We start from the raw sequence: 70,586 nt of genomic DNA on the forward strand, positions 1-70,586 counted from the left end.
CATGCAGGTCCCCACATCTGTACCCTAGAGTTCAGAGTGGGGAAGGAACCTTGACACCTTGGCACATCAGGTGGCAGCCCCAAGGGGGTTTCTGTGATCCAACCCATCACAGAAGATGTGCCCCAGAGATCTCCCCTTTCTGCCCCTCAGTCCCAGCCTGTATAGGCTGAGGGACGAAGCCCCAGCTCCCATGGGGGCCAGTGCAGAGGGCATCCTTCATTTTATTCTCCCTGCTGGGAGGCACCCCCTACAGACACGACATGACCCTCTGGCGGGTGTCAGGGGTCCCTGAAAGTCGGGGATGGAGGTTATGAATGAGATGGAGCCTGATTTGTATATTTATTTATTTATTTATTTATTTATTTATGGTCACTCAGTGCACACAACAAAAGTCACACCCACACACCACCCATAAAAATCCCAATGAAGAGCTAAATATGCAACATACAGCACGACAGACACAACTCTGGCTATGGTCCTGCCCCAGGGCGGGGGGCTGGCTGGCGCAGGGGGTGGGGAAGGGGATATGGGGCCTTTCCGCTCCAGGGGGCGCTGGCTCTGATCCAGTCCTAGAGCAGGGGGTGTTGGGCTCAGGAGGGTGGGAAGTGGGACTCGGGTTGTTTCCTCGCTAGGGCACTGGTTCCCTGCATGAAGCGAGTTGTCTGGTCTCAGCCCAGCTCCCAGCAGGGCAGCGTCCCCAGTGGCTGAGGGCGGATTAGGCCATGTGGGGTGAGCTCCTCGCTCCCCCCAGGGGGGTCTCCCAGGGGCACAGCGCTAGCGGGGGGCAGCTGTGGGACTCAGGGTGGTGTCACCAATAGAGCCGGGAGTCCCGGCCCCTTGTCTCCGGGCGGACGGGGGCAGCGGCCCCTACACCACGCGCTGGATCACGTTCTTGTACTCAGGGCCACTCGCCTGCCTCAGCTGCACCACGCTGGAGAACAGCCACTTCACCTGCGGGGGGGCAGAGAGAGCAAGGGTGAGAGGGGTCAGGGCTGGGGGAGCTGCTCGGTCTGTCTGTCTGTCTGTGTCATCCCTTTCTGCTTTTATGGCTGTGTCTCATTCACTCAGTCTCTGTCTTATTCACCTATTCTTCTTAATCTTTCCTTCTTCTGTTCTTTCTTTCCCTTCCATGCTGCCCTCTGTGACATTATTGACGTGAACTGTGACTGCATGGATCATTGTTGCAACCACTGTTATGTATTTGCAGGAAATGTTGTACGAAGGTTGTTGTATGAGGTGTCTATGACAAAGTTATGACTTGCCGGTTGTGATGATCCTGTCTGTGTGTGTGTGTATCATTTTTGTAGTTGAAGTTATGGATATTGGCTTTGGACTTGTATTTCAAAGTGTTTTGATTCTAAGTAGCCTCAGTCAAGCATTTGCTCAGCTTCCTGTGAAAGGACTATTCTCAGTAAGTGGCCAATCAAGAAACACTTAACTGACAATGAATTTGGGAGATGCCAATCCACGTCTGAGCTTTCCTGGGAACGTTCAAACTAACCTGTAAACAATGGCATCGGCCTGCAAACTGAGCCATGCATGGACATGTGACTTGCCCATGTGACTCCAGACTCCATCTTGGTGCTGTGAGTTTCCACAGTAAGAAGAAAGGATAGAGAATATAAAAGGCCTGGAAAACCCCTCCATTTTGTCTTGATCCTGCTTCAGACCTCTGGAGGAACCTTGCTGGAAACTGAAGCTCTGAACAAAGGACTGAATGACCCTCCCCTCTGTGGATGTACTCCAGAGACTGGATTTGAACCTGAATCACAGCTACAAGCCTGCACCAAGAACTTTGCCATTACCCTCTGTGTCTTAAATATAAAGGGAAGGGTTCCAACCTTTCTGTATGCAGTAACATAAAATCCCTCCTGGCCAGAGGTACAGAATCACTTACCTGTGAGGGATTAATCAATTCAATTAACCTAGTTGGCACCTGAGCAGAAGAACCAATGGGGAAAGAAGATACTTTCAGATTGTTTGTGCTCTCTTTGTTGTTCCCTCTCAGAACAAAGAGAGAGACGGAGCAGGTAACCCAGCTCCTAAAAAGATCCTGAAATAATATGTCTAAAATTACAGAAATTGTATGTAATAGCAAGGAAATGCGTTAGATTATTTTTTGTAAATTTTCCCTATGCTAAGCGGTAATTTTATTCCTGTTTTGCGTCTGAGAAGCAGAGTCAGAGGGGAATCCTCTGTGTTTTAAATCTTTTTATTTACCCTGTAAAGTTACCTTCCATCCCAATTTTGCAAGTGGCTGTGCTTGACCAGTTTGCTGGGGAGATGAGGTTGTTGAGAGAGGAATGTCTCTGTGCTGATTCTGTGAGCGAGCCGTCTGTGCTTCAGGGTCTGAGGACAGATTTGGCTACAGAGGGGATGGATAGCTCAGTGGTTTGAGCATTGGCTTGCTGAATCCAGGGTTGTGAGCTTAATCCTTGAGGGGACCATTTAGGGACCTGGGGCAAAAATTGGGTATTGGTCCTGCTTTGAGCAGGGGGTTGGACTAGATGACCTCTTGAGGTCCCTTCCAACCCTGATATTCTATTCTACTAATGTTTTAGAGCCGAACAATTTTATAGCTGAATGCTTGAGGATGCAGGGGAGAGACAAGCAAAGTTTCACCCTCAGACTGTTTGGATTGGTGTGGTATCTCTTCAAGACAGAGTCCAGCCTTGGAATTGGTAGCAGTTAAGAATCTGAAAACTGGTGAACAGGCTCCTGTCTGTGTGGATGCAAATTACCTGGGAGACTGGGGGAAGAAAGACTTGCTAATAGCTGTTGGCACAGAGAGTCCACCCTAGCAGCCAGTGAATTCTGTTAAGCAAGAGAAATCAGGGTTTGATCCTTCAGGACAAGGAGGAAAAAGAGAACTTAATTTTTCAAAGGGTAACCCTGAAAGGCCCAAACCCCAGTGATATTGAGCCAAAGATGTGGTATGACAAAAATGATTGTAGATGGACACTTGCAATGAATTTGTTGTTCTTGCTACTGGTAATTTTTGTAACGAATGTGTTGCTATTACCAAGAACTGTAAAAATGGGGGTAAGATCTGATTTGTATATTGACCTGGGTCTGGGGCTCGGTCCTTTGGGATTGTGAGAAGTACTGGGAATTGGTTTTGATAACCATTTGTCCCCATAACGAGTGGCATTGGTGGTGATACTGGTAAACTAGAGTGTCTAAGGGAATTGCTTGTGTGACTTGTGGTTAGGCAGTGCGGTAAAACCAAAGTCCTCTCTGCTGGGCTGGTTTGGTGTTCCTTAGAAGTGGAGAAACCCCAGCCTTGGGCTGAAACTGCCTTGCTCTAAGCAATTTGTCCTGAATTGATACTCTCAGAAGTGTCCCACCAAAGACAGCATCGTTACAAGAGGCAGCATCGTTACACCCTCTACTGTGCTAAACTCGTTCATTGCTTCATTCCTATGTTCGTTCTCTCTCTCTCACCTTGAACAGGGTCACAGTGGCGCTGTAGCACACACTCAAGAGGAAGAGGGTGACGAAGATCGAGATGGTGGACCAGAGTCCGTCTAGCTCCTTGTCTCCATCCTCGCTGCAAAACTCACCTGACACGATCACCTCTGTTGTGGGGAGAGAAAGAGACATCAACTCCAACTCAGCCACTGTGACAGAGAGAGCTCGGACTGTGAGTCCAAAACCAACCCGCCTATCCCCTTCTCCACGCATCCTTCCATCCCTCCACTCATCTATCTCTGGATACATCCACCCATCCCTGACCACAAAGCATCCATTATTCCATCCCTAGACACACCCCTCCTTCCATTCATCCATCTCTAGACGTATCCATCCATCTGCCCATCCCCATTCATCCCTCCATTCATCCATGGCAAGAAACCATCCATCCATGCCTGAACCCATCCATCTGTAGATACTTCCATCCATCCATGACCACAATCCACCCATCCATCCATGACTACAAACCCCGCATCCATCCATCAGTCCATCCTGAGACACGCCCCCCGCATCCGTCCATCCATGACCGCAAACCACCCATCAATCCGTCCATCAATCTCTAGACACCTCCAACCATCCCAAGACGCACCCCTCCATCCATCCACTCACCCCTGCCCGCTATGATGGAAGGATGCAGAGCCTCCCAGGTCTCATCTCACTTGTCCCATGTGGCCGTGGCCCTACACCCTGGCACTGAAGCTTGGCCGCATGTTGAATTTCTCTGTGCCTTAGTTTCTCTGCCTGTGAAAGGAGGCTCAGGAGGCTGTGAAAGGAGGCTCAGGGTTCTGTTTCGAGCTCAGTAACAGACATGACGTTGGGCAGGTCCCTTCCCCTCTTGGTGTCTCTGTTTCGTCTCCCTCCTTCTCTGTTTAGGTGTGAGCCCTTTGACACAGGGACTGTCTCCCACTGTGTCTGTGCCATACCCAGCCCAACAGGGCCCTCTCTGAGTCGGGGGTGGAGGTGCTACTTTAATCCAAATAATAATCTCTCTCTCTCTCCTTCTCTCTGTGATATCTGTTGGTCTATTAGTCCTTCCCTCTCAAGTATGTAAGTATCCATCTAACCATCTCTCTGAACACTGGGCCTTCCAACTGACCAGGGCTTGGATATGGGCTCTGTAGTATGTGAGTGTGTAACTGTCCATCTACCCCCCTCTCCATCACTGCTTCTGTGTTGTTTTTGTATCCATGTATCTACCCATCCTTCCTTCCTATGGCACCATTCCATCCTTCCTTCCATGGTATCAACTCATGTATCTACCAATCCTTCCTTCCATGGCATCAACCCATGTATCTACCCATCCTTCCTTCCATGGCACCATTCCATCCTTTGTTCCATGGCATCAACCCATGTATTTAACAATCCTTCCTTCCATGGTATCTACCAATGCTTCCTTCCATGGCCTTTACCCATGGATCTACCCATCCATCCATGGTGTATATGTATCCACCCATTCAGGATCTGGGAATTGGTGTCCCCAGACTTGTAGCATCTTGCCTTCCCCCAGCCTGCAACCTGGGACCTCGTCCACCTTGGGCGACCTGCAGATTTGACCCAGTGACACCACAACAAGGAGACCTGGGGGTGAGCACAGACTAGTTCCGTTTATTCACTTGTCGTCATTGCGGGCACAGAGATTATATACAAGAAGCTGTTCTGGACAATACTAACAGTGGGGCTGGGAGGAGACGTCTTTATTTACCAGAGACTTTGCTGATGCTGCGTTGGGTGAACTTCATCTGCAGGGCTTCGTGGATGACCATGCAGGTGTAGGTGTCCCCGCTGTTCCAGCTGGCCTTGCTGACTTTCAGCTTGCTGTAGAGGAAGAAGTTCGAGTTGCCGGCTCCGTCCTTGATGGGCTGGGTGGTGATGTATTCCATGCTCTCGTCGGGTTTGTGGTTCTTCATCCACTGCACCGAGATGTCCTCGGGGAAGAAGCCCCGCACCAGGCAGGTGAGGCTGATGGAGTCTTCAGAGCTGCTCAGCTCATCGTTGTGGGGGCGCAGGAGGTAGATGCCTGGGCCAGAGCGCCTGCCTTCGGTGCATGGGGACGGAGGACACAGGGGAGCCATGCACATCACTCAGCTGGGCCACGCAGGGAGAAGGACTGTGCGTGTGTGTGTGGGTGTGTGTGGGTGTGGGGATAGAAACATCCCCTCTCTCCTCCAGGATGGAGGGGCTGGGGACTGGGAGCTGGTAGTCCTGGAGAGCAGGATGGGGGATAGGATGGTCTCCATCTCACGTGGGGATGCAAAGGGACCCAAGGCCGGGATCCCAGGTTGTTGGGGGTTGGAGCTTCCCCTTAAGGAGCATCCCTCCCTGCTGGGGGTGGGGATAGGGGAGTCTCTCCCCTTAGGGACCCTGCTCTCCTCCTACCTGGCTTCTTGGAGATGGATTTGATGAGGGGCGAGGGCAGCTCTGAGTGCTCCACTTTGCAGGTGAAGGTCTCTCCGGCATCCCAGTCGCGGGTGAAGATGGGCATGGAGCTGGAGGCGGTGAAGGTGCCGTTGAACTGCTCATCGATATCCAGGCGATCAGGGCTCATGGACTCTGGCTTCTCCCGGGACCAGACCACCCGGAGGCTGGAGTTGCTAGGCAGGTTGACCACCAGGCAGGTGAGCAGGGGGCTCTGGGCCACATACAGGGCGGTGGGAGACGGGGGCACCGGGAAGACCTGGATGTTACTGGGAGATGTTTTTTCTTCTGGGGACAGGAGAGCCCAGATCAGCAGGTAGCCCTGGGTTCCCCTGCCCAAGCCCATCCCAGTCTCCCCCGCAGTCCTCTCCCCCCTGGAGCCCAGCCCGGCACCCACCTCCCCAGAAGTGGATTTCCAGTAAAACCCAGAGTGCCCTGGCACAGGGCCTCCCAATGGCAGGGGGCCCCAGGGCCGGGCAGCTGCGAGGGCAGAAGCTTGGTTCTGCCCAGTGGGAGATTTAGAGTTAGTGGGGCCCCTCCTTGGGATCCAGCCAGGAAAAAGATCACTCTCTCCTATCTCCCCCCCGCCCCCATTTCTCATTCTTGTTTTCTTCCTCCTCCTCCTGTAAGTAATAGCAAGTGAATGAAAATGAAGTGAGATACTGTGACTGGTGTTGTCGTCAAACTTATTTTCCCACAGACCACTTGAAAATCGCTGGGGGTCTCGGCGGACATGTAATGATCTTTCCAAATACTGTGTGTACAGTTCGCTAACGATTGTAAAGTGCTTCGGATAAGAGCCTTTTGTAAAAAAATGTAAGAAAAGGTGGGGTGAGGGGTGTGGCCAGGAGTTAGGGTTTGGGAGGGGGCTCAGGGTGGGGGGTGCAGGGTCTGGGAGGGAGTTAGGGTGCAGGAGGGGGCTCAGGGTCGGGTTGCAGGGTCTGGGAGGGAGTTAGAGTGCGGGAGGGGGCTCAGGCAGAGGGTGCGGGGTCTGGGAGGGAATTAGGGTGCGGGAGGCGGCTCAGGGTTGGGGGTGCAGGGTCTGGGAGGGAGTTAGGGTGCGGGAGGGGGCTCAGGGTTGGGGGTGCAGGGTCTGGGTGGGAGTTAGGGTGCGGGAGGGCGCTCAGGGTTGGGGGTTTGGGGTCTGGGAGGGAGTTAGGGTGTGGGAGGGTTCTCAGGGTGGGGGGTACAGGGTCTGGGAGGGAGTTAGGGTGCAGGAGCAGGCTGGGGGTTGGGGTGCAGGGTGTGGCCAGGAGTTAGGGTGAGGAAGGGGGCTCAGGGCTGGGGCAGGAGGTTGGGGTGTGGACCAGTTCCCTGGGGAGCTCCATTTGGTGCGGAGGGTGGGGGTGGGAATGTGGGGGGGTTCAGGAGTCAGGGCTGGGTGTGTGGGGGTGCTCCCAGCCCCCTGCCGGCTCACGGGGGGAGATGTGCGGGGGGAGTGCGGCAGGCCCGAGCGCCGGCAAACAGCTGTTCGGGGGCAGGGGCAGCGCTGGGGAGGGGCAGGGAAGAGGTGGGGGAGGGGGGAGCGTGATGCCGGGGTGGGGCGGAGCCTGCAGAGGAGCCCCTGGAGCCGGCAGGAGCAGATGCGGATTGACAGTAAAACACGGGGGGGGGGGGGTCCAGGGCCGGGCAGCTGCGGGGGAGAAGCTTGGTCCCCGCAGTCCCCCTACACATACCCCCCAAGGCCCTGCTGTGAGCCGCTCGGGGGAGGGGACTGGGAGCACCCCCATGTGCCAGCCCCCTGCCCTGATTCCTGGACCCCCCCACATTCCCACCTGCACCCCTGGCACCAAATGGAGCTGCCCTAGGTAAGCGCTGTGCACCCCAACCTCCTGCCCCAGCCCTGAGCCCCCTCCCGCGCCCTAACTCCCTCTCAGACCCTGCACCCCCCAGAGTCCCCAGCCACCTGCCCTCCCTGTCTCCTGCACCCCCCTACTGCCCCCAGCCTCCTGCCCTCCCTGTCTCCTGCACCCCCCCCACAGCTCCCAGCCTCCTGCCCTCCCTGTCTCCTGCACCCCCCTACTGCCCCCAGCCTCCTGCCCTCCCTGTCTCCTGCACCCCCCCACAACCCCCCAGCCTCCTGCCCTCCCTGTCTCCTGCACCCCCCACAGCCCCCCAGCCACCTGCCCTCCCTGTCTCCTGCACCCCCTCACAGCCCCCAGCCACCTGGCCTCCCTGTCTCCTGCACCCCCTCACAGCCCCCAGCCTCCTGCCCTCCCTGTCTCCTGCACCCCCCCCAGCCCCCCAGCCTCCTGCCCCCCTGTCTCCTGCACCCCTCACAGCCCCCAGCCACCTGGCCTCCCTGTCTCCTGCACCCCCCCACAGCCCTCAGCCTCCTGCCCTCCCTGACTCCTGCACCCCCCCCACAGCCCCCAGCCTCCTGCCCTCCCTGACTCCTGCACCCCCCCACAACCCCCCAGCCTCCTGTCCTCCCTGTCTCCTGCACCCCCCAGAGCCCCCAGCCACCTGCCTTCCCTGACTCCTGCACCCCCCTACTGCCCCCAGCCTCCTGCCCTCCCTGACTCCTGCACCCCCTCACTGCCCCCCAGCCTCCTGCCCTCCCTGTCTCCTGCACCCCCCCCACAGCCCCCAGCCTCCTGCCCTCCCTGTCTCCTGCACCCCCCACAACCCCCCAGCCTCCTGCCCTCCCTGACTCCTGCACCCCCCCCACAGCCCCCAGCCTCCTGCCCTCCCTGTCTCCTGCACCCCCCACAACCCCCCAGCCTCCTGCCTTCCCTGACTCCTGCACCTCCCACACTTCCCACAGCCTCCTGTCCTCCACAGAGCCCTCCAGCCTCCAGTTCTCCCTTACTCCGGCAACCACCAATCCCCATCCCACTCCCAGCCCCCTGCCCTCCCTGACTCCTGCAGACCCCCACATCCGCACCTGCACCCCTTGTACCAAATGGGAGCTGCCCCAGGGAAGTGATCCACACCCCAATCCCCTGCACCCCAACCCTGAGCCCCCTCCCGCACCCTAACTCGTGGCCACACCCCTCACCGCACCTTTTCGTACATTTTTTTACAAAGGGCTCTTATCCGAAGCGATTTACAATCATTAGTGAATGGTACACACAATATTTGGAAAGATCATTACGTGTCCGCCAAGACCCCCAGCGATTTTCAAGTGGTCTGTGGGAAAATAAATTTGACGACAACACCAGTCAAGGTACCTCCCTTTATTTTCATTCACTTGCTATTACTTACAGGAGGAGGAGGAAGAAAACAAGAATGAAGAAATGGGGGTGGGGGGGAGAAGAGAGAATGATCTTTTTCTTGGCTGGGTCCAAGGAGGGGCCCAAAAATGACGCTGATCACAGGGCCCCGCTCCCTCTACATCTGCCACGGCCCCGTTTCTTCCGAGGCAGCCTAGTGGGAGTGACAGTCACCTTCGCACTTGCAGGCATGGTCCTCGTTTGTGGTCTTGGTGCCCGGGTGGTACACGTGGCAGGTGTACGTCTTGCCCTCCCGCCACTCGTCCTGGGAGACAGTGGTGTTGCTGCGGGTGCTGAAGGTGCGGCCGTCGGCGTCCTTCTTGGCAGGGTCGGTGTCACCATGAAGTATCCCGGGCTGGCCGTCCACCAGCCATTGCACCGTCAAAGGCTCGGGGGAGAAGCCGGAGATGAAGCACACCAGCTGCACGGTGCCTGGCTTGGCGGTGCAGGAGTATAGAACGTGCACCTCGGGTTCAGAGTGCTGGCCCTCTGGCAGAAGGGTGGCAGGGGTTAGTTTTTGTACAGACCCCTGCTGAGCCCCCCCACCTTGCTCCCCGCTCCCCGGCGCCCCCACCTTGCTCTCCGCAGCACGGCGCCCCTGACATAGCCCTCTGCCCCTTTCCCTGCACTGCAGCACCCGTCACTTCTCTCGGCGTGGTGTCTCTCTCTCTCCGTCCATCCACCCACCACAGCGACTCCCTCGGCTCACAGCGCCGGCAGGCTCCCATCCTCTCTCCCTGCTGCAGTCACCAGATCAGGGAGCTGAGAGACCCCCAACCCCTCCCGTTCCCCCCTCGGGCTGCGCCGCGCTGTCCCTACTTGGGATTTCCTTGGAGATGCTGGAGCTGGTGGGCCGGTGTTGTACGTTGCAGCTATAGGTGTTAGACTCCCAGCTGCTGGCCGGGACGGTGACCTGGCTGCTGAGCGCGTAGAGGCCGCTGGAAGGTTGCAGCAGGGAGGGATAGGTCTTCACGCCCGAGGAGGCGACGCTTGGGCTCCACGTCACGGTGACCGGCTCGGGGAAGTATCCTTTGGCCAGGCAGCCGAAGGTGACCTGGGGGGTGTCGTCGCCGGTGCAGGAGGTCAGGGGGAAGACAGACGGGGCCGTGGGGCTGACTGCAAAGGGAGAGAGAGTGAGGCCATGAGACGCAGCCCCTACCCCGCTCCATGCAGCACGGGGGCCCTAGCGTGGCCCTGGGCCCAGCACTCAATGCCGGGGGAGAGCGTCCCCTAACGGAGCCCCACCCTGCTCCATTCAGCACAGCAGACAGCTTGTCATGAGACTGATGCAAGGTCTGTGTGTAAGTGGGTGCCTGAGAGAGGCTGCCCCCGTCTTCCCGGCGGAGTCACAGAGTCACCAGGAGCAGGGCCCCCAAATCACTTAGCGCTAAACAGGCCCTGTCTGTGGTCGGGGGCCCCATTACACGGGTGCTGCAGAGAGACACAATGACAGACAGTCCCATACTCCAAGGAACTTACAGGCCAAATAGGCAAGGTAAAGGAAGGGTCAGAGGGGAAACTGAGGCAGAGGGCGAGGAAGGGACCTGGTCACAGCAGGTCAGTGGCACAGCCAGGTACTTAAATTGGGGGACACATCTGGGCTCTCGGAAGAAGTGTGGTACCAGAAACTTTTGGGTCTTCCGGTCTCCAGCTGAAGACATGCAGAAGTTAGACCAGCAATTTTAGCTTGGGTACGAATATTAAATGTTATATTCTCATGAGGCTCCTAGGTTCACTGCTAACATCATCAGTGCCTACTGGCCAATTAGCAATTCTGTCGCTCAAACACACGTTATTAGAGTCCTGGGAACTCACTTGAGACACTGGTAGGAAAGACTGGGACTGTCCAAATCAACCCGGGACATTTGGGCCCTTTGGGTTAGAGTTCGGGTTATCATTATACATGGGGAGGAGGATTAAGGGTTAGCAGTTAGGATTAGGTGCTGGGGTTAAGGGCTATAATTAAGTGTGATGGTTTAATGGTTTGGGTCAAATACCTTTCCACTCTCAAGTTCAATATTTGATGTGTTGTGATTGGATTGGAGTTAGTGAGACTCTTGGGTCCTATCCCAAGGGGCAGTTTGCCACGATGACTCATAATTCTGATGCTGGGATGCTTGATACCCCACTGGAAACATGGAAACCCTAGTGCTCAGAGGGTGAAGGTGGGGAGGTTAGGGTAAGAGCTGGGGTTATGGTTAGGGGTATAATTGGTCGTTAGTACTTGTATCACAGTGTCTAGAAAACCCAATCTAGGATCAGGGACCCATCGCGCCAGGAGCTTTACAGAGACATAAGGGTGAGGACTTTACTGATCCCAGGACCATTGCAGCATAAGAAATCTAAAGGTTGGGGGGATCAGGTTGGGATGTTAGGGGTTGGGTTTGACGAGAGGGTCAGAGTTGGGGTCAGAGTTAGGGAGTAGGGGCTAGAGAGCCGGGGTTCAGGATGAGGATAGGACTATAGGGAAAGGGCGAGATTAGGGTGTTGGGGTTAAGGAGTTGGTGCATCTTTTGGGGGTTCGGACACTGGGGTTAGGATCCTGGTTAGGGAGTTAGGTCAGAGTTGGGGGTCTAAGTAGTTGGGTTTAAGGTTGGTTTAGGGTGATAGTTCTGTGGTTAGGGTAAAAAAGCTTCCCTCCCCCAAACTCTGTAGTTGACTAGTTATCATGACTTCTAGCTCACAAGCTTTCTAGCCAGATTCCCACACAAGCAGTTACTGGGGTCTGCATCTCCAGTGGGCTTTAGCCGGAGACGTCAGAGCTCGTCCCCCCTGGAAAGGAAGCCCAACGCGTCTCCAGCTGAGTGCGCCGCAAAAATGGAGACAGCTCAACTCAAAGGCCAAATTAGGAGCCTGAACTCTGAACTGTTGCCCGAACAGGGGCTGCCAGTTACGTCCAGCCCCAGGCAGCCAAGCTGACATCTAGCTGTGCTGGGAACTCCCCACGCTCAGCCCTCAGCATGGAGCATGAGCACAGAGCTGGTGGAGGGAGGCTGGGACGGCTCAGAGAGACGTGTTCCTGCACTCGGTGAGTTGAGGGTTTTACCTCTGACAAGGGACATGCAAAGGGAAATTTATGCCTCAGTTTAGAAAGTTTTTGGTAGCAAATATTTGCGACTGGGCTAAAGAGAGGAGACAACAAAAGTCCCTTAGAAACAATTCAGCTGTTCCCCCAAACCTCTAGTTTCAGCCCCCCCAACCCTGAGCACCCCATGTCTGCTTATGTCCCTAAGTCCTGACCCCCAGCCTCCTGCTAGCCCAGCCCTGCCCCCCACAACTCTGCCAGTGCCCCTCACTCCTTACCTGCAGCCTCCTGCTAGCCCAGCCCTGGGCTCCCCCAGACCTGCCAGTGCCTCTCACTCCCAACCCACAGCCCCTGCTAGCCCCGCTCTGCCCCACTGCCCTGCCAGTGCTCCTCACTCCCGACCCGCAGCCCCCTGATATCTCAGCACTGCCCCCCCAGCTCTGCTGGTGCCCCCTCACTCCTGACCTGCAGCCCCCTGCTAGCCCAGCCCTGGGATCTCCCTACAGCTCTGCGGGTGCCCCTCACTCCTGACCCATATCCCCTGCTAGCCCAGCACTAGGCTCCCCCACCCAGCTCTGCCAGTGACCCTCAATGATGACCTGAAGCCCCCTGATATCTCAGCCCTGTCCCCCCCGGCCTTGCTGGTGCCCCTCACTCCCGGCCCACAGCACTGTGCGAGCCAGGCCCTGGCTCCCTCACAGCTCTGCGGGTGCCCCTCCCTCCAGACCCGCAGGTCCTGCTAACCCAGCCCTGGGCTCGCTCCCTACAGTTCTTTCAAAACTGTTATCCCAGCTTATAGGTGGAGTGTGAGATAAGCACCTCTGTTCCCCTGTCTCTGTGGGGGGCGGGGGGCACAGCGCTGCCTATGTTACCCATCCCGACCTCCCCAGCATATCCAGGCTCTGCAGGGGAGCCATGTTCTGCACCCTGCTCTGGTTTTGGGTCCACACAGGGGGCGTACCCCACTGCCCTTCATAGGTGGGACCAGAGCACAACAGTCCTGGATCCCTGACCCACTGTTTTAACCTCTGAAAACCCACCCCCCTCCCAGAACTGGGGAGAGAACCCAGGCATCTTGCTCCCCTCTCTAGCACACTCTGCCCCCAATTATTTATCTCTGATAGGGTTAAAACACCCTCTGCACTCATGTGAGAAGCCAATAGCAGCCACTTTCCTGTTTTTACTCACCATGTTGGGTCGTGGTCCGGCACTGTAGACCGGGGGGTTCTGTCCGGGAGTCCAGCTCTGCTCTGTGGCTGTCGTGTAGCTCTTCTGAGGTATCTTTGCCTGTCAGACATCCCCTCTCCTCCCTACCAGATGGTAGTCAAGATAATTATAGATTGAGAACAATAGATGACGCCCACTGGGGAGCTTTCACTGTTACAGCTGGTGAGAAGGTGTGAAAATTGGACAGGCGGGGAAGCCGAGGGGGCTAAAACCGGGGTGAAAAAACAACCTCAGTGTGACTTTCACTTCTGTAATCTTCCCCTTTTCAGCCCATATTGTTTGTTTGTTTTGTTGGTCGGTTTTGCCCAGAGATTCGGTCACGAAGGCCCCAAAGCTCAGAAAAGATTGAGGCCTCCTGGGGGCTCTTTTTGAGAACCTGCCGTGCGGGAAGGTGAAGAAGGAGACTTTACGGCTGTCCTGGAACTGGGGATAGAATCCAGGAATCCTGACTCTCAACCACGCAGGATGGATAGATTGATAGTGGGTGTGTACGGGGATAGATAGATGTCCTGTACCTAGGTGCGCACAAACATCATGTCTCCTTCTAGCCATCTTTTAATTCTTTTAACATCTCCTGGCAGTTTGTCTTTATTATTTGTCTTTATTGTCTCTTCTGGTTCTTGCTCCTGTGAAGGTGGTGAGAAGTAGTTGGGTGGTTCCTCGCACCATGACTGGTGGTGGAATGTCCACTGCAATTTGACCTGTTTAGAACTCATCAATTTTGGAGTGGAGTTTCAGGGCAGAAGAAGGGATCACCATGATTGGCACGTCTCCCGGCGATCCCTGGCCCAAGCCCCAACCTTCTGGTCGAGCAGAGCCGTTAGACAGAGAGGATAAAGCTGGCTTTAAGGACTTCGTGTCATGGAGAGTCCACCAGAATCCAGAAATAAGGACTGCAACCCCCAAAATACTGTAAAATTGGGAAAGCCAGCTGGGAGTGAAGATTTCGTCCTCAGTGAATTGCCCCTGGACCTGTCAGTGTCCCGGAGAGGCAGATTGTAGCACCCAGAATCCGAGGTGTATGGTTTGAAAGATCTGTTTGCACAGAAGGGCAGGGACCGGAGGAGAAAGCGCGCGTGTTGAGTTATCTCATCCATCCATGACTCTTGGAGGGCTCTTCCCTAGCTTTAACGAATGGTCTTGTCATCAAACAGAGGAAGGGACTTAGGGAGCTGGCTTTGGTTCCCAGATCTCCCACAGACTCACCCTGTCACCTTGGGGAAGCCACGTCATCTCTCCAGGCCTCAGTTTCCCCATCTGTTCAACAACAGTACTGATGCTCGCTTCATACTGGAGAGATGAGGAGGGCTGGACTCACATTGTGAGGCGTGTGGGGAATATTTCTGCCTTCCAAAGGATCAGAGTCTCCTCTTAGCATCACTTGCACAAAACCAGAGCTAGTCCTCTGGAGTTGCTCCAGGTTTACACTGGAACAGCCGAGGTCAGAATCCCATTTCTCGTGTTTTTCGTCCATCGCTCCGACACCACTTCACAATGGAAAGTTAAAGGGCGAGAGAAGGTCTGCGACAGGCCCACGGTCCCACAGCAGCTGGGAATAGAACCTCAGATACTCCTTTCCCAGTGAATTGGCCACTGGGCCAGGCAGCCATCAGGCCACAGAGGGAGGTGGATGGACGGATGTAGGTTGATCAGTGGCCGGTTTTCAGAGTTTCCCCTTTTGATGGTTTCTCTCATATTCTCTTTCTTTTTCCAGCGACCCGCACAGCCCCCTCCGTTTTCCCCCTGGTTCCCTGCTGCAGCAAGACTGGCAATGTGCCCCCGGACACCAGCTTGGCCTGCCTCGTAACTGGCTATTTGCCATCACCAGTGGACATCAAGTGGAATTCTGGCCAAGTGACCAAGGGGGTCAAAACTTTCCCAGAGGTGACGATGAGCAATGGGCTCCACACCCAGAGCAGCCTGCTGATCCCCTCCGACAGTTCCCGGCAGGGCGACCCCTACCAGTGCGACGTGACGCATCAAGGCACAGGGAAGACAGTGTCCGGGAAGTTCCCTCAGGAATGTAAGACATGCGGCGGGGGGAGGAGGGGGCAGCCAGGCTGAGATTTTCAAAGCACCTAGAGGGTCTGGGAGCCAGTTAATCTTAATCCACATCCCGTAGGTACCTTTGGAAAAATCTCACCCTGCAAGAGTGGGGAAAGTTTGGCCCCATGTTGAAACACACTGAGCCCCGGTGCTTTGTCATTGCAGAACTCCCGCCCCCAGTGCCCCTCTCCGTGGGCCCCTGAATGAGGCAAACCTCAGGGTGAAATGCACCCCTGGGCAGAGACCTATGTTCCACGAAGGGGGAGATTTTTCAGCCCTGCCTAAAATATTTAGGTACCCATTTCCCATGGGAACGTGGCACGTAAATCCCTCAGGCACCTTGGGAAATCTTAGACACGCAGCTGGTCTGAAATGGCACCGAAGCCTCATGCTGCCCTTCTGTACAGGGGAAATCTTCGGCTCACTGCCTTACTCCCTCACCCTCACCCAAACCCAGACCCAGACTCCTCCCACTGGGGGGGTAGAACAAAGCCCATTCGCTGCTTCAGTCCAAAGGCCAGGTTTGTTCACACACAAGGACTCAAAGCAAAACCAGTGGAACTCAGAGCACAGGCTCCCAGCCACCCGGGGCCCCCCCAGCGTTCAGCCGGCTGGATGGGGAGCACACGCCCCCTTTCCCACTAGGTCCCCTTTCCCGCATGGTTCCTAACCCTCCTGCCTGGTCCGCATCTAGAGATTTCCCCCTCAGGTGCTTTCCTCAGCACTGAGCCAGAAGCTTTCCCTTATATAGACTGCAGCAAGCAGCCCCATGAAACTCCAATTCCCAGCAACCACTGGCCCTAACGGGGCTACACCCCCTTACAAGCTAGCACTCGCTTACACCTCTTTGTCATGGAGCTGTGTGTGTTTCTTGCACTCCGGCTGTTCTCGGGCATCTTTTGAAATGGATACAACCCCAGAGGAGCAAACCTAGGCATTCTGGGGTCAGAACTTGAACGGGTGTAAATCGACTGATCTCCACGGAAGTCAGTGGCCCTGTGTCGACTTACATCAGCTGAGCATTTGACCCTTTTTCCATACTCAGACACAGTCAGTCCTCTCCCAGGTTTTCTTCTGATGCCATGTCATGCTCTGCAGTGCCACACTCCCCCTTAAACAGGGGACATTAATTGAGGAAAAGAACTTCAAAGAAACACAGCTCCAGTTCCAGCTTTGTCCCTGCTGTTTACCAGGGAGAACACACTCCAGCAGCATGTGCAGAAAAGCAGCATGTGCAGAAAGAATGCACGGAGGCATTCATTATTTGCCTAAATGGTTTAAGGGCCCTGTTCCCATTTGTTTTAATCCCTTACATGGCTGTGAAGTTAATCCCTAGAGGCTGAATAAAGTATGCAGTGTAAACACAGCACAAGAAGGTGGGGGTTTTGCCAGTGCTGGGAGGACTGTAGAGTTAGCACTCTCTCGGGAAGGGGAGTGGGGATCTACAGAGAGTGACACTGGACTGTGTTTTCCTTTGTCATAAATATAAAGGGAAGGGTAAACCCCTTTAAAATCCCTCCTGGCCAGAGGAAAAATCCTCTCATCTGTAAAGGGTTAAGAAGCTAAAGGTAACCTCGCTGGCACCTGACCAAAATGACCAATGAGGACACAAGATACTTTCAAAAGCTGGGGGGAGGGAGAGAAACAAAGAGTCTGTGTCTGTCTGTATGCTGCTTTTGCTGGGGACAGAACAGGAATGGAGTCTTAGAACTTTTAGTAAGTAATCTAGCTAGGTATGTGTTAGATTATGATTTCTTTAAATGGCTGAGAAAAGAACTGTGCTGAACAGAATGACTATTCCTGTCCGTGTGTCTTTTTTGTATCTTAAGGTTTTGCCGAGAGGGATTCTCTATGTTTTGAATCTAATTACCCTGTAAGGTATCCTGATTTTACAGAGGTGATTCCTTTACTTCTATTAAACATCTCCTTGTAAGAAAACTGAATGTTTTTTCATTGTTCTAAGATCGAAGGGTTTGGGTCTGTGGTCACCTATGTAAATTGGTGAGGATTTTACCAAACCTTCCCCAGGAGGTGTGGTGCAAGGGTTGGGAGGATTTTGGGGGGAAAGACGTGTCCAAACTACGTTTCCCAGTAAACCCAGTTAAAGTTTGGTGGTGGCAGTGGAAATCCAGCATCAAAGGATAAAATTAATTTGTACCTTGGGGAAGTTTTTACCTAAGCTGGTGAAAGTAAGCTTAGGAGGTTTTCATGCAGGTCCCCACATCTGTACCCTGGAGTTCAGAGTGGGGAAGGAACCTTGTCATCCCCTCTGTCTGCCCTCAGCATATGGTTTGACAGTGCCACCCCAGGTTTACCTCCTGGTCCCCACCTGTGAGGACAGCGCCACAGAGAGCCAGGTGGAGCTGGTTTGCCTCCTCCTGAGCTTCAGACCCGGGAAAGCTGACATGAAATGGCTGGTGAATGGAAAGGAGAGGAGCCCCCCCACCCCGGCCTTTTCCTCTGCAATGGGCACAGATGGCTTCTACATGGGGCAGAGCTGCATGACCATCACCAGGCAGAGCTGGGAGATGGGGGACATCTTCACCTGTCAAGTGACCCACCCAGAAGTGGGAACAGAGCTCTCCATGCACAATGCCAGCAAGTGCTGGGGTGAGGGGCTACGCCCGTGCATGGTGGGGTGGAGAGTTACTCAGAAACCAGCCCTGCCTAAGGGTAGGTGGGACTGCACCTAGACACTAGTGTGATGGGAGACATAGGAGTACCATAGAGAAATTGATACTGTAAGTGGATGGGAAGAGAAAGAGATATAATGGGGGGATGGATGGATGGGATGGATAGTACCAGTGTTCTGATGGAGGTGGATGGATAGATTAGATTAGATTTCGATAGTCTTTTTCTGCCTTTCCACATTATTTATGCTGGTCATTGACCTCTCTTTGCATTTCTCAGCCAGCCTCAGAAGTTCACTTGACCCAACCATCTACTTAACCAAACCCTCCTATGAAGACGTCATCAAAATTCTGGTCATGTTACCTGTCTAGTTTTGGGTTATGACTTAGCAGCCAGCAGAATCGCATGGAAAGTGGATGGGGAAGTCAGCTCTGCGGCGAAGACAGAAACTCTCAAGAAGAACAGCAACGGGACCACCAGCCTGGTCAGTTCTCACCTTGTGTCACTGGCCCAATGGGGACAAGGCACCATATTTACCTGCAAAGTGACCACACTCTGTTCTGGAGAACTAACCCAGGACATAACCATGAGCAATACAGGTCAGTAGCCTTGGCATCTCAAAGGAAAAGGCAAACTCCAGTCATTATTAATTGGGATTAGAGGGTGAAACTCACCCCGCACAAGTCCTAGGCAGCCTCTAAGTCCCAGTTAACCCCCCGAGAAGTAGGACTTTAGCGGAGCCCAGGCCCTCAGCAGAGGGGTGTATTGCAGGTATAATTATTATTTCTCGTATGAATCTTTCATTCTCTATCTCTCATTAATTTCCACTTGCACAGTTTCCCCAGTATTCCCTGCTTTATCATTAATTTCCTGATTCTCCAAGAATTTCACTCCCTCTGCTCCCTGGGATCCAGCGATGTGGCCTGTTATGGACTCTGGTCTGATGTGCATATGTACTTCTTACCTCTGGAAATCAGGCTGGTGCTTGTCGCTGGCATCTGGTCTTTCAGGGATATTTCTGATGAGAATCTCTAAGTCTCCAGTGGAGTTAGGTGCCCAAATCCCATTGAAATACCCAAGGTGTCCAAGTCCCTTAGCCAGCCTTTGAAAAATCTCAGTTGTGTTTAATTTTGCTGTGAGTGTTTGAAGGAGGGAAGAGGCTCCATCTGAGTGAGCAAATGGGTTGGTGACCCAATGTCATGATGATGCATGGTGGAGACTTGGGGTGAAGAGGAGATAGTGTGGTTCAAGGTTTGGTGTGAGGGTTCAGATTTGAGACACAGGACTCGCTCAAAGCCCCCTGCCCATCTGCGTTACTGTAAAACCAAGCTGAGGATAACAATTAGGATGATGATCTCGAAGGGGATGAAGATGATGTCGATGACAATGAAGAAGGAAATGAAGATGCTGAAGGAGAAAAAAAGAAAGAATGTTAGAATGCTGGAGAAGATGAAGATAAGGAGGAAGGAAGGGAGGTGAAGAAGATGAATATGGTGATGGAGATGAAGATGATGATATTAAGTTGTTGCCATTGAAGGTTGAGGATCTGGAAGTTCACTGTGCATTCTGCGGGGAAGGCTTTGGAGTTCAGTTGAGTCTTTGGGTGAAGATCCAGGCTTTTTGAGTTTCAAGGGAGATGATGCTCAAGGGTTGGGTTTTTATTTTGCCTGGTCTAGCTTCACACGTACCCTGAACAACTGCCCTTCCTGTCCCCTTCACACAGAGATAGCTGGTGGATCTAAGTCCTTAACTTAGACAGACAAACCAAGTCTTATTCTTTTCTTGCCCCTCTTCCTTTTCATTTAGGCATCCGTGAGAAGGCAGGTATTAATTTGGGGATGTCCACACATGTATTTATCCCGTCCAGCCAATGGCATAAACAACCGAATGACTCCATGTGAGCCCTGGTGGGGGGAGGCGGGGTGGCAATGAAGGCATTATAATGGAGAAAGAAATCTGTCTTTGGTGAAACCAAGATTTATTGCAACCTGAGCTGGGTGGGAACCTCCGCTCCACTCCAGTGCAGGAGATTACCCTGTATTCCCAAGGCATTATCCAATCCGAAATGCCCCAATTAATGGGGATCCCACCCCACCCCTGGAGGAGATGATTCTGCAGCTTCATAGACCCCATCACCACTAACGGAAATGCAGGAAAACTGTCCTAACTGCAAGAGGGAATTTAAAGAAGGGTGCAGAATGTAATCTCATTGGGCTGTGATTTGGCCAAGACATTGGGATGGACACTCTTGATCTTGGGGAAAGTTCACAGAGGACTTTCATGGCAGGGAGGTGGTTCACTGAAAAATTTCTTTCCTTCTTAACCATGGATCCCCCTGGGAGTTGTTTGCTCCACATTTGGACATGGATTCCCAAGGTGGCTGTTTCAGAATTTTGTCCTTATTGTCCCTTTTTATTCCTCAAATTTGTTGCTGGCACATTAGGAAAGTCTTCATGGATCTGCAGCCATGACAGGCACCCAATTAAAATCTGTTCTGAAGGAAAAGATGAGCTGGGGTGGGGCAGATTCCATATCGGATTCAGAAGCTGACGAATTCATGCAAACAAAGGAGAGAAACCCCTCAGCTCCATTGCGCCACAGTGGGGCTTGGACGTTCACTTTAGAAACTAATCTCATGAGCGACACCATGCATATCCTTCACACAACATTCAATAGAGGACATTGTCCCTGGGTGCCAGGGCTCCCATGAGTCTGGGTTTCCCTGCTGAGATTTCTAAAGTGATTCGAGGTCTCCCCTCCTCCATCGGCTTGCAGTGGGAGTTGGGGGACTCATGTCTTGAGGGACCTCAGCAGAACACAGGTGTGAAATATAAATGGCCCTTCTCCCTGTGCAGAGGGTAGGGTTTAGGGAACACAAGTTCTGTCCTGAGCTGTGGGTGCAGTGTGGGGTCTAGTGGTTAGAGCAGGAGGATCTGGGTGCCAGTCATGACCATGGGCAGGTCATTTGTCCTGTGTACCAGCTGCCATCTCTGGGAAAGGGGAATAAATGCATTGAGCTCAGGTGGGTCATCAAGCTCATGAATTTCTGGCTGGAAGGACCCAGAGTTGAGCAACCATGGCAGGTCTGTCCCTGGCCATGTTTTCCTCAATGGGGCTTTCTCCCAACAAAGCCGGAGACCTTCAGATTTGCTCCTGGCACCGAGAGACCCAAATAAGCATAATTGGACCCAGGAATCCCCATCTCTCTGTTGGTTGGAAAATCTCAGCCATTTTCCCCGCTGCTCCATAAGATGAGGGTCCTGCCCCTTCTACCAGGGACCCTAGTGCCCTATTTCCACCTCCAATGACCCTCAGCCCCTTTCCCAAACAGCCCCTGGGCTTTGCGCCCCTGAGAGCGAGGCACTCAGTTACCACCTCGTGCCTGTTGAAATATTTGCTCAGCCCAGCCCTCAATGCTGCCTCCTGCCCCCCACCAGGTGTCAGCAACTGTAATCGACACCCTCTGGAGGTCTCTCTCCTTCCCCCTTCCCTGGAGAAGCTCTACATAGGGCAGAACGCCACCATCAGTTGTTTGGTGAGTGGCATGGAAACCCCTGGCAGCCTGGAGGTCTCCTGGAACTGGGGTAGTGGGGGCCCGTTGGCCGTGGTCTCCAGGGAGGCAGTGCTGCAGGAAGATGGCACCTACAGTGCAACCAGCATCCTGCGGGTGTGCGTGGAGGAGTGGCAGGCGGGGGAGGAGTTCACCTGCACCGTGAAGCACCAAGACATCCCGTCGGCCATTGTCAAGAGCATCCGCAAGAGTCACAGTAAGAGCTCAGCCTTTCCCCTGTAGGGGGCGCCAGCTGCCATCCGGCTGCAGGCTTGGGAGAGTGGCTGGCTCAGGATGTGGGGAATGGGAGACAGGACCTTCTGTCTTTAGCTGTGATCCGGCTTGAGGTCTTTGGGACTGGGTGTCGCAAATTTGTGGTTGGGATGAAACGGGCAAATTTATGAGACAGAAGGGGACAGAGTCAGGACTCCTGGGTTCTTTTTCTTTCTCTGGGAGGGGAGTGGGATGTCATGATTTAGAATAGGTAGACTGGAAGCCATGAGTCTTGAGTTCTAGCCACTTTTCAGGGAAGGCATTTGGATCTGGTGGGTTAGTGTGGGCCGAACTCCTAGATTGTATCCATGGGTCTGGGTGGGGAGTGGGGGGTCTTGTGGGATATAGCAGGGTGATGAGGGTGGGGGGTGGTAGCCAGGACTCCTGGGTCCCAATCCTTTGCATTAACCCTTTGCTGTTTCTCATGGCAGTGGTTTCCCTCCGGGCCCCTTCTGTCTACATCTTCCCTCCTCACGCTGAGGAGCTGGCTCTCCGGGAATCGGCCACCATCACCTGCCTGGCCTCCGGCTTCCAGCCCAGAGCCATCTTGGTGACACGGACCCAACAGGAGCAGCCTGTTCCCCAGGAAGCCTACACCAACATCGGCCCCGTCCGGGAGGCTGGGAAGGAGGAGCGCTACTTCATCTACAGCAAAGCCTTGGAAACAAGCTGGGAGAACTGGAGGTCCTGGTGATGTCAAGGAACTATGACGTGATCGAAATAACAGAGACTTGGTGGGATAACTCACATGACTGGAGTACTGTCATGGATGGTTATAAACTGTTCAGGAAGGACAGGCAGGGCAGAAAAGGTGGGGGAGTAGCATTGTATGTAAGGGAGCAGTATGACTGCTCAGAGCTCCGGTACGAAACTGCAGAAAAACCTGAGTGTCTCTGGATTAAGTTTAGAAGTGTGTGCAACAAGAGTGATGTAGTGGTAGGAGTCTGCTATAGACCACCGGACCAGGGGGATGAGGTAGATGAGGCTTTCTTCCGGCAGCTCACGGAAGCTACTAGATCGCATGCCCTGATTCTCATGGGTGACTTTAATTTTCCTGATATCTGCTGGGAGAGCAATACAGCGGTGCATAGACAATCCAGGAAGGTTTTGGAAAGCGTAGGGGACAATTTCCTGGCACAAGTGCTAGAGGAGCCAACTAGGGGGGGCGCTTTTCTTGACCTGCTGCTCACAAACCGGGTAGAATTAGTGGGGGAAGCAAAAGTGGATGGGAATCTGGGAGGCAGTGACCATGAGTTGGTTGAGTTCAGGATCCTGACACAGGGCAGAAAGGTAAGCAGCAGGATACGGACCCTGGACTTCAGGAAAGCAGACTTCGACTCCCTCAGGGAACGGATGGCCAGGATCCCCTGGGGGACTAACTTGGAGGGGAAAGGAGTCCAGGAGAGCTGGCTGTATTTCAAGGAATCCCTGTTGAGGTTACAGGGACAAACCATCCCAATGAGTCGAAAGAATAGTAAATATGGCAGGCGACCAGCTTGGCTTAATGGTGAAATCCTAGCAGATCTTAAACATAAAAAAGAAGCTTACAAGAAGTGGAAGGTTGGACATATGACCAGGGAAGAGTATAAAAATATTGCTCGGGCATGTAGGAATGATATCAGGAGGGCCAAATCGCACCTGGAGCTGCAGCTAGCAAGAGATGTCAAGAGTAACAAGAAGGGTTTCTTCAGGTATGTTGGCAACAAGAAGAAAGCCAAGGAAAGTGTGGGCCCCTTAATGAAAGAGGGAGGCAACCTAGTGACAGAGGATGTGGAAAAAGCTAATGTACTCAATGCTTTTTTTGCCTCTGTTTTCACTAACAAGGTCAGCTCCCAGACTGCTGCGCTGGGCATCACAAAATGGGGAAGAGATGGCCAGCCCTCTGTGGAGATAGAGGTGGTTAGGGACTATTTAGAAAAGCTGGACGTGCACAAGTCCATGGGGCCGGACGAGTTGCATCCGAGAGTGCTGAAGGAATTGGCGGCTGTGATTGCAGAGCCATTGGCCATTATCTTTGAAAACTCGTGGCGAACCGGGGAAGTCCCGGATGACTGGAAAAAGGCTAATGTAGTGCCAATCTTTAAAAAAGGGAAGAAGGAGGATCCTGGGAACTACAGGCCAGTCAGCCTCACCTCAGTCCCTGGAAAAATCATGGAGCAGGTCCTCAAAGAATCAATCCTGAAGCACTTGCATGAGAGGAAAGTGATCAGGAACAGCCAGCATGGATTCACCAAGGGAAGGTCATGCCTGACTAATCTAATCGCCTTTTATGATGAGATTACTGGTTCTGTGGATGAAGGGAAAGCAGTGGATGTATTGTTTCTTGACTTTTGCAAAGCTTTTGACACGGTCTCCCACAGTATTCTTGTCAGCAAGTTAAGGAAGTATGGGCTGGATGAATGCACTATAAGGTGGGTAGAAAGTTGGCTAGATTGTCGGGCTCAACGAGAAGTGATCAATGGCTCCATTTCTACTTGGCAGCCGGTATCAAGTGGAGTGCCCCAAGGGTCGGTCCTGGGGCCGGTTTTGTTCAATATCTTCATAAATGATCTGGAGGATGGTGTGGATTGCACTCTCAGCAAATTTGCGGATGATACTAAACTGGGAGGAGTGGTAGATACGCTGGAGGGGAGGGATAGGATACAGAAGGACCTAGACAAATTGGAGGATTGGGCCAAAAGAAATCTGATGAGGTTCAATAAGGATAAGTGCAGGGTCCTGCACTTAGGACGGAAGAACCCAATGCACAGCTACAGACTAGGGACCGAATGGCTAGGCAGCAGTTCTGCGGAAAAGGACCTAGGGGTGACTGTGGACGAGAAGCTGGATATGAGTCAGCAGTGTGCCCTTGTTGCCAAGAAGGCCAATGGCATTTTGGGATGTATAAGTAGGGGCATAGCGAGCAGATCGAGGGACGTGATCGTTCCCCTCTATTCGACATTGGTGAGGCCTCAGCTGGAGTACTGTGTCCAGTTTTGGGCCCCACACTTCAAGAAGGATGTGGATAAATTGGAGAGAGTCCAGCGAAGGGCAACAAAAATGATTAGGGGACTGGAACACATGAGTTATGAGGAGAGGCTGAGGGAGCTGGGATTGTTTAGCCTGCAGAAGAGAAGAATGAGGGGGGATTTGATAGCTGCTTTCAACTACCTGAGAGGTGGTTCCAGAGAGGATGGTTCTAGACTATTCTCAGTGGTGGAAGAGGACAGGACAAGGAGTAATGGTCTCAAGTTGCAGTGGGGGAGGTTTAGGTTGGATATTAGGAAAAACTTTTTCATTAGGAGGGTGGTGAAACACTGGAATGCGTTGCCTAGGAAGGTGGTGGAATCTCCTTCCTTAGAAGTTTTTAAGGTCAGGCTTGACAAAGCCCTGGCTGGGATGATTTAATTGGGGATGGGTCCTGCTTTTGAGCAGGGGGTTGGACTAAATGACCTCCTGAGGTCCCTTCCAACCCTGATATTCTATGATTCTAACTCAATGTCTTGGCATCTGAATGGGGACAGGGGGACACGTACGCCTGCGTGGTGGGGCACGAGGGTCTGCCCATGACCTTTGTCCAGCGGAGCATGGACAAAGCCTCCGGTAAACCCACCACCGTCAATATCTCTGTGATCTTGTCCGATACTGACGTCACCTGCTACTGAGGAGCAGAGCCGCGTGGGCTCCTCATGGCATATCTGAGATGGCCAGGGAACCTCGTGGGCTCTGGGATTCCTCTTAGCCTGTGTGTAAAGCTGTGGGAGCTCTGGTGTACAGAGCGTGGCTGTGTGTGGAATATGCCCAAATTAAAATGCAGCATGCCAGAGTTTGTGATGAAGGGTGTGTCTTCTGGCGGAGACTGTCTCTGTGTCTCATCCACGCTTCCTTCCCCAATATCTAGATCTATCCCCCCACCTTTCTTTCTTTCTTTCTTTCTTTCTCTTTAGCCATCCTCTTTTCCTTATGGATTGTCTACGTCAATTCATCCTTCCACAGGATTTATCCATCCATCCTACCCTCTGCAGTACCTGTCTCATTGATTGCACAATATCTGTCCATCCATGCATGCAAAATTATGCAATCTCCTCTCTGCATCCATCCATCCATCCTCATGGTCATGTTTCCACCTGCCCATCCCTCTGCAGGGAGTTGCTATCCATCCATTATTATTCATGATATTGCAGCTCCTAGATCTCCTGACTGATGTCAGGGCCCCATTGGATGGGTCCGGTATGAACACACACACAGCAAACGTCCTGGAAGCAAGGAGCTGATATTTTGGCAGAAAAGGATTAAAATTGTTAAGCTAAAATGGAATGAGACACCCAACTCCCATTCAATTGTGAGTTTATTTCACTGGCACCTAATTTCCTAAGAGTCCTTTAAAGTCCCCAGCCCAGGTGGCTTGTCTCGGGTCATACTGCAGGTCAGTGGGAGAGGTGGGAATAGAGCCCTGATCCCCCATCTCCAAGACTTGTTTCGTAACTATTGCACCTGTCTCACAATGTAGCCCTAGCCACTCCGGCATGAGAAGCCTTAGGAGATGTGTCCTCACTTGACCACATAAGGTTAGAGGCAGAGCGCCCAGGAATTTGGTGTTATGTCTTCAGGGAGATAGGCAGGAGGGTGAGACTGAGTTAGGAGCCTTCATTCCTCCCAGCTCTGTCCCTGGATGTATAAACATGGGGGTGGTGTGCAGGGGAAGTGATTTCACCTCTGTGTACGGGGTTAGGGAGACCGATACTGGAATACAGCACTCAGTTCTGGAGTCAACACAGAGTGACAGTCAGAAAAGGTAACAAATGGTAGGAACCATTAGGAAAGGGACAGATATTAAGACGGTAAATCTCATAATGCCACTGTATAAATTCATGGTATGTCCACAGCTTGAATACTGCATGCAATTCTGGTCGCCCCATCTCAAGAAAGATGTATTAGAAATGGAGAAGGTACAGAGAAAAGGGACAACATTGATCATGGGGATGGAACAGCTTCCGACTGAGGAGAGATTAGACAGGCTGGGACTTTCCATCTTAGAAAAGACATGACTAAGGGGGATATGACAGAGGTCTATAAAATCATGGCGGGTGTGGAGAAAGTAAATCAGGAAGTATTATTTTCCCCTTCACATAATACAAGAACCTGGGGTCACCCAATGAAATTAAATGGCAGCTGGTTTCAAACAAACACAAGAAAGAACTTCTTCACACAACAGAGTCAACGTGTGGAAGTAGTTGTCAGGGGATGTTGTGATGGCCCAAAGTATAAGTGGGTTCAGAGAAGAATTAGATAAGTTCCTGGAGGATAAGTCTGTTAAAGGGCACTCATGAACACAGAGCGGTGTGGCCTAGTGCCCATGGTGAATATATCAGTCCTCAAGTGCAGGACTTTGTTTTCTTGGGGCTAGAGTCAATATGGCAGCCCTTGAGTGTAGGGGAGTGTGGCCTAGCGGCCAGAGTGAATAGAGAGGACCTCAAATGCAGGGCAGTGTGGTAATGGCCAAACCCAGGGGCTGTCACCGGAGGGGATGAGGCAAGGGCAGTGGGACACGGGCTCACCTGAGCGCTCATCTAGTCCCGGCCCCTGCACTCACGGCAGGACTAAGTATTATCTAGACCGCCCATGACAGGTGTTTGTCTAACCTGCTCTTCAACATCTCCAGTGATGGAGATTCCACAACCGCGCTAGTCAATTTATGCCAGTGCTTCACCACCCTGACAGGAAGTTTTTTCTAGTGTCCAACCGACCCCTCTCTTGCTGCAATTTAAGCCCATTGCTAATTGTCCTACCCTATGAGGTTAAGGAGAGCAATTTTTCTCCCTCCTCCTTGTAAGAACCTTTTATGTTCTTGAAAGCTGTTGTCATGTCCCCTCTCAACCTTCTCTTTTCCAGCCTCAACAATCCCAATTTTTAATCCTCCCTGAAAGCTCATGTTTTCTAGACTTCTAATCATTTGTGTTGCTCTTCTGTGACTGTCTCCAATTTGTCCACATCTTTCCTGAAATGTGGCACCCAGAACCGGACACAATACTCCAGTTGAGGCCTAATCAGCACGGAGTAGAGCGGAAGATTGTTCCTTCCCAAGTGGAGTACTTTGCATTTGTACTTTTTGAATTTCATCCTTTTTACTTCAGACCATTTCTCCACTTTGTCCAGATCATTCATAGTCAAGTTGCAGTGGGGGAGGTTTCGATTGGATATTAGGAAAAACTTTTTCACTAAGAGGGTGGTGAAACACTGGAATGAGTTACCTAGGGAGGTGGTAGAATCTCCTTCCTTAGAGGTTTTTAAGGTCAGGCTTGACAAAGCCCTGGCTGGGATGATTTAACTGGGAATTGGTCCTGCTTTGAGCAGGGGGTTGGACTAGATGACCTTCTGGGGTCCCTTCCAACCCTGATATTCTATGATTCTATGATTTTGAATTTTAATCCTAACCTCCAAAGCACTTGCAACCCCTCCCACTTGGTATCATCCACAAACTTTATACGTGTGTTCTCTATGCCATTATCTAAATCATTGATGAAGATATTGAAGAGAACTGGTCCCAGAACTGATCCCTGTGGGACCCCACTCATTATTCCCTTCCATCATGACTGTGAACCACTGATAACTACTCTCTGGGAATGGTTTTCCAACCAGTTATACACCCACCTCATAGTAGTTCCATCTAGTCTGCATTTACCTAGTTTGTTTATGAGAAGGTCACATGAGACTGTATGAAAAGCCTTCCTAAAGTCAAGATATACCATGTCTATCGCTTCTGCCCTATCCACAAGGCTTGTTCCCCTGTCAAAAAAAGCTATCAGGTTGGTTTGACACGATTTGTTCTTGACAAATCCACGCTGTTACTTATCACCTTGTTTTCTTCTACATGTTTGCAAATTGATTGCTTAATCATTTGCTCCATTATCTTTCCGGGTACAGAAGTTAAGTTGATTGGTCTGTAATTCCCCAGGTTGTCCTTATTTCCATTTTTATAGATGGGCACTAGATTTGCCCTTTTCCAGTCTTCTGCAATCTCCTCCAACTTCCATGACTTTTGAAAGATAATCGCTAATGGCTCAGATATCCCCTCAGTCAGTTCCTCGAGTATTCTAGGATGTGTTTCATCCGGCCCTGGTGACTTGAAGACATCTAACATGGCTAAGTAATTTTTAACTTGTTCTTTCCCTATTTTAGCCTCTGATCCTACCTCATTTTCACCGGCATTCACTACATTAGACGTCCAATTGCCACCAACCTTGTTGGTGAAAACGGAAACACAGAGGTCATTAAGCACCTCTGCCATTTCCGCATTGTCTGTTATCGTTTTCCTCCCCTGATTGCAACATGCTGACCTTAGACGGGTGGGAGATACCACTCCCTCCCCCTCCCTGGGTCACTTGCTACCGGGCTTCCTGAAGCTGCAGTCCATATCACGTTGGGGTCTGCGAGCTCCTCGGAGCAGGTATTTCCCTGTGACTCCGACTCCAGCTGGTCAGCTGAAGGCAAGAGGTCCCAGGTCTGTCTCAAGATGTCCACCTTCCACAGGCAAGGGCTGTAATGGCTCCTGGGTTGGAGCCTCGACCAAATGTCCTTCCTCCTTGGCGGTCAGTGCAGAGTGAGCTGGCCTGCTCTTCTTCCTACCAGCACAGCATTTGGAGCTTGCTTAGCATGGTGTGAGGTGAAGGACTTCCTCCACCCCTAGGGTGTGATTAACCCTTTCCTGGCTAGTGCGGGTATGCACACCCTGCCACCAGCACAAGATCTGGAAGGGAAGCATTGGAATGAACTGGCATTGGCTGGGAAGATGCCGCTGTTGGATGGGTGCGCATGGCCCTATTGAGCTATGCATTGGCAGGTCTCAGCCCAGCTCTGTTGCTGGCCTGGGGAGGGGAATCGCATGCTCGGGGTGGCTGGGGCGTGTAAAGGAGCCAAAGGGCGTGAAATTTAATGGAAGTTGGGGCTGAAATCCCTGAGGTTGCTGTGAGAATTGCAGCCTGTGATGTGGGGTCTCCCCCTGCAGCCTGCCCGGTCTCCCCTGGCCTCTCTCCTGCCCAGAGCCCAGATCAGACCTCCCCGCTGTGCCCACTCAGCTCCCTGGGTTAATGAAGAGGCCTCTCTAATTGGCACGTTTGTCTCATCCCCAGCTCCTCACTGCCTAGTGGAGGACCACGGCATCTCTGTTGAAGGAGAAGAGGAGGAATCTGACGGTCTCTGGACACCTGTTGCCTTCATAAATATAAAGGGAAGGGTAAACCCCTTTAAAATCCCTCCTGGCTACAGGAAAAATCCTCTCACCTGTAAAGGGTTAAGAAGCTAAAGGTAACCTCGCTGGCACCTGACCAAAATGACCAATGATGAGACCAGATACTTTCAAAAGCTGGGAGGAGGGAGAAAAACAAAGGGTCTGTGTCTGTCTGTGTGATGCTTTTGCCGGGGACAGAACAGGAAAGTCTTAGAACTTAGTAAGTAATCTAGCTAGGTATATGTTAGATTATGATTTCTTTAAATGGCTGAGAAAATAGCTGTGCTGAATAGAATGAATATTCCTGTTTGTGTGTCTTTCTGTAACTTAAGGTTTTGCCGAGAGGGATTCTCTATGTTTTGAATCTAATTACCCTGTAAGGTATTCACCATCCTGATTTTACAGAGGTGATTCTTTTCTTTTTACTTCTATTAAAATTCTTCTTGTAAGGAAACTGATTGCTTTTTCATTGTTCTAAGATCCAAGGGTTTGGGTCTGTGGTCACCTATGCAAATTGTTGAGACTTTTTACCAAACCTTCCCCAGGAAGTGGGGTGCAAGGGGTGGGAGGATTTTGGGGGGAAATATGTTTCCAAACTATGTTTTTTCTGGAACCCAGATAAAGTTTGGTGGTGTCAGTGGAAGTCCAAGGGCAAAGGGTAAAATAGTTTGTACCTTGGGGAAGTTTTAACCTAAGCTGGTAAAAGTAAGCTTTGGAGGTTTTCATGGAGGTCCCCACATCTGTACCCTAGAGTTCGGAGTGGGGAAGGAACCTTGACATGGTGGCAGAGCGGTGGGATTAAGGCAGAGTAGTTAACCTCCTGCAGGGAAATTCTCAAGTTTTCACAGACCTAAGAGCAACTAGAGGGGATTTCTACCTATTTGTCTGAATACAAAAGTGTTAGTTTTTGGGTTTTTTAGGATTTTTATTTTTTTTTTTTTTGGACAAGGAGCACAGATTTGAAAAGGAAATTTTTTCCTTTGGGCTGCTAGAAAGCAGGTATCCAACTGGAAATCATTGGAAGCAAGTGTTGAATCTCCAGTAAATTTGCCCTTCCTAATGCAAATGGAACAATTCTTAGAGGGTGTTCCTGAGGAAATAGAAAGATACATCCTAGATGGGCAGCCCAAAAAGATACATCCTAGATGGGCAGCCCAAAACTGTAATCGAGGCAGGAGAGATTGGAGCCAGATGGGTGTTGGTGGCAGAGAAGAAAACTGGTCGCAGTTGGAGTGGAGACCAGAAGGGACAACCCAAGACCACACCCTATTACCGGGGGCCACCCAAGGCCCCACCTACCTCCCAAAGAACCCTCCAGACACCTTATCGTCCCACCTCCCCGTTCTCCAGCAACCCGCCTCGCCCCAGTGACCCGTCAGCTGGACGATGTTTTAAATGTAACGAGCTGGGGCATGTAAAAGCCAACTGCCCCAAGAACCCCAACAGATTACAGTTCATTGCACCGGAATCACACCAGAGATCTGCAGGCCCAGATACCTCCCAGATACCCTTGGAGCGGAGGGAAACTGTGAGTGTGGGCAGGAAGAAGGTCACCGCGTGGAGGGACACCGGAGCACAAGTATCAGCTATCCATGCTTCCTTAGTGGACCCCAATTTAATCAACGCAGAGATTTAAGTGACAATTCAACCCTTCAAGTCCAACTCTTTCAATTTGCCTACAGCCAAGTTGCCTGTCCAGTACAAAGGCTGGTCAGGAACGTGGACTTTTGCAGTCTATGATGATTATCCCATCCCCATGCTGTTGGGGGAAGACTTGGCCAATCATGTGAAGCGGGCCAAGAGGGTGGGAATGGTCACCCGCAGCCAGGCTAAACAAGCCATGAGGCCTAGCTCTGTTCCAGAAACTTCTATCAGGACCCGGTCAGAGGTGATGGACCGGGACCCCAGGCCAATGTCTGCAACAGCAGTAGTGGATCCAGTCCCAGAGACCCAGACGGAACCAGTCCCAGAACTGGAACCAGCGGAACAACCAGCACCGGACCCATTGCTAGCACTGAATCCAGTACTTGCAACCTCAACACCAGAGAGCCCCACTGAACCTGAACTGGCAGCAGCCAATAACCCTGCACAAGAGGCTCAGCCGGAGCCTTAACCCCAACATAGTGTCCCAGTGGAGAGCGGTTCACAGTCAATGGAAACAGCCCCATCCCCTACATCGCTTCCAGAGGGACCAAGCCTAGGTCCACAATCCAATGAGGAACTGATGTCTCCAGCATCAAGGGAACAGTTCCAGACCGAACAGGAAGCAGATGAAAGCCTCCAGAGAGCTTGGACGGTGGCACGGAGCAACCCACCGCCTCTCAGCTCTTCTAATCGATCCAGGTTTGTTGTAGAAAGAGGACTTTTATAGAAGGAAACTCTTTCTGGTGGACACCAGAAAGACTGGCATCCTCAGAGACAGTTGGTAGTTCCAACTAAATACCAGGCCAAGCTCTTGAGCTTAGCCCACGATCATCCTAGTGGCCATGCTGGGGTGAACAGGACCAAAGACCGTTTTGGGGGGTCATTCCACTGGGAGGAAATGGGCAAGGATGTTTCTACCTATGTCTGGTCTTGTGAAGTATGCCAAAGAGTGGGAAAACCCCAAGACCAGGTCAAAGCCACTCTCCATCATTGAAGTTCCATTTCAGTGAGTAGCTGTGGATATTCTGGGTCCTTTTCTGAAAAAGACACCCAGAGGAAAGCAGTACATACTGACTTTCACGGATTTTGCCACCCGATGGCCGGAAGCAGTAGCTCTAAGCAACACCAGGGCTAAAAGTGTGAGCCAGGACTAGTAGACATTTTTGCCAGGGTAGGTTGTCCCTCCGACATCCTCACAGATGCAGGGACTAATTTCCTGGCAGGAATTATGGAAAACCTCTGGGAAGCTCATGGGGTAAATCACTTGGTAGCTACTCCTTACCACCATCAAACAAATGGCATGGCGGAGAAGTTTAATGGAACTTTGAGGGCCATGATATGTAAATTTGTAAATGAGCACTCCAATGATTGAGACCTAGTGTTGCAGCAGTTGCTCTTTGCCTACAGAGCTGTACCACATCCCCGTTTAGGGTTTTCCCCATTTGAACTTGTATATGGCCATGAGGTTAAGGGGCCATTACAGTTGGTGAAGCAGCAATGGGAGGGATTTACACCTTCTCCAGGAACTAACATTCTGGACTTTGTAACCAACCTACAAAACACCCTCCGAACCTCTTTAGCCCTTGCTAGAGAAAACTTACAGGATGCTCAAAAAGAGCAAAAAGCCTGGTATGATAAACATGCCAGAGAGCGTTCCTTCAAAGTAGGGGACTAGGTCATGGTCTTAAAGGTGCTCCAGGCCCATAAAATGGAAGCATCGTGGGAAGGGCCATTCACAGTCCAGGAGCGCCTGGGAGCTGTTAATTATCTCATAATTAACACCTCCAACCTCCCACCTCCAACCGAAAGCCTAAGGTGTACCATATTAATTCTCTAGAGGCCTTTTATTCCAGTGAATTAAAGGTTTGTCAGTTTACAGCCCAGGGAGGAGACGACGCTGAGTGGCCTGAAGGTGTCTACTACGAAGGGAAAAGTGCTGATGATGTGGAAGAGGTGAACCTCTCCCTGACCTTTGGGTGTATGCAGCGACAGCAGATCGAGGAGCTGTGCACTAGCTATGCGCCGACGTTCTCAGCCACCCCAGGACTGACTGAATGGGCATACCACTCCACTGACACAGGTAATACTCACCCAATTAAAGTCCAACCTTACCGGGTGTCTCCTCAAGCTAAAACTGCTTGAGGAGACTGGGAGATCCAGGATATGTTACAGATGGGTATAATCTGCCCCTCTGGCAGTGCACGGGCATCTCCAGTGGTTCTAGTTCCCAAACCAGATGGGGAAATACGTTTTTGCGTGGACTACCGTAAGCTAAATGCTGTAACTCGCCCAGACAACTATCCAATGCCACGCACAGATGAACTATTAGAGAAACTGGGATGGGCCCAGTTCATCTCTACCTTGGACTTAACCAAGGGGTACTGGCAGGTACCGCTAGATGAATCCACCAAGAAAAGGTCAGCCTTCACCATACATCTCGGGCTGTATGAATTTAATGTCCTCCCTTTCGGGCTGCGAAATGCACCCGCCACCTTCCAAAGACTTGTAGATGGTCTCCTAGCGGGATTCGGAGAATATGCAGTCTTGAGGGATTCTCTGTGTTTTGAATCTGATTACCCTGTAAGGTATTTACCATCCTGATTTTACAGAGGTGACTCTTTTTTTCCCTTCTATTAAAAGCCTTCTTCTAAGGAAACTGATTGCTTTTTCATTGTTCTAAGATCCAAGGGTTTGGGTCTGTGGTCACCTATGCAAATTGGTGAGGATTTTTACCAAACTTCCCCAGGAAGTGGGGTGCAAGGGTTGGGAGGATTTTGGGGGGAAAGACGTTTCCACACTACGTTTTTTCAGGAACCCAGATAAAGTTTGGTGGTGTCAGTGGAAGTCCAAGGGCAAAGGGTAAAATAGTTTGTACCTTGGGGAAGTTTTAACCTAAGCTGGTAAAAGTAAGTTTAGGAGGTTTTCATGCAGGTCCCCACATCTGTACCCTAGAGTTCAGAGTGGGGAAGGAACCTTGACAGCTCTCTTCCTGCTCAGCCTGTTGTACAGCGCCGGCATCACGCTGCTTAAGGTAACAGCAACAGCATGGTCCTGTTTTACTGCTTAGAGCAACAACCAGTGCTCAAGAATCGATCCCACGCCATCAGCATGCAGCCAGCCGCCAGCCGCGGGAACTACTTAGTCACCCACATTCAGTGATGAAATTCAATAAGGACAATGCCAGGTACTCCACTGAGGAAGGAACAATCAGTTGCACACACACAAATGGGAAATGATGGCCTAGGGAGGAGTACTGCCGAAAGGGATCTGGGGGTAGTAGGGGATCACAAGCTAAATATGAGTCAACAATGTAATACTATCGGGGAAAAAAATGAATTCTGGGATGTATTAGCAGGAATATTGTAAGGAAGATATGAGAAGTAATTCGTCTGCTCTACTCCGTACTGATACGGCCTCATCTGGAGTCTTGTGTCCAGTTCTGGGGACCATATTTCAGGAAAGAAGTGGAAAATTTGGAGAAAGGCCTTAGGAGAGCAACAAAAATCATTCAAGGGCTAGAAAACATGAGCTGTGACGGAAGATTGAAAGAACTGGAGAAGAGAAGACTGGGGTGGCCTGGGCGGGGGAATGAGATTATAACATTTTTCAAATCTACAAAAGGTTGTTCTAAAAAGGAGGGTGAAAAATTGTTCTCGTTAACCTCGGAGGCTAGGACAAGAAGCGATGGGCGATAATTGCAGCAAGGGTGGTTTAGGTTGGACATTGGAAAAACCTTCCTTACTGTCAGGCTGGGTAAATACTGGAACAAATTGCCAGGGAGGTTGTGGATCCTCCATTGTTGGAGGTTTTTAGGAGCAGGTTAGACAAATACCTGTCAGGGATGGACTAGTTATGACTTAGTCCTGCCTCAGGGCAGGAGAGGGGACTAGGTGAGCTGTCGAGGTCTCTCCCTGTCCCACAGCTCTATGATGTTACGGTTGTCAGAGGCTAACACCAAAGTCAGGAGTTAGAGCCCAGCTTTAGGAACAGGTTACCTGGAGAGAAGAAAGCCTGGGTGCAGGACAGCAGCTGGGCTGGACCCAGAAGGGAAGAAGGCAGGAGCCGGGCTGGAACAAGCAGTCACAGCTGCTATTGCAGCCCTGGGGAAATTCATTGGGCAGCTGCTTAACTTCTGCTGGGCTCATGAACCGGGCTGCTGACTCTGCCAAGCAATCAGGGCGGAGCCAATCAGGCAGCCGGCTCCAGGCCAGGTGCGCACGTCAGGTTGCCTGGGACTCGCTCTGCTGCCAGCCCTGATTCCTGACAGTGACCAACGATCAATGAGAGAGAATCAGGAACGATTACTTATTAATAATCCACCACCCGTCATCACTAATTAATGAGCTCCCATCAAGGTTAATGCGGCAGTGATCAATAAATGAGTATCAACAGTCTATTATCAATTCCAATTGTTTATCACTGAGAAATCAATAATCATGGATTGGCTATCCCTGGTCAGTACGGAGTGATCTGTACTTAATGCTGAATAGCCATTAATCTGCAATTAATTATCAATAATCAACACTCACAGATCAGTAATTAATGTTAAAGAATCGAGGATCAAGCATCAATACGCTGCTAATAATTATCAATTGATAAGAATCACTTGTCAATAATGAGGAATTAATGATCAATGACCAAAAATGAATGATCCCTAATTAAGAAGCAAGAGGAAATGTTCCAAGAGCAAGGCTCAATGAGCGTCAATCAATAAGCACTCAGCCGTGACCTCCAAGGATCAGTGGTCGGGCCCAGAAGCACAAAGGGCCAGAGGTGCCCGTGAAGCCGGTTCTGTGCCGGGCCGCGTTGCAATGGGGCTGGTACCAGAAGCAGGGAGAATTGGCGGAGGCAGCTGCGGCTCCCCAGGGACTTGGTGTGCAGCACCCGCTGGGCAGTGGCCGTTCCCTGAGGCGGTTTGACAAGGCTGGTGTCTCTGTCTGGAAGATGAGCTCCAGCTCAACCCAGACATCCTGGCAGGATGCAGGCGTGGCTGGGCGAGGCTAGATGGTCCCAAGGGTCCCTTCTGGCCTTGCTCTCCCAGCCGAGGATGCTGCCCGTGAGCGGCACCGGCTGAACCCCTCTGCTCTCTGTGTCCCACAGGTGCGGTGAGTGCCCGGCTCCGGGCTCCTAGGAGGGGACAGCACTGCTTCGTCCTCTTCATTCCCTCCCTCCATCTTCAGCCCTCCCGGGCTCCGGCCCCCTCTCCGGACACCGGGAAAGACCATGTTCCACAGCAGCGCGGAGGGCGCGACAATGGCCGCTGAAGGGTCTGAGCTCCGCAGAACGCAGAGCAGGGAGGGCAGAGTCCTTCCCCGGACGTCCCCGTGGGGCAGCCCACGCTGGAGCTTGAGCTCAGCCCCGTGCCCCTCAATCCTCCACCCCCATCCCACGGCAGGGACTGGATTTCCTTGTGTGTCTGTGTGTGCAGGGCTGTAGTGTCCTGAGGTCTGGTCAACGTGGACTGTGGCGAGGGAGAAGAGTCTCATTTGATCCACCGTTTAACTTGCAACTTACACAGGAATTGTGTGTTTGATCGAAAATAAAATAAAGCTGCATTTCAGGGTGGTTTGGGGGATTTAACCAAGGAGAACGGTACCCACTGTATGTCCCAGCCCACCGGTGTCTATCTACCCATCCGTCCATTCTCAGACATACACATCTTTCTTTCTTTCTTTCTTTCTTTCTTCCTGACCAGTGGTATTCCCTGCCCCAGAGATCTCCCCTTTCTGCCCCTCGGTCCCAGCTCTCTGGGTTCGTAACTAGGCCCCCATCTCCCATTGGGGCCAGTGCAGCGGGCATCCTTCATTTCATTCTCCATGCCCTGAGACACCCCCTACAGACACGACATGACCCTCTGGCGGGTGTCAGCGGTCCCTGAAAGTGGGGGATGGAGGTTATGAATGAGATGGAGCCTGATTTGTATATCTATTTATTTATTTATTTATGGTCACTCAGTGCACACAACAAAAGTCACACCCACACACCACCCATAAAAATCCCAATGAAGAGCTAAATATGCAACATACAGCACGACAGACACAACTCTGGCTATGGTCCTGCCCCAGGGCGGGGGGCTGGCTGGCGCAGGGGGTGGGGAAGGGGATATGGGGGCCTTTCCGCTCTAGGGCGCGCTGGCTCTGATCCAGTCCCAGAGCAGAGGGCTGTTGGGCTCGGGAGGGTGGGAAGTGGGAGTCGGGTTGTTTCCTCGCTAGGGGTGCTGGTCCCCTGCATGAAGCGAGTTGTCTGGTCTCAGCCCAGCTCCCAGCAGGGCAGCGTCCCCAGTGGCTGAGGGTGGATTAGGCCATGTGGGGTGAGCTCCTCGCTCCCCCCAGGGGGGTCTCCCAGGGGCACAGCGCTAGCGGGGGGCAGCTGTGGGACTCAGGGTGGTGTCACCAATAGAGCCGGGAGTCCCGGCCCCTTGTCTCCGGGCGGACGGGGGCAGCGGCCCCTACACCACGCGCTGGACAACGTTCTTGTACTCGGGGCCACTCGCCTGCCTCAGCTGCACCATGGCGGAGAACAGCCACTTCACCTGCACGGGGGCGGAGAGAGCAAGGGTGAGAGGGGTCAGGGCTGGGGGAGCTGCTCAGTCTGTCTGTCTGTGTCATCCCTTCCTGCTTTTATGTCTGTGTCTCATTCACTCAGTCTCTGTCTTATTCACCTATTCTTCTTTCTCTTTCCTTCTTCTGTTCTTTCTTTCCCTTCCATGCTGCCCTCTGTGACATTATTGACGTGAACTGTGACGGCATGGATCATTGTTGCAATCACTGTTATGTATTTGCAGGAAATGTTGTACGAAGATTGTTGTATGAGGTGTCTATGACAAGGTTATGACTTGCTGGTTGTGATGATCCTGTCTGTGTGTGTGTATGATTTTTGTAGTTGAAGTTATGGATATTGGCTTTGGACTTGTATTTCAAAGTGTTTTGATTCTAAGTAGCCTCAGTCAAGCATTTGCTCAGCTTCCTGCGAAAGGACTATTCTCAGTAAGTGGCCAATCAAGAAACACTTAACTGACAATGAATTTGGGAGATGCCAATCCACGTCTGAGCTTTCCTGGAAATGTTCAAACTAACATGTAAACAATAGCATCGGCCTGCAAACTGAGCCATGCATGGACATGTGACTTGCCCATGTGACTCCAGACTCCATCTTGGTGCTGTGAGTTTCCACAGTAAGAAGAAAGGATAGAGAATATAAAAGGCCCGGAAAACCCCTCCGTTTTGTCTTCAGTCCTGCTTCAGACCTCTGGAAGAACCTTGCTAGAAACTGAAGCTCTGAACAAAGGACTGAATGACCCATCCCCTCTGTGGATGTACTCCAGAGACTGGATTTGAACCTGTATCACTGGTACAAGCCTGGACCAAGAACTTTGCCATTACTCTCTGTGTCATAAATATAAAGGGAAGGGTTCCAACCTTTCTGTATGCAGTAACATAAAATCGCTCCTGGCCAGAGGTACAGAATCACTTACCTGTGAGGGATTAATCAGTGCAATTAACCTAGTTGACACCTGAGCAGAAGGACCAATGGGGAAAGAAGATACTTTCAGATTGTTTGTGCTCTCTTTGTTGTTCCCTCTCAGAACAAAGAGAGAGACGGAGCAGGTAACCCAGCTCCTAAAAAGATCCTGAAATAATATGTCTAAAATTACAGAAATTGTAAGTAATAGCAAGGAAATGCGTTGGATTATTTTTTGTTTTAGCTTGTAAATTTTCCCTATGCTAAGCGATAATTTTATTCCTGTTTTGTGTCTGAGAAGCAGAGTCAGAGGGGAATTCCCTGTGTTTTAAATCTTTTTATTTACCCTGTAAAGTTACCTTCCATCCCAATTTTGCAGGTGTGATTCTTTTACTTTTTTTTAAATAAAATTCTTCTTTTAAGAACCAGATTAATTTTCAGTCCCCTAAAAACCAGGGATTTGGTCTGTGCTCACTTTGGTAACCTATTGGTTGGTATATTATTCTCAAGCCCCCTCCAGGAAAGGGGGTGAAGGGGCTTGGGTGGATATTTTGGGAGGGAGGCTAAGGGCTCCAAGTGGCCCCTCCCTGAATGTTTGTTTAAATCACTTGGTGGTGGCCGCGATACTGTCCAAGGACAAGGAAAGGAATTTGTGCCTTTTGGAAGTTTTTAACCTAAGCTGACGGAATATAATCTTCGAGGGTCTTTCATGCGGGTCCCCACGGCTGTACCCCAGAGTCCAGAGTGGGGAGGGAACCCTGTTACTCTGGCTGGCTGGTTTGGTGCTTTAGAAGTGGAGAAACCCCAGCCTTGGGCTGTGACGGCCCTACTCTGAGCAATTTGTCCTGAATTGAGACTCTCAGAAGTGTCCCTCCAGAGGCAGCGTCGTTACGGTCATGTAGTCGTGCTGGGATCCACAGAACCAGATCTGTTAAGCTTTGGACCAGAACCCCACACTATCCAAAGTTGAATTTTGGTGTTGAGAGTTTGGCTGGCTAAAGAGCAGTTGCAATGGGTGAGCAAAGAGCGTATGAGGGCTGTGAGAGAAAGGCCCTGGAAGATTTGTGTTCAGAAAAGGGAAAAAGCTTAAAAAAGAAAGCTACAAATGAAGGACTGGGAGATCTGTTCATGGGCAGTGATCAGGAGGCAGGAGCACAGCCCTTACCTGAGGCTACAGAAGCTGCAGAAGCAATTGGAATGCAAAAGGCAGGAAATCATAGAATCATAGAATATCAGGGTTGGAAGGGACCTCAGGAGGTCATCTAGTCCAACCCCCTGCTCAAAGCAGGACCAATCCCCAATTAAATCATCCCAGCCAGGGCTTTGTCAAGCCTGACCTTAAAAACTTCTAAGGAAGGAGATTCCACCACCTCCCTAGGCAACGCATTCCAGTGTTTCACCACCCTCCTAGTGAAAAAGTTTTTCCTAATATCCAACCTAAACCTCCCCCACTGCAACTTGAGACCATTACTCCTTGTCCTGTCCTCTTCCACCACTGAGAATAGTCTAGAACCATCCTCTCTGGAACCCCCTTTCAGGTAGTTGAAAGCAGCTATCAAATCCCCCCTCATTCTTCTCTTCCGCAGACTAAACAATCCCAGTTCCCTCAGCCTCTCCTCAGAAGTCATGTGTTCCAGCCCCCTAATCATTTTTGTTGCCCTTTGCTGGACTCTTTCCAATTTATCCACATCCTTCTTGTAGTGTGGGGCCCAAAACTGGACACAGTACTCCAGATGAGGCCTCACCAATGTCGAATAGAGGGGGACGATCACGTCCCTCGATCTGCTCGCTATGCCCCTACTTATACATCCCAAAATGCCATTGGCCTTCTTGGCAACAAGGGCACACTGCTGACTCATATCCAGCTTCTCGTCCACTGTCACTCCTAGGTCCTTTTCTGCAGAACTGCTGCCTAGCCATTCGGTCCCTAGTCTGTAGCTGTGCAGTGGGTTCTTCCATCCTAAGTGCAGGACCCTGCACTTATTCTTATTGAACCTCATCAGATTTCTTTTGGCCCAATCCTCCAATTTGTCTAGGTCCCTCTGTATCCTATCCCTGCCCTCCAGCGTATCTACCACTCCTCCCAGTTTAGTATCATCTGCAAATTTGCTGAGAGTGCAATCCACACCATCCTCCAGATCATTTATGAAGATATTGAACAAAACCGGCCCCAGGACCGACCCCTGGGGCACTCCACTTGACACCGGCTGCCAACTAGACATGGAGCCATTGATCACTACCCGTTGAGCCCGACAATCTAGCCAACTTTCTACCCACCTTGTAGTGCATTCATCCAGCCCGTACTTCTTTAACTTGCTGACAAGAATACTGTGGGAGACCGTGTCAAAAGCTTTGCTAAAGTCAAGAAACAATACATCCACTGCTTTCCCTTCATCCACAGAACCAGTAATCTCATCATAGAAGGCGATTAGATTAGTCAGGCATGACCTTCCCTTGGTGAATCCATGCTGACTGTTCCTGATCACTTTCCTCTCATGTAAGTGCTTCAGGATTGATTCTTTGAGGACCTGCTCCATGATTTTTCCGGGGACTGAAGTGAGGCTGACTGGCCTGTAGTTCCCAGGATCCTCCTTCTTCCCTTTTTTAAAGATTGGCACTACATTAGCATTTTTCCAGTCATCTGGGACTTCCCCCGTTCGCCACGAGTTTTCAAAGATAATGGCCAATGGCTCTGCAATCACCGCTGCCAGTTCCTTTAGCACTCTCGGATGCAACTCATCCGGCCCCATGGACTTGTGCACATCCAGTTTTTCTAAATAGTCCCTAACCACCTCTTTCTCCACAGAGGGCTGGCCATCTACTCCCCATGTTGTGATGCCCAGCGCAGCAGTCTGGGAGCTGACCGTGTTCATGAAGACAGAGGCAAAAAAAGCATTGAGTACATTAGCTTTTTCCACATCCTCTGTCACTAGGTTGCCTCCCTCATTCATTAAGGGGCCCACACTTTCCTTGGGTTTCTTCTTTTTGCCAACATACCTGAAGAAACCCTTCTTGTTACTCTTAACATCCCTCGCTAGCTGCAGCTCCAGGTGCGATTTGGCCCTCCTGATTTCATTCCTACATGCCCGAGCAGGATTTTTATACTCTTCCCTGGTCATATGTCCAGCCTTCCACTTCTCGTAAGCTTCTTTTTTATGCTTAAAATCTGCTAGGATTTCACCGTTAAGCCAAGCTGGTCGCCTGCCATATTTACTATTCTTTTGACACATTGGGATGGTTTGTCCCTGTAACCTCAACAGGGATTCCTTGAAATACAGCCAGCTCTCCTGGATTCCTTTCCCCTTCATGTTAGTCCCCCAGGGGATCCTACCCATCCGTTCCCTGAGGGAGTCGAAGTCTGCTTTCCTGAAGTCCAGGGTCCATATCCTGCTGCTTACCTTTCTTCCCTGTGTCAGGATCCTGAACTCAACCAACTCATGGTCACTGCCTCCCAGATTCCCATCCACTTTTGCTTCCCCTACTAATTCTTCCCAGTTTGTGAGCAGCAGGTCAAGAAAAGCTCCCCCCCCCGCTAGTTGGCTCCTCTAGCAATAAATAAAAATAGAAATAAACTGCAACTTGAGCATGAAGAGAAACGAGCAGACAGTTTATGGCTGGAAAAGCAGGAGAACGGCTGAAGTAGAGAAAGAAGCTGCTGAGGGAGAGAGAGAAGCCAAGGAAAGGAATGCTGAACGAGAAAGGGAAGCTGATGAAAGAAAGAAGGAGGCGGATGAGAGCGAGGAAAGGGCTCGTAGGGGGCGCAGGGAGCTGCTGGCTGCCGAGGAGAAGGTTCACCAACTTTAGCTCCAAGGGATGGAAGAGCAAAGGAAGTCCTCGCCCCCTGGTGCGCCGCTTCCTCGCCATAACGAGAGGAACTGGGAAAGGATCTGTCCCATTTACAAAGATCCTGACGGCCTAGAGGAGTTTCTGTCTGTATTCGACCGTCGATGCACTCTTCACGGGATCCCAGATGAGCAGCGAATGCCTGTTCTGCTGGCCAGACTGATGGGAAAAGCCAGGGCACAAGGAGAGCAGAAAGGGGCTTTGATTGTGTTACCTACTGACAGTTTGACAACTTGTAGCAAGAAGGAAATAATTCCTAAACTTGTTTGTGTTGAACCCGACAACTTCCATGTTGCCAGTGAGTGTGAGGAAAGTTGCAGAGGGAAAGAGAGTACCTCTGACCTTTTATCTAGCGAGTCTATGAGTTTGCCTGAAGGGGATTGTGTAGAAATCCGCCTGACGAGCCAAAGGTAATGCAGAAAGTGTCTGTTGTTGCTCAGGAGAGTGTTCCTCTAGAGCCAGCCCTAGGTGTAGAGGGCAGAATTTCTGTGAGGGGTGAATTTTGTTGCTTAGAGAAGCTCCTTGGGAAAGGAATCCTCAGGGTAATCTGTGCAAGGAGTTTGCTGTAGCTGAAGGGTGTGGAAGCGATTGAATCAAGAAAGTTTCAGGTCCTAACAGCCAGAAATTTTCTGTTGTGAATGGATCCACTGACTTTCCCTTTGAAAGATCCCATGTGGATAGCTTTGAGAAGGTCTCAGATGGAGGGAAAGCTGTTAAGAAAGTCGAGCAGCCCTATAACACCAAGTGGCTGTGCTTGACCAGTTTGCTGGGGAGACGTTGAGAGAGGAATGTCTCTGTGCTGATTCTGTAAGTGAGCCGTCTGTGCTTCAGGGTCTGAGGACAGATTTGGCTACTAATGTTTTAGAGCCGAACAATTTTATGGCCAATGCAACCAGTGAATTCTGTTAAGCAAGAGAAATCAGGGTTTGATCCTTCAGGACAAGGAGGAAAAAGAGAACTTGATTTTGCAAAGGGTAACCCTGAAAGGCCCAAACCCCAATGGTATTGAGCCAAAGGTGGGCAAAAATGATTGTAGATGGGCACTTGCAATGAATTTGTTGTTCTTGCTACTGGTGATTTTTGTAACGAACGTGTTGCTAGTACCAAGAACTGTAAAAATGTCCAATGTGCCTAATCTTTTGGAAGAGCCCTTGAACCTGTTAAAAGAAATACATGAGAACACACTTTATGTGAAAAGGCCTTGTGATGCCGATGGTTCACCGTTAATGCCTGTAAACTGTATTCGAACTTTTCACAGGGGAAAAGACATTCCAGACCGAATGTGCTGTATGAAAAGGGAAACTGAGGCACACTACCATATTGCTTTCACGGCTAAATGCCACGATTGATATAGTATGGACAACATTAATTTCTACATTCACTGGATATTAATTGGGTTCCAAACATTTGCCAGAGTTTGGATAAATAAAGTAGCTATTTTCTTTAGCTCTTGGCAAAATCACCTCAGACATACTGGAACCATGCTGCAAGAGCAGATCCAACCCACTATTGTTCAAACCACGTTTTCCCTTGAGTTTGTAAAGAGATTCAGTCAGGTCATTGAACATGACTTTGATAAACCATTTCTGTTACACACTGGTACAGCTTCTAACCCAATACTAACTGTAGTAAGACAGAACCAAGGATTGGGGAGCTCTTGGGATGCAGTCAGGGATGTTTGTGTCATTCCTTCCTGCATCAATTTTGCGTTGGGGATGTGACATTATTGACATAAGCTATCACCGTATAGATCATTGTTGCAACCACTGTTCTATATTTGCAGCAAATAATATACAAAGGTTGTGGAGACAGGGTCTATGACAAGGTTCTGATTTGCTGGTTGTGATGATCCTGTCTGTGTGTGTGTAGGATTTTTGTAGTTGAAGTTATGGATATTGGCTCTGGTCTTGTTTCTAATGTGTTTTGATTCTAAGTAGCCTCAGTGAAGCATTTCCTGAGCTTCTTGAGAAAGGACAGTTCTCAGTAAGTGCCCAATCAAGAAACACTTATTTGACAATGAACTTTGGGAGACGCCAAACCACATCTGAACATTCCTGGGAACCTCCGAACTAACATGTGAACAATGGCGTCGGCCTGCAAACTGAACCAGGCATGGACATGTGACTTGCCCATGTGACTCCAGACTCCATCTTGCTGCTTTGATTTTCCACAGTAAGAACAAAAGGCTGCTCTTCCACCAGCAGAGACTATAAAAGGCCCTGAAAACCCCCCATTTTGTCTTCATAGCTCTGGAGGAACCTTGCCAGAAACTGAAGTGCTGAACCAAGGACTGAAGGACCTGTCCCAGCTGGGGATGTTCTCCAGAGACTGGATTTGAACCTGCCATTTCTTCCATCACCGCTACAAGCCTGATCCAAAAACTTTGCCATGACTGTATGTCATTGATTCCACGTAACCAATTCCAGCTCTCATCTCTATCATTTTCTTTTATGAATAAACCTTTAGATTTTAGATTCTAAAGGATCGGCAACAGCGGGATTTGTGGGTAAGATCTGATTTGTAGATTGACCTGGGTCTGGGGCTTGGTCCTCTGGGACTGTGAGAACTTTTTCTTTTTTACTGGGGTATTAGTTTTCATAACCATTTGTCCCCATAAGGAGGGGCACTAGTGGTGATACTGGGAAACTGGAGTGTCTAAGGGAATTGCTTGTGTGACTTGTGGTTAGCCAGTGCGGTAAAACCAAAGTCCTCTGTGTCTGGCTGGTTTGGTGTGCCTTAGAAGTGGAGAAACCCCAGCCTTGGGCTGTAACTGCCCTTCTCTAAGCAATTTGGCCTTAATTGATACTCTCAGAAGTGTCCCACCAAAGACAGCATCATTACAAGAGGCAGCATCGTTACACCCTCTACTGTGCTAAACTCGTTCATTCTTTCGTTCCTATGGTCGTTCTCTCTCTCTCTCACCTTGAACAGGGTCATGGTGGCGCTGTAGCAGACGCTCAAGAGGAAGAGGGTGATGAAGACCGAGATGGTGGACCAGAGGCCGTCTATCTCCTTGTCTCCATCCTCGCTGCAAAACTCACCTGACACGATCACCTCTGTTGGGGGAGAGAAAGAGACATCAACTCCAACTCAGCCACTGTGAGAGAGAGAGCTCGGACTGTGAGTCCAACACCAACCCGCCTATCCCCTTCTCTCTCCATCCTTCCATTCCTCCACTCATCTATCTCTGGATACATCCACCCATCCCTGACCACAAACCATCCATCATTCCATCCCTAGACACATGCCTCTTTCCATTTATCCATCTCTAGATGTATCCATCCATCTGCCCATCCCCATTCACTCCTCCATCCATCCATGACCACAAACCACCCATCGATCCATCAGTCGATCCTTAGATACCTGCATCCATCCAACCATTCCTAGATACACCCCTCCAGCCATCCACCTTTAGGTACATCCATCCATCCATGACCAAAACTCATCATCCCTAGACACACCCCTCTATCCATCCATCCATTCATGATAGCAACCCCCCCATCCAACCAGCAGTCCACCCCTAAGACGCACCCCTCCATCCATCCACCCACCCACCCCTGCCCGTTGTGATGAAATGAAGGATGCAGAGCCTCCCAGGTCTCATTTCACTCGTCCCATGTGGCCATGGCCCTACACCCTGGCACTGAAGCTTGGCCACATGTTGAATTTCTCTGTGCCTCAGTTTCTCTGCCTGTGAAAGGTGGCTCAGGATCCCTCTGAGGTGGGTGAGGTGCCGGGATGCTGCCATGGTGCAGGAGCTTCCGAAAGACCAGGATGGATGGATTTCACACGTGTGCCTCTATGACCCTGATCCCAATGTAACTATACACCCAGAAGCCACATCAGATGGAACGCAGCCACCTCTGGGCCTGTTTATACAGGACTCTCTTGCCAACCTGGAGTTGCCTCGGCTGTGGAGATTTTGAACACTGTTGTTTTTAAGAACAGAGTCACAAGAATTTTAAGGACGGGATCTAATGTTTCTCTCTGACACATAACAGATGCTGCTCCCTGAAGCACGGTGCCCCCTACTGAGCCCCCTGCCCTAGAGATGTCTGGAGAACAGGTGCATGGATCTGTGTGGGTGCATGTTTGTCTCTCTCTGTGTTGTGTGTGTCTCTGTATGTAGAAACACGACAGCCCAGGTGGGAGGGTCCCTGGGTCATTCCATGTGACAGGTGTGTCCATCTGCCCTGGACTGAGCTCTCTCTCAGCCAAGCTGCACACGCTCTTTCTCTGTGTGCCCTTGCACGGCCCCCAGGATAACAGCCCTAACACTGCCGCTGCAGGCTACCCACTCTGTAATGCCAGGTGCGAGCTCTGTGCTCGGCACTGGTGGGTTTGAGCCCTGCGCTCGCCCATCCAGCCTTGGGGCTGATACACACATAGCGGGGAAGGTGTGTGAGTGAGGGGCTGGGTAGGAGACGGGGCTCATGTGGGGGGCCATAGGGGTATCTGCCTCACCTTCCCACCCCACTGCCTGGGCCCCCTATGTCACCAGAGCTAGTGAGACTTTAACTGAGTCCCTGCTAAGTGTCCTCTCCAGATAACAGCCCTACTACTGCTGCTACTTTGTGGGGACTGAGTCCCAGCAGCTGATCCTTTCTGTGAGGTGTTTGCCTGACGTTGTCCTATCTCCCCGTCCCCAGCTGCCACTGAGGGTAAGGGGTGGAGGGAAACCCCTTAGCCTCCTAGCCAGCAGAGGAGGTGGGTGTGGGGGTCACGGTATTTTAATTACCTTCCCACCCTGACTCTGTCTGGAAAATCCCCATGGGGCATCTGCTCCTCTCTGAAGTGGACGGGGGTGTAGGGTAAATTCTGATCCTGATACGGTGCCCCTCTGGGTATGCATGGGTTGTAGCCTAGAGGGGATCTTGCCTCAATGAGATGCCAGGGATGGCTTGGCCATCCACCGATACACCTACTCACCCAGCCATCCCACACTCCATCCATCCTTATCTCTAACCATTATCTATATCTTCCACCCATCCATATAGATCTATACCCATCCATTCCCCTACCTCCACATCCATCCACATCCATCATCATCCCTACCCATCTATCCATTCATCCTCACCCATGTCTTCCATCCATCCACGCAACCCCATCCACTTATCTATCATCCCTTTATATATTATCCATCTCCAACCATCCATCACCATATGTCTCTATTAACACACTCAGTCGTCCATCCATCCATTGCCACATTCACCCATCCATTCATCCTCGTCTATCTGTCACTATCTGTACCAGCCCATCCATCCATCTGTCCATCACCATCCATCCACATCGGTACTGATCCATTACCATATGCACCCACCTACCCATTCATTTATCCATCCGTCCCCACCTATCCCCATCTCTAGCCTTCCATCTATCGCAGTCCATCCACGGCCATCCATTTATCCATCCCTTCATCCTTCAGAAGGGGTACCCCTCCTACCTTCACCATAGATTTATCCATCTATCCCCATCCACTTATCCATTGGCACCCCACCCGGGAACCATCCACCCATCATTCCCGCAGTGCAGCAGAGTCTAGTGGGACTGGGTGAGACTCTGAGAACACCTGGGTTCTGTTTCGAGCTCAGTAACGGATGTGACCTTGGGCAGGTCCCTTCCCCTCTTGGTGTCTCTGTCTCTTCTCCCTCCTTCTCCGTTTAGGTGTGAGCCCTTTGACACAGGGACAGTCTCCTACTGTGTCTGTGCCATACCCAGCCCATCAGGGCCCTCTCTGAGTTGGGGGTGGAAGTGCTACTTTAATCCAAATAATAATCTCTCTCTCTCCTTCTCTCTGTGATATCTGTTGGTCTATTAGTCCTTCCCTCTCAAGTATGTATGTATCCATCTAACCATCTCTCTGAACACTGGGCCTTCCTACTGACCTGGGTTTGGTCATGGGCTCTTTAGTATGTGTGTGTGTAACTGTCCATCTACCCCCCTCTCCATCACTGCTTCTGTGTTGTTTTTGTATCCATGTATGTACCCATCCTTCCTTCCTATGGCACCAACCCGTCCTTCCTTCTATGGCATCAACCCATGTATCTACCAGTCCTTCCTTCCATGGTATCTACCAATCCTTCCTTTGATGGCATCAACCCATGTATCTACCAGTCCTTCCTTCCATGGCGTCAACCCATCCTTCCTTCCATGGCCTTTACCCATGGATCTACCCATCCATCCATGGTGTATATGTATCCACCCATTCAGGATCTGGGAATTGGCATCCCCAGACTTGTAGCATCTCGGCTTCTCCCAGCCTGCAACCTGGGACCTCGTCCACCTTGGGCGACCTGCAGATTTGACCCAGTGACACCACAACAAGGAGACCTGGGGGTGAGCACAGACTAGTTCCGTTTATTCACTTGTCGTCATTGCGGGCACAGAGATTATTTACAAGAAGCTGTTCTGGACAATACTAACAGTGGGGCTGGGAGGAGACGTCTTCATTTACCAGAGACTTTGCTGATGCTGCGTTGGGTGAACTTCATCTGCAGGGCTTCGTGGATGACCATGCAGGTGTAGGTGTCCCCGCTGTTCCAGCTGGCCTTGCTGACTTTCAGCTTGCTGTAGAGGAAGAAGTTCGAGTCGCCGGCTCCGTCCTTGATGGGCTGGGTGGTGATGTATTCCATGCTCTCGTCGGGTTTGTGGTTCTTCATCCACTGCACCGAGATGTCCTCAGGGAAGAAGCCCCGCACCAGGCAGGTGAGGCTGACGGAGTCTTCAGAGCTGCTCAGCTCATCGTTGTGGGGGTGCAGGAGGTAGATGCCTGGGCCAGAGCGCCTGCCTTCGGTGCGTGGGGATGGAGGACACAGGGGAGCCATGCACATCACTCAGCTGGGCCACGTGGGGAGAAGGAATGTATGTGTGTGTGTGTGTGGGTGTGGGGATAGAAACATCCCCTCTCTCCTCCAGGATGGAGGGGCTGGGGACTGGGAGCTGGTAGTCCTGGAGAGCAGGATGGGGGATAGGATGGTCTCCATCTCACGTGGGGATGCAAAGGGACCCAAGGCTGGGATCCCAGGTTGTTGGGGGTTGGGGCTTCCCCTTAAGGAGCATCCCTCCCTGCTGGGGGTGGGGATAGGGGAGTCTCTCCCCTTAGGGACCCTGCTCTCCTCCTACCTGGCTTCTTGGAGATGGATTTGATGAGGGGCGAGGGCAGCTCTGAGTGCTCCACTTTGCAGGTGAAGGTCTCTCTGGCATCCCAGTCGCGGGTGAAGATGGGCATGGAGCTGGAGGCGGTGAAGGTGCCATTGAACTGCTCAACGATGTCCAGGCGATCAGAGCTAATGGACTCTGGCTTCTCCCCTGACCAGACCACCCGGAGGCTGGAGTTGCTAGGCAGGTTGACCACCAGGCAGGTGAGCATGGGGCTCTGGGCCACATACAGGGCGGCGGGAGATGGGGGCACGAGGAAGACCTGGATGTTGCTGAGAGATGTTGTTTCTTCTGGGGATGGGAGAGCCCAGGTCAGCCACTAGCCCTGGGTTCCCCTGCCCAAGCCCATCCCAGTCTCCCCCGCAGTCCTCTCCCCCGTCGAGCCCAGCCCGGCCTCCACCTCCCCAGAGGCAGATTTCCAGTAAAACACAGGGTGCCCTGGCACAGGGCCCCCCAATGACAGGGGCCCCAGGGCCAGGCAGATGCGAGGGCAGAAGCTTGGTCTTGCCCAGTGGGAGATTTAGAGTTAGTGGGTGCCTGGGCTCAGTTTCATTTTTGGGGCCCCTCCTTGGGACCCAGCCAAGAAAAAGATCATTCTCTCTTCTCCCCCCCCGCCCCCATTTCTCTCTCTTGTTTTCTTCATCCTCCTCCTGTAATTAATAGGAAGTAAATGAAAACAAAAGGAGGTACCTTGACTGCTGTTGTCGTCAAACTTATTTTCCCACAGACCACTTGAAAATCGCTGGGGGTCTCGGCAGACATGTAATGATCTTTCCGAATATTGCGTGTACCGTTCGCTAACGATTGTAAAGCGCTTCGGATAAGAGCCCTTTGTAGAAAAATGTTAGAAAAGGTGGGGTGAGGGGTGTGGCCAGGAGTTAGGGTGAGGGAGGGGGCTCAGGCAGGGGGTGCAGGGTCTGGGAGGGAGTTAGGGTGGGGGAGGGGGCTCAGGGCTGGGGCAGGAGGTTGAGGTGTGGAGCGCTTAGCTGAGGCAGGTCTGTTTGGTGCTCGGGGTGCAGGTGGGGATGAGGGGGGTGCAGGAATCAGGGAGGGCAGGGGGTTTGAGGGCTGTGAGGGGGCGCAGGAGTCAGGGCTGGGGGTGCAAGGTCTGGGAGGTAGTTAGGGTGCAGAAGTGGGCTGGGGCTTGGGGCAGGAGGTTGGGGTGTGGAGCACCTACTGGGGGCAGCTCTCGTTTGGTGCAAGGGGTGCCGGTGGGAATGTGGGGGGGGTGCAGGAGTTCCTGTTTGATGCTCAGTTCAGGGCTGGGTGTGTGTGGGGGGAAGTGCAGGAGTCAGGGAAGGCAGGGGGCTGCGAGTGTGTGAGGGGGGTGAAGGGGTCAGGGCTGGGGGTGCAGGGTCTGGGAGGTACTTAGGGCATGGGAGGGGGCTCAGGGCTGGGGCAGGAGATCGGGGCATAGAGCGCTCACCTGGGCCAGCTCCGTTTGGAGCGAGGGGTGCAGGTGGGGATGTGGGGGGGTGCAGGAGGTCTTGTTTGGTGATCGGGGGGATCCGGGGTGGTGCAGGTGTCACGTCAGGGGCTGGGGGGCTGGGAGCGTGTGAGGGGGTGCAGGAGTCAGGGCAGGGGGCTGGGGTCGTGGGGGTGCTCCCAGCCCCCTGCCCCGAGCGGCTCACAAGAAGGGGCGGAGGGGGTGGCATGTGTAGGGGGAGGGCCTGGGCCCTGCCTTTGCTCCGCCGCTTCCCCCGGCGCCCTGCGGCCCCACTCCTCCCTCTCCCTTCAGGAGTGCAGGCCAACAGCTGTTCGGCGGCGGGGGAGGGGCAGGGAACAGGTGGGGGAGGGGGAGCTTGGCTGCCGGTGGGGGCGGAGCCTGCAGCGGGAGCCCCTGGAGCCAGCGGGACCAGACGCAGATTTACAGTAAAACACAGGGGTCCCCATACTCCCCTACACACACCCCTGCCCCCCAGCCCCTTGCCATGAGCCGCTCAGGGCAGGGGGCTGGCGTGACTTAGGGCAGGGGGCTGGGAGCACCCCTAAGACCCCTGCCCTGACTCTTGCACCCCCCCATCCTCACCACCACCCTGAGCACCAAACAGGAGCTCTTGCACCCCCCACATTCCCCCCTCCACCCCTTGCACCAGATGGAGCTGCCCCAAGTAAGCGCTCTGCACCCCAACCTCCTGCCCCAGCCCTGAGCCCCTCCCGTGCCCTAACTCCCCAAGACCCCGCACCCCCAACCCTGAGCCCCCTCCCGCACCCTAACTCTCTCCCAGACCCTGCACCCCCAACTCTGAGCCCCCTCCCACACCCCAACTCCCTCCCAGACCCCACACCCCCCTGCCTGACCCCCTCCCGCACCCTAATTCCCTCCCAGACCCTGCATCCCATCTGAGCCCCCTCCCGCACCCCAACTCCCTCCCAGACCCTGCACCCCCCACCCTGAGCCCCCTCGCGCACCCTAACTCCCTCCCAGACCCCGCACCCCCCACCCTGAGCACCCTCCCGCACCCTAACTCCCTCCCAGACCCCGCACCCCCAACCCTGAGACCCCTCCCGCACCCTAACTCCCTCCCAGACCCCACACCCCCCACCCTGAGCCCCGTCCCGCACCCTAATTCCCTCTGAGACCCCGCACCCCATCTGAGCCCCCTCCCGCACCCCAACTCCCTCCCAGTCCCTGCATCCCCAACCCCGAGCCCCCTCCCACACCCTAACTCTCTCCCAGACCCTGCACCCCCCACCCTGAGCCCCCTCCCACACCCTAACTCCCTCCCAGACCCTGCACCCCCCACCCTGAGCCCCCTCCCACACCCTAACTCCCTCCCAGACCCTGCACCCCCACCCTGAGCCCCCTCCCGCACCCTAAATCCCTCCCAGACCCCGCACCCTCTGCCTGAGCCCCTCCCGCACCCTAACTCCCTCCCAGACCCCACACCCCCAACCCTGAGCCCCTCCCGCACCCTAACTCCTGGCCTCTCCCCTCACCGCACCTTTTCTTACATTTTTTTACAAAGGGCTCTTATCCGAAGCGCTTTACAATCGTTAGCGAACGGTACACGCAATATTTGGAAAGATCATTACGTGTCCGCCAAGACCCCCAGCGATTTTCAAGTGGTCTGTGGAAAAATAAGTTTGACGACAACACCAGTCAAGGTACCTCCCTTTATTTTCATTTACTTGCTATTACTTACAGGAGGAGGAGGAAGAAAACAAGAATGAGAAACAGGGGTGGAGTGGAGAAGAGAGAATGATCTTTTTCTTGGCTGGGTCCCAAGGGGGGCCCCCAAAGATGACGCTGATCACAGGGCCCCGCTCCCTCTACATCTGCCACGGCCCCGTCTCTTCCGAGGCAGCCTAGTGCGAGTGACCGTCACCTTTGCACTTGTGGGCATGGTCCTGGATTTTGATTCCGGTGTCCGGGTGCGACACCTGGCAGATGTACGTCTTGCCCTCCTGCCACTTGTCCTCGGAGACACTGGCCTTGCTGCGGGTGCTGAAGGTGCCATTGGCGTCCTTCTTGGCAGGGTCGGTGACACCATGAAGTGGCTCAGACTGGCCTTCCACCAGCCATTGCACCTCGGAAGGCTCGCGGGAGAAGCCGGAGATGAGGCACACCAGCTGCACGGTGCCTGGCTTGTGGGTGCAGGAGTGGAGGACTTCCACCTTGGGTTCAGAGTGCTGGCCCTCTGGGAGAAGGGTGGCAGGGGTTACTTTTTGTACAGACCCCTGCTGAGCCCCTCCGCCTTGCTCCCCGCAGCAGGGTGCCCCCGACAGAGCCCCCCGCTCCCCGTGGCACGGCGCCCCCGACGGAGCCCCCCGCTCCCCGTGGCACAGTGCCCCCTTTGGAGCCCTCTGCCCCTTTCCCTGCACTGCAGCACCCGTCACTTCTCTCGGCGTGGTGTCTCTCTCTCTCCGTCCATCCACCCACCACAGCGACTCCCTCGGCTCACAGCGCCGGCAGGCTCCCATCCTCTCTCCCTGCCACAGTCACTGGATCAGGGACCTGAGAGACCCCCAGCCCCTCCCCTTCCCCGCCCCCCGGGCTGCGCCGCGCTGTCCCTACTTGGGATTTCCTTGGAGATGCTGGAGCTGGTGGGCCGGTGTTGTACGTTGCAGCTATAGGTGTTAGACTCCCAGCTGCTGGCCGGGACGGTGACCTGGCTGCTGAGCGCGTAGAGGCCGCTGGAAGGTTGCAGCAGGGAGGGATAGGTCTTCACGCCCGAGGGGGCGACGCTTGGGCTCCACGTCACGGTGACCGGCTCGGGGAAGTATCCTTTGGCCAGGCAGCCGAAGGTGACCTGGGGGGTGTCGTCGCCGGTGCAGGAGGTCAGGGGGAAGACAGACGGGGCCGTGGGGCTGACTGCAAAGGGAGAGAGAGCGAGGCCATGAGACGCAGCCCCTACCCCGCTCCATGCAGCACGGGGGCCCTAGCGTGGCCCTGGGCCCAGCACTCAATGCCGGGGGAGAGCGTCCCCTAACGGAGCCCCACCCTGCTCCATTCAGCACAGCAGACAGCTTGTCGTGAGACTGATGCAAGGTCTGTGTGTAAGTGGGTGCCTGAGAGAGGCTGCCCCCGTCTTCCCGGCGGAGTCACAGAGTCACCAGGAGCAGGGCCCCCAAATCACTTAGCGCTAAACAGGCCCTGTCTGTGGTCGGGGGCCCCATTACACGGGTGCTGCAGGGAGACACAATGACAGACAGTCCCTACCCCAAAGAACTTACAGGCCAAATAGGCAAGGTAAAGGAAGGGTCAGAGGGGAAACTGAGGCAGAGGGCGAGGAAGGGACCTGGTCACAGCAGGTCAGTGGCACAGCAGGATACAAAACCCAGGAATTAGGTGCCAAAGTGCTCAAGTGGCAGAGAAATTCTCCTTGGAGAAATCACAGCGTCTGCAGCTAGAAAACAACCCAAGTTTTTGACCAAGGAACTGAAATTGGGGGACACTTCTGGGCTCTCGGAAGAAGTGTGGTACCAGAAACGTTTGGGTCTTCTGGTCTCCAGCTGAAGACATGCAGATGTTAGACCAGCAATTTTAGCTTGGGTACGAATATTAAATGTTATATTCTCACTAGGCTCAGAGGTTCATTGCTAACATCATCAGTCCCTAGTGGCCAATTAGCAATTCTGTCACTCAAACACACATTATTAGAGTCCTGGGAACTCACTTGAGACACTGGTAGGAAAGACTGGGACTGTCCAAATCAACCTGGGACATTTGGGCCCTTTGGGTTAGAGTTCGGGTTATCATTATACATAGGGGAGGAGGATTAAGGGTTAGGGTTAGGTGCTGGGGTTAAGGGCTAGAGGTTGCTGTGATAGAATTAAGGGTGATGGTTTAATGGTGGGTCAAATACCTTTCCACTCTCAAGTTCAATATTTGATGTGTTGTGATTAGATTTCTAGCCAATTTTGAAGCCATTCAACCATCAGATTCCTACCGGTTCTGCTGCCATTTCCCAGAGAGAGTTAGTGAGACTCTGGGGTCCTATCCCAAGGGGCAGTTTGCCACGATGACTCATAATTCTGATGCTGGGATGCTTGATACCCAACTGGAGACACGGAAACCCTAGTGCTCAGAGGGTCAAGGTGGGGAGGTTAGGGTTACAGCTGGGGTTAAGGTTAGGGTCATAATTGGTCATTCGTACTTGTATCACAGTGTCATACTAGAAAACCTAATCTAGGATCAGGGACCCATCGCGCCAGGAGCTTTACAGAGACTTAAGGATGAGGACTTTACTGATCCCAGGACCATTGCAGCCTAAGCAATCTAAAGTCAGGGTTGGGGGGATCAGGTTGGGACGTTAGGGTTAGGGGTTGGGTTTGACGAGAGGGTCAGAGTTGAGGGTCAGAGTTAGGGAGTAGGGGCTAGAGAGCTGGGGTTCAGGATGAGGATAGGACTACAGGGAAAGGGCGAGGATTAGGGTGTTGGGGTTAAGGAGTTGGTGCATCTGTCCACTGGGGTTAGGATCCTGGTTAGGGAGTTAGGACAGAGTTGGGTGTCTAAGTAGTTGGGTTTAAGGTTTGGTTTAGGGTCAGAGTTTTGGGGTTAGAGTAAAAAACCTTCCCTCCCCCAAACTCAGTAGTCGACTGGTTTTCACGCCCCCTCGCGCACGACCTTTCTAGCCAGATTCCCACTCAAGAAACACTCATATTCTAACCAATTTGGATTAAGATTTTGCTGGACACTTTCCTAAACTCTACAGGAGAAATCTCCCAAGAATTCCAGTGGCCTCACTTTCTAGAAGCCCAAACTTGAGGTGCACTGGGGAGCAGTTACCGGGGTCTGCATCTCCAGTGGGCTTTAGCCGGAGACCTCAGAGCTCATCCCCCCTGGAAAGGAAGCCCAACGCGTCACCAGCTGAATGCGCCGCAAAAACGGAGCCAGCTCAACTGAAAGGCCAAATTAGGAGCCTGAACTCTGAGCTGTTGCCCGAAGAGGGGCTGCCAGTTACGTCCAGCCCCAGGCAGCCAAGCTGACATCTAGCTGTGCTGGGAACTCCCCACGCTCGGCCCTCAGCATGGAGCATGAGCACAGAGCTGGTGGAGGGAGGCTGGGACGGCTCAGAGAGACGTGTTCCTGCACTCGGCAAGTTGAGGGTTTTACCTCTGACAAGGGACATGCAAAGGGAAATTTATGCCTCAGTTTAGAAAGTTTTCGGTAGCAAATATTTGCGACTGGGCTAAAGAGAGGAGACAACAAAAGCCCCTTAGAAACAACTCAGCTGTTCCCCCAAACCTCTAGTTTCAGCCCCCCCAACCCTGAGCGCCCCATGTCTGCTTATGTCCCTGAGTCCTGACCCCCAGCCTCCTGCTAGCCCAGCCCTGGGCTCCCCCCAGACCTGCCGGTGCCCCTCACTCCCAACACACAGCCCCCTGATATCTCAGCCCTGCCCCCGCAGCTCTGCTGGTGCCCCCTCACTCCCAACCTGCAGCCCCTGCTAGCCCAGCCCTGCCCCCCACAGCTCTGTCTGTGCCCCTCACTCCCGACCCGCAGCCCCCTGCTAGCCCAGCCCTGGGCTCCCCCCAGCCCTGCCTGTGCCCCTCACTCCCATCCCACAGCTGCCTGCTATCGCAGCCCTGGCTCCCCCGAGCTCTGCTGGTGCCCCATCTCCCAACCTGTAGCCCCTATTAGCCTGGCCCTGGGCTGTCCCCACTCTGCTGATGGCCCTCACTCCCGACTCACAGCACCTGCTAGACCAGCCCTGGCCTCCCCCCAACTCTTCCGTTGGCTCTCACTCCCGACCTGCAGCCCCTGCTAGCCCAGCCCTGCCCTGCAGCCCTGCCTGTGCCCCACACTCCTGACCTGGAGCCCCTGCTAGCCCAGCCCTGCCCCCTGCTAGCCCAGCCCTGCCCCCCACCCAGCTCTGCTGGTTCCCCTCACTCCTGACCTGGAGACCCTGCTAGCCCAGCCCTACCCCCCAGCCGTGCATGTGCCCCTCACTCCTGACCCGCAGCCCCCTGCTAGCCCAGCCCTGGATCCCGCCCAGCCCTGGCTCCCACCCATCTCTGCGGGTGCCCCTCGCACCTGACCAGCAGCCCCTTCTAGCCCAGCTCGGGGCTCCCCTACCCAGCTCTGCCTGTGCCCCTCACTCCCGACCCACAGCCCCCTGCTAGCCCAGCCCTCGGCTATCCCCAGTTCTGCCTGTGCCCCTCACTCCCGACCCACAGCACCTGCTAGCTCAGCCCTGCCCGCCCCCCCCCCCCAGCTCTGCTAGTGCGCCTCAATCGTAACCTGCAGCCCCTGCTGGCCCAGCCCTGGGCTCGCTCCCTACAGTTCTTTCAAAACTGTTATCCCAGCTTATAGGTGGAGAGTGAGATAAGCACCTCTGTTCCCCTGTTTCTGCAGGGGGCGGGGGGCACAGTCTGGCCTCCCCAGCTTATCCCCATTTATCTCTGATAGGGTTAAAACACCCTCTGCACTCATGTGAGAAGCCAACAGCAGCCACTTTCCTGTAATTTACTCACCATGTTGGGTCGTGGTCCGGCACTGTAGACCGGGGGGTTCTGTCCGGGAGTCCAGCTCTGCTCTGTGGCTGTCGCATAGCTCTTCTGAGGTATCTTTGCCTGTCAGACATCCCCTCTCCTCCCCCCGCAGAGGGTAGTCAAGATAATTATAGATTGAAAACAAGAGATGATACCCACTGGGGAGCTTTCACTGTTACAGCTGGTGAGAAGGTGTGAAAATTGGACAGGTGGGTGAGCCCAGGGGGCTAAAACTGGGGTGAAAAAACAACATTGGTGTGACTTTCACTTGTGGAAACTTCCCCTTTTCAGCCCACGTTGTTTGTTTGTTTGTTGGTCGGTTTTCCCCAGAGATTCAGCCAGGAAGGTCCCAAAGCTCAGAAAAGATTGAGGCCTCCTGGGGGCTCTTTTTGAGAACCTGCCGTGCGGGAGGGTGAAGAAGACAACTTTAGGGCTGTCCTGGAACTGGGGATAGAACCCAGGAGTCCTGACTCTCAACCACGCAGGATGGATAGATTGATAGTGGGTGTATTCGGGGATAGATAGATGTCCTGTACCTAGGTGCACACAAGTATCATGTCTCCTTCTAGCCATTATTCTTTCTTTTAACGTCTGCTGGCAGTTTGTCTTTATTATACAAAGGGTTTCTTCTGGTTCTCGCTCCTGTGAAGGTGGTGAGAAGTAGTTGGGTGGTTCCTCGCACCATGACTGGTGGTGGAATGTCCACTGCAATTTGACCTGTTTAGAACTCATCAATTCGTGGAGTTTTAGGGCAGAAGAAGGGATCACCGTGATCGGCACGTCCCCCAGCGATTCCTGGCCCAAGCCCCCACTTTCTGGTCGAGCAGAGCAGTTAGAAAGAGAGGCCAAAGCTGGCTTTAAGGACTCTGTGTCATGGAGAGTCCACCAGAATCCAGAAATAAGGACTGTAACCACCAAAATACTGTAAAATTGGGAAAGCCAGCTGGGAGTGAATATTTCATCCTCAGTGAACTTCCCCTGGACTTGTCAGTGTCCCAGAGAGGCAGATTGAAGAGCCCAGAATCCGAGGTGTATGGTTTGAAAGATCTGTTTGCACAGAAAGGGCAGGGACCGGAGGAGAAAGCGCGCGTGTTGAGTTATCTCATCCATCCATGACTCATGGAGGGCTCTTCCCTAGCTTTAATGAATGGTCTTGTCATCAAACAGAGGAAGGGACTTAGGGAGCTGGCTTTGGTTCCCAGATCTCCCACAGGCTCCCCCTGTCACCTTGGGGAAGCCACGTCATCTCTCCAGGCCTCAGTTTCCCCATCTGTTCAACAACAGTACTGATGCTCACTTCACACTGGAGAGCTGAGGAGGGCTGGACTCACATTGTGAGGCGCGTGGGGAATATTTCTGCCTTATAAAGGACCAGAGTCTCCTCTCAGCATCACTTGCACAAAACCAGAGCTAGTCCTCTGGAGTTGCTCCAGGTTTACACTGGAACAGCCGAGGTCAGAATCCCATTTCTCGTGTTTTTCCTCCATCGCTCCGACACCACTTCACAATGGAAAGATAAAGGGCGAGAGAAGGTCTGCGACAGGCCCACGGTTCCACAGCAGCTGGGAATAGAACCTCAGAGTCCTGACTCCTTTCCCAGTGAATTGGCCACTGGGCCAGGCAGCCATCAGGCCACAGAGGGAGGTGGATGGACGGATGTAGGTAGATCAGTGGCCGGTTTTCAGAGTTTCCCCTTTTGATGGTTTCTCTCATATTCTCTTTCTTTTTCCAGCGACCCGCACAGCCCCCTCCGTCTTCCCCCTGGTTCCCTGCTGCAGCAAGACCGGCAATGTGCCCCCGGACACCAGCTTGGCCTGCCTCGTAACTGGCTATTTGCCATCACCAGTGGACATCAAGTGGAATTCTGGCCAAGTGACCAAGGGGGTCAAAACTTTCCCAGAGGTGACGATGAGCAATGGGCTCCACACCCAGAGCAGCCTGCTGATCCCCTCCGACAGTTCCCGGCAGGGCGACCCCTACCAGTGCGACGTGACGCATCAAGGCACAGGGAAGACAGTGTCCGGGAAGTTCCCTCAGGAATGTAAGACATGCGGCGGGGGGAGGAGGGGGCAGCCAGGCTGAGATTTTCAAAGCGCCTAGAGGGTCTGGGAGCCAGTTAATCTTAATCCACATCCCGTAGGTGCCTTTGGAAAAATCTCACCCTGCAAGAGTGGGGAAAGTTTGGCCCCGTGTTGAAACACACTGAGCCCCGGTGCTTTGTCATTGCAGAACTCCCGCCCCCAGCGCCCCTCTCCGTGGGCCCTGGAATGAGGGAAACCTCAGGGTGAAATGCACCCCTGGGCAGAGACCTATGTTCCACTAAAGGGGAGGATTTTCAGCCCTGCCTAAAATATTTAGGCCCCCGGTTCCCCTGGGCACTTGGCACGTAAATCCCTCAGGCACCTTGGGAAATCTTAGACACGCAGCTGGTCTGAAATGGCACCGAAGCCTCATGCTGCCCTTCTGTACAGGGGAAATCTTCGGCTCACTGCCTTACTCCCTCACCCTCACCCAAACCCAAACCCAGACCCAGACTCCTCCCACTGCGGGGGTAGAACAAAGCCCATTCGCTGCTTCAGTCCAAAGGCCAGGTTTGTTCACACACAAGGACTCAAAGCAAAACCAGTGGAACTCAGAGCACAGGCTCCCAGCCACCCGGGGCCCCCCCAGCGTTCAGCCGGCTGGATGGGGAGCACACTCCCCCTTTCCCACTAGGTCCCCTTTCCCGCATGTTTCCTAGCCCTCCTGCCTGGTCCGCATCTAGAGACTTCCCCCTCAGGTGCTTTCCTCAGCACTGAGCCAGAAGCTTTCCCTTATATAGACTGCAGCAAGCAGCCCCATGAAACGCCAATTCCCAGCAACCACTGGCCCTAACGGGGCTACACCCGCTTACAAGCTAGCACTCGCTTACACCTCTTTGTCATGGAGCTGTGTGTGTTTCTTGCACTCCGGCTGTTCTCGGGCATCTTTTGAAATGGATACAACCCCAGAGCAGCAAACCTAGGCATTCTGGGGTCAGAACTTGAACGGGTGAAAATCGACTGATCTCCACGGAAGTCAGTGGCCCTGTGCCGACTTACATCAGCTGAGGATTTGACCCTTTTTCTGTAGTCAGACACAGTCAGTCCTCTCCCAGGTTTTCTTCTGATGCCATGTCATGCTCTACAGCGCCACAGTCCCCCTTAAACAGGACATTAATTGAGGAAAAGAAGTTCAACCAAACACAGCTCAAGTTCCAGCTTTGTCCCTGCTGTTTACCAGGGAGAACACACTCCAGCAGCATGTGCAGAAAGAATGTATGGAGGCATTCAGTATTTGCCTAAATGATTTAAGGGCCCTGTTCCCATTTGTTTTAATCCCTTACATGGCTGTGAAGTTAATCCCTAGAGGCTGAATAAAGTATGCAGTGTAAACACAGCACAACAAGGTGGGGTTTTTGCCAGTGCTGGGAGGACTGTAGAGTTAGCACTCTCTCGGGAACGGGAGTGGGGATCTACAGAGAGTGACACTGGACTGTGTTTTCCCCTCTCTCTGCTCTCAGTGTGTGGTTTGACAATGCCACCCCAGGTTCACCTCCTGGTCCCCACCTGCGAGGACAGCGCCACAGAGAGCCAGCTGGAGCTGGTTTGCCTCCTCCTGAGCTTCAGCCCCGACAAAGCCAATGTGAAATGGCTGGTGAATGGAAAGGAGAGGAGCCCCCCCACCCCGGCCTTTTCCTCTGCAATGGGCACAGATGGCTCCTACATGGGGCAGAGCCGCATGACCGTCACCAGGCAGAGCTGGGAGAGGGGGGACGTCTACAGCTGTCAAGTGACCCACCCAGCAGTGGGAACAGAGCTCTCCATGCACAACACCAGCAAGTGCTTGGGTGAGGGGCTACACCCGTGCATGGGGGGGAGGTGGGGTGGAGAGTTACTCAGAAACCAGCCCTGCCTAAGGCTGCACCTAGACCCCAGTGTGATGGGAGACATAGGAGTACCACAGAGAAATTGATACTGTAGGTGGATGGGAAGAGAAAGAGATATAATGGGGGGATGGATGGATGGATGGGATGGATACTACCAGTGTTCTGATGGGGATGGATGGGTGGATAGATTAGATTAGATTTCAATAGTCTTTTTCTGCCTTTCCACATTATTTATGCTGGTCAATGACATCTCTTTGAATTTCTCAGCCTGCCTCAGAAGTTCACTTGACCCAACCATCTACTTAACCAAACCCTCCTATGAAGACGTCATCAAAAATTCTGGTCATGTTACCTGTTTAGTTTTGGGTTATGATTTAGCAGCCAGCAGAATCGCATGGAAAGTGGATGGGCAAGTCAGCTCTGCGGCGAAGACAGAAACTCTCAAGAAGAACAGCAACGGGACCACCAGCCTTGTCAGTTCTCACCCTGTGTCACTGGCCCAATGGGGACAAGGCACCATATTTACCTGCAAAGTGACCACACTCTGTTCTGGAGAACTAACCCAGGACATAACCATGAGCAATACAGGTGAGTAGCCTTGGCATCTCAAAGGGAAAGGCAAACTCCAGTCATTATTAATTGGGATTAGAGGGTGAAACTCACCCCGCACAAGTCCTAGGCAGCCTCTAAGTCCCAGTTAACCCCCCGAGAAGTAGGACTTTAGCGGAGCCCAGGCCCTCAGCAGAGGGGTGTATTGCAGGTATAATTATTATTTCTCGTATGAATCTTTCATTCTCTATCTCTCATTAATTTCCACTTGCACAGTTTCCCCAGTATTCCCTGCTTTATCATTAATTTCCTGATTCTCCAAGAATTTCACTCCCTCTGCTCCCTGGGATCCAGCGATGTGGCCTGTTATGGACTCTGGTCTGATGTGCATATGTACTTCTTACCTCTGGAAATCAGGCTGGTGCTTGTCGCTGGCATCTAGTCTTTCAGGGATATTTCTGATGAGAATCTCTAAGTCTCCAGTGGAGTTAGGTGCCGAAATCCCATTGAAATACCCAAGGTGTCCAAGTCCCTTAGCCGGCCTTTGAAAAATCTCAGTTGTGTTGAATTTTGTTGTGAGCGTTTGAAGGAGGGAAGAGGCTCCATCTGAGTGAGCAAATGGGTTGGTGACCCAATGTCATGATGATGCATGGTGGAGACTTGGGGTGAAGAGGAGATAATGTGGTTCAAGGTTTGGGGTGAGGGTTCAGATTTGGGACACAGGACTCGCTCAAAGCCCCTTATCCATCTGCTTTACTGTAAAACCAAGCTGAGGATAACAATTAGGATGATGATCTCGAAGGGGATGAAGATGATGTCGATGACAATGAAGAAGGAAATGAAGATGCTGAAGGAGAAAAAAAGAAAGAATGTTAGAATGCTGGAGAAGATGAAGATAAGGAGGAAGGAAGTGATTACAAAAACAAGGGAGGTGAAGAAGATGAATATGATGATGTTAAGTTGTTGCCGTTGAAGGTTGAGGATCTGGAAGTTCACTGTGCATTCTGCGGGGAAGGCTTTGGAGTTCAGTTGAGTCTTTGGGTGAAGATCCAGGCTCTTTGAGTTTCAAGGGAGATGATGCTCAAGGGTTGGGTTTTTATTTTGCCTGGTTTTTAGCTTCACACGTACCCTGAACAACTGCCCTCCCTGGCCCATTCACACAGTGATAGCTGCTGGATCTAAGTCCGTAACTTAGACAGACAAACCAAATCTTATTCTTCTCTTGCCCCTCTTCCTTTTCATTTAGGCATCAGTAAGAAGGAGCCCACAGTCACTGTCTCCCAAGCCTACCACGAAGACATCTCCGGGAACAGAGTCTCATTGACTCTCATCTGCGAAGCTAGTGGCTTCTACCCTGAAGAGATCAGCATGTCATGGTTGAAGAACAACGCCCCGGAACTCAAGCCCAGTTACAACAATGGCCCTGTGTCAGGAAGTGGCACTTTCTCTGCCTACAGCGTCCTGAAGGTTGAGCCAAGTCAAGAACAAGGAAATTACACCTGTGTGGTGCATCACCCGGCCATGGAAGAGCCCAAGAGGGTTGTGCAAAAGGTGTTCCTCGGTAAGTGGGTTCTCAGAGTCAGGTATTAATTTGGGGATGTTCACATGTGTTCTTATTCCGTCCAGCCAATGGCATAAACAACCGCATGACTCCATGTGAGCCCTGGTGGGGGGAGGGGGCGTGGCAATGAAGGATTTCTTTCTCCGTTATGATGTCATCTTTGGTGAAACCAAGATTTATTGCAACCTGAGCTGGGTGGGAACCTCCCCTCCACTCCAGTGCAGGAGAGTTCCCTGTATTCCCAAGGCATTATCCAGTCCGAAATGCCCCAAGTAATGGGGATCCCACCCCACCCCTGGAGGAGATGATTCTGCAGCTTCATAGACCCCATCACCACTAACGGAAATGCAGGAAAACTGTCCTAAGTGCAAGAGGGAATTTAAGGGAGGGTGCAGAATGTAATCTCATTGGGCTGTGATTTGGCCAAGACATTGGGATGGATACTCTTGCTCTTGGGGAAGGTTCACAGAGGACTTTCATGGCAGGGAGGTGGTTCACTGAAAAATTTCTTTCCTTCTTAACCGTGGATCCCCCTGGGAGTTGTTTGCTCCACACTTGGACATGGATTCCCAAGGTGGTTGATTCACAATTTTGTCCTTACTGTCCCTTTTTATTCCTCAAATTTGTTGCTGACACATTAGGAATGTCTTCATGGATCTGCAGCCATGACAGGCACCCAATTAAAATCTGTTCTCAAGGAAAAGATGAGCTGGGGTGGGGCAGATTCCATATCGGATTCAGAAGCTGACGAATTCATGCAAACAAAGGAGAGAAACCCCTCAGCTCCATTGCGCCACAGTGGGGCTTGGACGTCCATATGAATTTGGAATCCCAGCTCCGGCAGCATCCACTTTAGAAACTAATCTCATGAGCGACACCATGCATATCCTTCACACAACATTCAATAGAGGACATTGACCCCGGGTGCCAGGACTCCCGTCAGTCTGGGCTTCCCTGCTGAGATTTCTAAAGTGATTCGAGGTCTCCCCTCCCGCATTGGCTTGCGGTGGGAGTTGCGGGACTCATGACCTGAGGAACCTCGGCGGGCCATGGGTGTGCAATATAAATGGCCCTTCTGCCTGTGCAGAGGGTAGGGTTTAGGGAACAGAAGTTCCATCCTGAGCCGTGGGTGCAGTGTGGGGTCTAGTGGTTAGGGCAGGAGGATCTGGGTGCCAGTCATGACCGTGGGCAGGTCATTTGTCCTTTGTACCAGCTGCCATCTCTGGAAAAGAGGAATAACTGTATTGAGCTCAGGTGGGTCATCAAGCTCATGAATTTCTGTCTGGAAGGACCCTGAGTTGAGCAACCAGGGCAGCTCTGTCCCTGGCCATGTTTTCCGCAATGGGGCTTTCTCCCAACAAAGCTGGAGACCTTCAGATTTGCTCCTGACACCGAGAGACCCAAATAAGCATAACTGGACCCAGGAATCCCAATCTCTCGGTTGGTTAGAAAATCTCAGCCATTTTCCCCACTGCTCCATAAGATGAGGGTCCCACCCCTTCTACCAGGGAATCCAGTGCCCTATTTCCACCTCCAGTGACCCTCAGCCCTTTCCCAAACAGCCCCTGGGCTTTGCGCCCCTGAGAGAGAGGCACTCAGTTACCACCTCATGCCTGTTGAAATATTTGCTCAGCCCAGCCCTCAATGCTGCCTCCTGCCCCCCACCAGGTGTCAGCAACTGTAATCGACACCCTCTGGAGGTCTCTCTCCTTCCCCCTTCCCTGGAGGACCTCTACATAGGGCAGAACGCCACCATCAGTTGTTTGGTGAGTGGCATGGAAATCCCCGGCAGCCTGGAGGTCTCCTGGAACCGGGGTAGTGGGGGCCCGTTGGCCGTGGTCTCCAGGGAGCCAGTGCTGCAGGAAGATGGCACCTACAGTGCAACCAGCATCCTGCGGGTGTGCGTGGAGGAGTGGCAGGCGGGGGAGGAGTTCACCTGCACCGTGAAGCACCAAGACATCCCGTCGGCCATTGTCAAGAGCATCCGCAAGAGTCACAGTAAGAACTCAGCCTTTCCCCTGTAGGGGGCGCCAGCTGCCATCCGGCTGCAGGCTTGGGAGAGTGGCTGGCTCAGGATGTGGGGAATGGAGACGGGACCTTCTGTCTCTAGCTGTGATCCGGCTTGAGGTCTTTGGGACTGGGAGTCGCAAATTTGTGGGTGTGATGAAACGGGCAAATTTATGAGACAGAGGGGGACAGAGTCAGGACTCCTGGGTTCTTTTTCTGTCTCTGGGAGGGGAGTGGGATGTCGTGGGTTAGAATAGGGAGACTGGAAGCCATGAGTCCTGAGTTCTAGCCCCTTTTCAGGGAAGGTATTTGGATCTGGTGGGTTAGTGTGGGCCGAACTCCTGGATTGTATCCATGGGTCTGGGTCGGGAGTGGGGGGTCTTGTGGGATATAGCAGGGTGATGAGGGTGGGGGGTGGTAGCCAGGACTCCTGGGTCCCAATCCTTCGCATCAACCCTTTGCTGTTTCCTTGTTGCAGCGGTCTCTCCCCGTAACCCTTCTGTCTACATCTTCCCTCCTCACGCTGAGGAGCTGGCTCTCCGGGAATCGGCCACCATCACCTGCCTGGCCTCCGGCTTCCGGCCCAGAGCCATCTTGGTGACATGGACCCAGCAGGACCGGCCCGTGCCCCAGGAAGCCTACACCAACATCGGCCCCGTCCGGGAGGCCGGGAAGGAGGAGCGCTACTTCATCTACAGCAAGTTCAATGTCTTGGCATCTGAATGGGAGCGGGGGGACACGTACGCCTGCGTGGTGGGGCACGAGGGTCTGCCCATGACCTTCGTCCACCGGAGCGTGGACAAAGCCTCCGGTAAACCCACCGCCGTCAATGTCTCTGTGATCTTGTCCGATACCGACGTCACCTGCTACTGAGGAGCAGAGCCGCGTGGGCTCCTCACGGCGTATCTGAGATGGCCAGGGAACCTCGTGGGCTCTGGGATTCCTCTTAGCCTGTGTGTAAAGCTGTGGGAGCTCTGGTGTACAGAGCGTGGCTGTGTGTGGAATATGCCCAAATAAAAATGCAGCATGCCAGAGTTTGTGATGAAGGGTGTGTCTTCTGGCGGAGACTGTCTCTGTGTCTCATCCACGCTTCCTTCCCCAATATCTAGATCTATCCCCCCACCTTTCTTTCTTTCTTTCTTTCTTTCTTTCTCTCCAGCCATCCTCCTTTCCTTATGTATAGACTACATCAATTAATTCTTCCAAACAGGATCCATCCACCCATCCTAGGCTCTGGGGGAGGGATAGCTCAGTATTTTGAGCATTGCTAAACCCAGGGTTGTGAGTTCAATCCTTGAGGGGGCCACTTAGGGATCTGGGGCAAAAATAGGGGATTGGTCCTGCTTTGAGCAGGGGGTTGGACTAGATGACCTCCTGAGGTTCCTTCGAACCCTGATATCGCATGATTCTATACCTGTTGCTTTGATTCTACAATGTCCATGCATGCAAAATTATGCAATCTTCTCTCTGCATCCATCCATCTTCATGCATTGTCATGTTTCTACCTGTCCATCCCTCTGCAGTGAGTTGCTATCCATCCATTAAATTCATGATATTGCAACTCCTAGATCTCCTGACTGAGGTCAGAGCCCCATTGGATGGGCCCTGTACGAACACACACAGAGCAAATGTCCTGGAACCAAGGAGGTGATAGTTTAAGCAGACAGAGGCTGGGATGGGATATTTTGGCACAAAAGGATTAAAATAGGGATGCTATAAAGAAGTGAGACACCCAACTCCCACTGCAATTGTGAGTTTATCTTCACTGGCACCTAATTTCCTAAGAGTCCTTTAAAGACCCCAGCCCAGGTGGCTTGTCTCTGGTCACACTGCAGGTCAGTGGGAGAGGTGGGAATAGAGCCCTGATCCCCCATCTCCAAGACTTGTTTCTTAACTATTGCACCTGTCCAGCCATGTAGCCCTAGCCACTCTGGCGTGAGATCCCTTAGGAGATGCGTCCTCATTTGACCACATAAGATTAGAGGCAGAGTGCCCAGGAATCTGGTTTTATGTGTTTAGAGAGCTAGGTGGGAGGGTGAGTCTAAGTTAGGAGCCTTCATTCCTCCCAGCTCTGTCCCTGGATGTATAAACATGGAGGTAGCGTGCAGGGGAAATGATTTCACCTCTGTGTACAGGGTTAGGGAGACTGATACTGGAATACAGCATTCAGTTCTGGAGTCAACACGGAGTGACAGTCAGAAAAGGTAACAATGGTAGGAACCATTAGGAAAGGGACAGATATTAAGACGGTAAATCTCATAATGCCACTGTATAAATCCATGGTATGCCCACAGCTTGAATACTGCATGCAATTCTGGTCGCCCCATCTCAAGAAAGATGTATTAGAAATGGAGAAGGTACAGAGAAAAGGGACAACATTGATCACGGGGATGGAACAGCTTCCGACTGAGGAGAGATTAGACAGGCTGGGACTTTTCATCTTAGAAAAGAAATGACTAAGGGGGATATGACAGAGGTCTATAAAATCATGGCGGGTGTGGAGAAAGTAAATCAGGAACTGTTATTTTCCCCTTCACATAATACAAGAACCTGGGTCACCCAATGAAATTAAATGGCAGCTGGTTTCAAACAAACACAAGAAAGAACTTCTTCACACAACAGAGTCAACATGTGGAAGTAGTTGTCAGGGATGTTGTGATGGCCCAAAATATAAGTGGGTTCAAAAAGGAAATTAGGTAAGTTCCTGGAGGATAAGTCTGCTAAAGGGAACCCATGAGCACAGAGCGGTGTGGCCTAGTGCCCATGGTCAATATATCAGCCCTGAAGTGCAGGACTTTGTTTTCTTGGGGCTAGAGTCAATATAGCAGCCCTTGAGTGTAGGGGAGTGTGGCCTAGCGGCCAGAGTGAATAGAGAGGACCTCAAATGCAGGGCAGTGTGGTAATGGCCAAACCCAGGGGCTGTCACCGGAGGGGATGAGGCAAGGGCAGTGGGACACGGGCTCACCTGAGCGCTCATCTAGTCCCGGCCCCTGCACTCACGGCAGGACTAAGTATTATCTAGACCACCCATGACAGGTGTTTGTCTAACCTGCTCTTAAACATCTCCAGTGATGGAGATTCCACAACCGCGCTAGTCAATTTATGCCAGTGCTTCACCACCCTGACAGGAAGTTTTTTCTAGTGTCCAACCGACCCCTCTCTTGCTGCAATTTAAGCCCATTGCTAATTGTCCTACCCTATGAGGTTAAGGAGAGCAATTTTTCTCTTTCCTCCTTGTAAGAACCTTTTATGTTCTTGAAAGCTGTTATCATGTCCCCTCTCAACCTTCTCTTTTCCAGCCTCAACAATCCCAATTTTTAATCCTCCCTGAAAGCTCATGTTTTCTAGACTTCTAATCATTTGTGTTGCTCTTTTGTGACTGTCTCCAATTTGTCCACATCTTTCCTGAAATGTGGCACCCAGAACCGGACACAATACTCCAGTTGAGGCCTAATCAGCACAGAGTAGAGCGGAAGATTGTTCCTTCCCAAGTGGAGTACTTTGCATTTGTCCTTATTGAATTTCATCCTTTTTACTTAGAATCATAGAATCATAGAATATCAGGGTTGGAAGGGACCTCAGGAGGTCATTTAGTCCAACCCCCTGCTCAAAAGCAGGACCCATCCCCAATTAAATCATCCCAGCCAGGGCTTTGTCAAGCCTGACCTTAAAAACTTCTAAGGAAGGAGATTCCACCACCTCCCTAGGCAACGCATTCCAGTGTTTCACCACCCTCCTAGTGAAAAAGTTTTTCCTAATATCCAACCTAAACCTCCCCCACTGCAACTTGAGACCATTACTCCTTGTCCTGTCCTCTTCCACCACTGAGAATAGTCTAGAACCATCCTCTCTGGAACCACCTCTCAGGTAGTTGAAAGCAGCTATCAAATCCCCCCTCATTCTTCTCTTCCGCAGACTAAACAATCCCAGTTCCCTCAGCCTCTCCTCATAACTCATGTGTTCCAGCCCCCTAATCATTTTTGTTGCCCTTCGCTGGACTCTTTCCAATTTATCCACATCCTTCTTGTAGTGTGGGGCCCAAAACTGGACACAGTACTCCAGATGAGGCCTCACCAATGTCGAATAGAGGGGGACGATCACATCCCTCGATCTGCTCGCTATGCCCCTACTTATACATCCCAAAATGCCATTGGCCTTCTTGGCAACAAGGGCACACTGCTGACTCATATCCAGCTTCTTGTCCACTGTCACCCCTAGGTCCTTTTCCGCAGAACTGCTGCCTAGCCATTCGGTCCCTAGTCTGTAGTTGTGCATTGGGTTGTTCTGTCCTAAGTGCAGGACCCTGCACTTATCCTTATGGAACCTCATCAGATTTCTTTTGGCCCAATCCTCCAATTTGTCTAGGTCCCTCTGTATTCTATCCCTGCCTTCCAGCGTATCTACCACTCCTCCCAGTTTAGTATCATCCGCAAATTTGCTGAGAGTGCAATCCACACCA

The 70,586-nt window shown here is 52.3% G+C and overlaps 4 gene segments (V, D, J or C); 2 read left to right on the top strand and 2 right to left on the bottom strand.

The window, feature by feature from the left end:
- Positions 1–5,165: 5,165 nt before the first annotated feature.
- On the bottom strand, positions 5,166–13,889 carry LOC140896786 (Ig gamma-1 chain C region-like). The segment is given in 6 exon segments: positions 5,166–5,506; positions 5,848–6,174; positions 9,276–9,590; positions 9,921–10,217; positions 13,315–13,436; positions 13,885–13,889. Coding segments are annotated over 6 exon segments (1,407 nt in total).
- A 131-nt stretch (positions 13,890–14,020) lies between these two features.
- LOC140896787 (Ig mu chain C region membrane-bound form-like) lies at positions 14,021–36,812 on the top strand. The segment is given in 10 exon segments: positions 14,021–14,027; positions 15,068–15,376; positions 17,683–18,009; positions 18,310–18,629; positions 21,468–21,797; positions 22,285–22,506; positions 25,325–25,435; positions 29,962–30,049; positions 34,683–34,734; positions 36,804–36,812. Coding segments are annotated over 10 exon segments (1,775 nt in total).
- A 12,641-nt stretch (positions 36,813–49,453) lies between these two features.
- LOC140896788 (Ig gamma-1 chain C region-like) lies at positions 49,454–59,590 on the bottom strand. The segment is given in 6 exon segments: positions 49,454–49,794; positions 50,130–50,456; positions 53,495–53,806; positions 54,184–54,480; positions 58,086–58,203; positions 59,498–59,590. Coding segments are annotated over 6 exon segments (1,488 nt in total).
- A 161-nt stretch (positions 59,591–59,751) lies between these two features.
- The window catches only part of LOC140896789 (Ig heavy chain C region, membrane-bound form-like), a 15,960-nt gene continuing 5,125 nt past the window's right edge, over positions 59,752–70,586 (top strand). The window contains 7 exon segments of the C gene segment in view: positions 59,752–59,761; positions 59,836–60,144; positions 61,645–61,971; positions 62,278–62,598; positions 63,806–64,120; positions 65,789–66,118; positions 66,606–66,938. Coding sequence covers positions 59,752–59,761; positions 59,836–60,144; positions 61,645–61,971; positions 62,278–62,598; positions 63,806–64,120; positions 65,789–66,118; positions 66,606–66,938 — 1,945 coding nt within the window.

The sequence above is a fragment of the Lepidochelys kempii genome, chromosome 13 (genome assembly GCF_965140265.1).
Source record: "Lepidochelys kempii isolate rLepKem1 chromosome 13, rLepKem1.hap2, whole genome shotgun sequence".
Taxonomy (NCBI): Eukaryota; Metazoa; Chordata; order Testudines; family Cheloniidae; genus Lepidochelys; species Lepidochelys kempii.